The sequence below is a fragment of the Episyrphus balteatus genome, chromosome 3, assembly GCF_945859705.1.
Source record: "Episyrphus balteatus chromosome 3, idEpiBalt1.1, whole genome shotgun sequence".
In the NCBI taxonomy this organism is placed as follows: Eukaryota; Metazoa; Arthropoda; class Insecta; order Diptera; family Syrphidae; genus Episyrphus; species Episyrphus balteatus.
This window is the reverse complement of record NC_079136.1, coordinates 83,371,484-83,422,237: the sequence shown is the minus strand read 5'-3', so window position 1 is coordinate 83,422,237 and position 50,754 is coordinate 83,371,484. Positions and strand designations below refer to the sequence as shown.

The following is a 50,754-nucleotide window of genomic DNA, read 5'->3' as shown; positions in this document are numbered from 1 at the left end:
GCCTACTACCAAAAAACTAGCTTTTTTCTCACTTTTGACTAGTACATGGAGAGTTTCGGAGTTAGATTACTTCTACAATATGATGGTTACAATAACGATTGTGGTCTCATTTTATAGATAATTATAAATACTATAATTCATTTTTGAAGAATTATCCAAACAAATCAAAAGTTCGTCAATTTCAATTTCAATTTCAATTTATTTATAACCAGTGTACAAGTAAGACTTAGTCTTTTATAGTACTTAACAATGTGGATAATAATATAATAATATATAGTAAATATAACACACAATTTCAATACAAATCAGTGGCAAATACTAATTTTATTTTTTTTTTTGATAAAAATAGTAATTCAAAAAATACAATACTAAAATAATAGTTACTTCAAGAAACAATTTTTTTTTTTTTTGAAAATAAAAATATATTATTAACCTGTTTAAATTTTATTTAAATAATCCAAATATCAAAACTACCTTAACGAAAATGAACAGTTATTGCATTCTTAAAGTTAGTTGTTCCAATTATTCTCTTAATGTTAACCGGTAGAGAGTTCCATAGTTTTGTTGAATAGACGATGAATAACCGTGAAGAATTCAAGTAGTTACAAGTTGGTACAAGAAGATTAGTTGTTCTTACAGATTGCGCGAATTGAAGTTTATTATATAAATAAAGAGGTGTTCTATTTTGAATTATTTTGTGTAATAATCTACAACATCTTGCATCAAGATATTGCTGCAGAGTGCAACCAAGGACATCAGATATATGAACAAATGTCATTTTGCCCCAACCTTGCGATACAAACACGCACTTTGACCAACTATAAAATTTTATTTAATCAACTCACGGAATTGTTTTGCATATGATTTTTTAGATAATTTTATTGTTAATAAGTCTTACCTTTGTCAGTTTTTGTTAAAATGAATAACAATGGAGCTATTCAATAAAAACGATACCAATCTCTTTTAATAGATGGCGGCTGTTCCCAACCTCCAATTATCCCAACAAATTGACTTTTATGATAAGGACAACCATCCGAACACATTCCATGAAAAAAATTTTGTCCCGCGAAAAATGCGATTTAATTTACTAATTTCCCTGGGCTATTAAGAAAAACTATTCAAAAAAGAGTAAAAAACGAAATTTTTGATGTTTTTACTATATGGTCTATTTTTATCCTTTGAGCATTTATAGATATTGAATATGTAAAGGAGAAAAGAAGATACTTAATCTTTTAACATAATGGTCACAAAATTGAATACGGCTAAAATTTAATTAAATATGGACTTTCAAAATCTATTTTTTTTTGGTCTTTTTGAACCATATTATCAAGCCGTATTAAACTTTATGGTAGGCAGAGGCGTACTTTGAGATGCCGGGGCCCTGGAATAAAATTTATTTAGGGGCCCAATTTTCTTAATTTTTCTTTCTAATACAATTTATTGTATTAAGTAATTTTGATATGCATCTTATGTGGAAGAAACATTTCTATAAAAAGCAAATATATGTTTTAAGTTTTGCAAACAAACGTGTCGATGCTTTGTCATTTACTGTCCAATATATTTCTAAGAAAATCAACTAAGGAAATTTAGAGCATACTCAATTTATATAACATCCCATCAATATCTACCCTCTAACCAAATCTCTCAATCAATTAAGTCCATAAGCATATATATCCCAAACATTATATAGTTTCACAAAACTTATAAGGATAATTGCAATTAAAACAATTAAAACCTTCTCCATAACAACAGCTTTTAATTACTGAGTATAATTATATTAGAAAACATTAGCATCTTCTTTGGCTTGATGAAGAACCAGGACGAGGATAAGCTACTCCCAATTTATATCGGAAAACAGAAGCCATTATATTCGAAGAAATCGATTAAATTGTTCCTCCTGGTATTTCTATGTTGGTTTGATTATAACGAACCGTAACTCGAGACGTTGCTCGATGCACATCAGTATTTTAACCATAGCATGACCACTGACCGAAGAAGACATTACAGTAACAACCCCGAGGTAGTTATTTTGGCAAGACAAAGTTGCAATATAGGGATGCTGCAGGCCAGACCAGCCGGCAGGAGCAGGATATTTTAAATAGACACACAATATCTTGCACTTGCATACACAATATATATATAATTTGTGTTGCGGGAAATCCTTAAATTGAAAGATTATGTTTAGTTTTCATGAGTCAGCAGCACCGGCAGTAAAAACAACAACAACATTAGCCGTGTCGTGCATCGTGATGATGGGGGCACCTTAACGATGTGCGATGTGCAAGAAGTATCCATGGCAATTAAGGTTAGGTGCGCATAATATTATTATTATGCGATAACTCATGGCTTCTTCCTTCGGGAAGACTCCGCTGCTGCTGGAAATGCACGAAAAGCTAAAGGAGAGTGTTGGAAATAACCACGCTGCTGACAGAAACACGCAATTACTGCGTCAAACCAACAGCATTATTGTCAAATTATTGCCTGGATACTCATCAACATCGTTATTGTTCGCCATCGTTGTCATTGTCATCATTTCAACGTAATCAGCCTCCTTTATTCTTGACTCCTCTTCACCATATATCAATCCTCTACTTCAACACACTCATACAATGTCTGCATTTGTATGCAAGCAATGTTCACCTTTATAGAAGAAGAAGAGGTTTTTGAAGAGTCTATATTGATTGGAACTGGTTGCTGCTGCCTGCCGCAAAAACTCTTCTTGGGGATCATTTGCAAGGAATTAACAAGGATAATTCTATTTGTGCGTATACACAAAGTGCATTAGATTTGTGCTATAAGTACTCCATGACTCAATGATGCTGTTGATTATATACACATGGTATAAGTATGTTTTGATATATTATTTCATAGTTAATGATGAAAATAGATTTTGTAGTGTGTTTTTGTTTTTGGGGGTTTGGAATTAGGGTAAAGTTTAGCACTCAGGGTTATTAAACAATGAAAATTAGGTTCATTTGAAGAGAATGAAGCCAATTATTTCATCATAGTGTGGTCAAGAGGAAGAATAACAAAATTTTGTTTATTTAAGGTTATTTCTATTGGGTACAGTTATTAATTTAACCTTTTTTACATACTTTATTGTTCTTCTTAATATATATTTTGAGATGTGTTTAGTTTTTTTTTACTTGACAAGGTCAAACTCGGCAAAACAAAATATACTGGTACGAGTATAACGTAGCAGTTTTTGGAAATTTTACAAAGATTGTATTTAATAGAAAATGGTAAAGATTTGGGATGAACAAGTTATCATACCGTAAAATGATCTTTTAGCATATTTTGTTCGGACCATTTCTTTTGGGACCACTTGTACATAAATACACTAGCCCAAAAAATTAAGGGAACAAAACAAAATTATGATTTTGTTAGTGATTTTCGATAAGCTGTATCTCAGTAAAAAAATGATCGCGTCATGACAAATCAAAAAGCATGTAAAAGCTACATTCTTCTAGTTTTAGGATTTTATAACTAAATATTTTATTTCTAAAGTAGGTTAATCGTTGGAATTGTTCGAAAACCAACATTTTCAATTTTTTTTTTGTTTTTACTTTTCTCATAAAAAAGTGGTAAAATTTTTTTGTGATAAAATGATAATTATTTTTAAATAAAAATTTTACCACAACAAGTTTCAACGACCCATTCTTAAAACCTTTAACCTTTTTCCAACCCCCCTTCTTTTTGCGGCTCCAAAATACTTGAAGAGTTTTAAGAGACCTGGTCCATCAGCCAGAAGCTTACTCTTCGAGCATCTTGGAAATGCAACCCCAACAGGTTTACGAGCACAAATTGGTGTAAATGGTGGTTCACACCTATCCAAAATCAATAATCGGACGGATGGTCCTATAAATAACCATACAAGTAAATTGGAAGCATGTGTGTGAGAGAAGACCCACACAGGATCAAAAGATATGAAGTATTTACCCATGTCCAACTAAGGTGTGAATTATATCTCACCCAACGTAATTTTAGTATGGCCGAGTGCCCACCATAACGTGTCTAAACATAAAAGGAAAATCACTTTGTAGATGAATTTCTTTTCCCCTTATATCTGCGCGAAGGTCCACGGGTTTAAAGTAATTTTATTCTAACAAAATCCATCGGATTCTATCTCACCATTTTAGAAGGAAAATGGTGATGATTCCGTTCGACGAAAATATTCTTCCTTCAAATTATTAGTTTGGGCCGGTTTGGGCTGGGGACTTTGCGCGTTCTTATAAAATAGTTTTTCGCTAACTTTTTACATTGGAATTGACGGAAAAGGGTTGAATGCGTCCACTGAGCTATTGGTGATCATGTTCACCAACGCACGGGATCGCATGCGATGGCTGTTTCCAACTCGGCGCAAATCTCAGCCAATAGGCGAGAAGTTGCTGAATGTCAGAAAGAGAACACCACCATGCAAAAAGATCTGAGTAGGATGGCTATATGCCGTAACCTCGTGGATGAGCTTCACCCGCCATTTTTATGGCACTTTTTAAAAGACCACCAAAGGATTGAGAACATAAAAAAAAAAGAGCTAGTGAAAAATTACTTTTGCGATTTTCTTTAAAGTTCGAGTTTTGTGGAAAATTAAATTTTATTTAAGGAAGAAGTTTTCTAGAAGGAGATCGAAGTACAGGAGCTGAAGATAGAAAAGCTAAGTATAATTTTGGGTTTTTCTGTGTAATTCTTTTGTTCGAAATTGTTCCATAAAAAGTGAGTTTATTTGTGGCCCAATTGAAGGGTAAAATTTTGATACCGATAGGCCTTCGCTACCGTTTTAATTTTCCCGATATTGCGGGACCCGTGACCGTTTTTCTTAACCGTTTGACTTTCGGAAATTATACCTAAGTGATTTTCCTTTGTGTCCTGCGACACAAAGAATTGTTCTTTTATTATTTTTGGATTTGCTTTACATTTACTTTCACCTCTATCAATTCAATTATTGGCCACGGCCATTTTAATCAAAAACTATATTGTCAATTTTGTTTTCGAAAAAAATTCTAAGTTTTAGACCAGGTTATCCAAGGTTTCTTAGATTTAAAGAATTCAAACTAAATACTCTATCTTTTATTTAATTTTATTTGAAGACATTATTTTCAGTACACGGTTTGGTAAACTACCATAAAAGTTTCCTGGCGCCCACTCCCCTTCTTATAGTTACGACCCTGAACTTGTTTTTTATATCTAATTTGATTTTAATATACTTTTTATTAAGTACCTATAAAAAGTAGTATATTTGATAAAAAAAATCTCCAACTAAAACAAACGAACCCACCCCAAAACTGAACTACGGGTTGTAAATCTTTTATTGTAGACTTTTCATTTTTTTTTCTTTACCAATCTTGACTGTCAGTTCTGAAGCACACCGGATTGTGCACATCGTGTTTTGTGTTTTTTTTTTTATTTAATTCGTTTTGTTTATTTTGTGGGATTCGAAAAATCCTATTGCGTTTTGCAACTAGTAAGTTGCCATCCTAACCTTAAAGTAATCTACCTAAATTCGCGTGAAAAAGATTTATAACAAAGATTCTTTTTGTTTCAAACTTCTACGATTTTTTTAGACTACAATATCAGTCTTAGAAACAAAAACCATACTTTTGACTTTGACTATCAATATCTCAACAACGGATCACTCCACAGAAAATTTAAGAATACATTTGTAAATTTCATTTAATTCTCTACAAAATAAAGTTTGCTGTGTTAAAAAAAATATTTTCGTACATTTGATATCAATTTATAAAAGCTATCAAAATAGGCTTTTTTGCGGTTTTTTTTAGAAAATGTGCTGCAATTTCATAACTATGGGTGATAAGATTAAACTGAGGCTTAATTATTGAAGCTTAATAGACCTTAAATTAATCTGCAAAGTTTCAGACTTATTCATCAAACAGTTTTTGAGGGTTTGAACTTTTGAGATAATTTAAAACACCACATTTTTGCAGCTATAACTGACTTACTTCTAATCACTTTTTTATGAGCAAAATCAAAATTCTTTTGAGTTTATTTGAACATTTTATTATTTTTTGAAAATTTTGGATTTTTCTTTTGGACGTTGTCCTGAATTTAAAGCTTCAGTTTATTATGATGATATTTCTTTCTTTTTTCTTTTTTATAATTTTTTATTATTTTAAGAACCTAGACATTTTCTTTCTTTCTTCTTTAAAATGAAACAAAACTTTTTTGAAAGTGATTACTCATTATCATCATAAGTACATATAATGATATAATAAATAATGGTTATATGTACATTAGAGTGTCCGCAAGAAATCGATTTTCGAAATTTGGTCGGGGGAACCCCATAAAATGTTCCGCCTTTGCAGATTTTTAGATAGCCAAAATTTAAGCTCGATTGGATAAGTCTAAATGGTGCCGACACTCGCTCAAAGTATCAAAAATCTCTGTTTTTTCACTGTTTTTCGAAGAAAATTAGCTCTAGCTCCCAAACAGATGGGGTTATTTTCACTTTTTATATATTAAATGAAAGGTAGTGTTATTACACATAATTCAGATTCAAAATTTGTTTAGTTTTACAAAAAAAAAAAATATTGTCATCAATTTAAATTTTCAGTACCTACCTCAAAAAGAGCTGAAGTGCAAACTCGATTTAAAATGAAACTTTTTTTACTGTTTTATTTAAAAAAAAAATCGAAACATTTAACAGATTTCTAAAAAACAAAATGCTTAACATCGTGTTAAATTTCTTATACATAATTATTGAAGTAAATACTAAAAAATTTAATCAAGTGACTTACTTAAAGTAGTTTTGGAAGCATCAGGATATAATTTTCGGCACTCACTGACTACCTGAAGTACATATTGTTTTTGTTCCTCATCTTTAGTTAAAAGATTATTAAAATCGGTTATTAACTTGACTCCTCTTTCTGCCATGTCATTTACGACTTTAAGTGTTTTCACTTTCTTAAAGCCTTCTTTAAAATGGGGGTTTTCGGGCCAAAGATTTGGAGGTTCGTTGAGAAAACTTGTGTCTATTTTCAATCGGCCGAAAAAGTTCAATGTTTCTTTGTTCACAATATTTTTTAACCCTGCTGTGACAAATTGTTCAATTTCATGTGGATGTAGCTTTGGATTTACTATTCTGTTGGTTTCTGTTTCTCTGTTTTTTAAAATTATGTTGGCCATTTCTGATTTTTCGCCATCTGGTAAAGTTGGGTCAAAGAACGCCAGACCTACCAGCTCTGAACTCAAATACCATAAATGGTTTGAGAATTTCGCAAGAGCCTTCTCTGAAATGTTTTTGTCTATCTTGCGGTATTCAATGAAATCACGCAAAAGATCAAGATCTTGTTTAGGAGCCAGATAAGCTCTTGGGGCATTAAACCAAGCCTTGCAGTAAATTTTTACGATGAAAACGCAGATATCACCGAGAGCGTTACGTTCCTCGTTACTCATTTTAAACTGGCTTCGAAACATGAATATTTTTAAGCTATAAATAGCTTTGGCCATCCACCTAGCATGATGAGTGGCTCCTGGTGTTCTGAATCCAACTACGCTTCCATCTCATTTTCCTGCTACCCGATGGCCCAGAGGTTGCCTGAGATAGAGAAACATCCATTCTATCCCAATCCGCAGAATTCTGGCTATATACTTCTTCTTGAGCTTCCTCCTCCGTCCCCTGTGTTTCCGCGTCATCTTCAGTATCTTTTAAAATCAGTCAACATTAGCAAAGATCTAATTAAAATGATAATAATACTAAAGCTTACCATTATCAAATCTGAATTCTTCAATTCTGCGTTTTTTTTCAGTAATGGTCAAGGCATCTCGATGTGCTATATCAAAGAGATCGTCCATTTTCAACGCAAATTCTTTTATTTTATTTTTGGTGCTTTCAAGCGTTTTGTTTTTATTTCGTTGGTGATTTCTCCACTCATTGTAAAGTTTTTCTAATTTAACAATGGCATCTTTTTCATATTTTGTTTGAATTCTGGCTTTTTCCCAAAAAATAAGTACCTCTCGAATGACAAGTCTTGCAGATTCCTTTAAATTTAATTTTACAATTCGCAAATTAAAAAATAGTGTTGACAAAACTTGACGATTTGAGGGTAATTTACACCCTGTAATTTGATGAGACGGATAGCCTACAAGAAAAAATTTTTCTCGGGTGTTTGCTGCCAATGCCATATCAACGAACACAAAATATATCTGGAAAACACTAACAATTCTTAAAACTTCTTTTAATCTTAAAACAAAAACGCAACAGAATTAATACTCACATTTTATTTTAAGTTAATTTATTTTATATACAAAGGAAAATTAGCAAAAAGCGAGAGTTTATCTTAATAAAATTATTGAACTACCAACGAAACGACTCTATGGGAGTTGCGGTCACTCTAATGTACATATTATCTCTTTTATTTTTTGTTTCACAAACACTCAACAACAAAAATAAGAAGTGCATAATATGAATCCATGTATTTTACCGTCCAATTTGCAAAAAATTTAATTCCAAATTTGGATTTTTAGATAATCGACTTTTGTCAAGGTTTTCGATCAGAATACAGTGGGACGAACCACAGCAATATTAGTATGCCATCCCAAATATATGTAGGATATGCCTACTCAATACCCCTAATCCGTACTCTATCATATTCATACCAGTATCATACCATCCAGTTAACGCCAATATCATACCATCCTGTTAATCCTTGGTGCCGTTAACAAAACATTCGATACTTACTAAACTACGATCAGCGAGTAATAGCTTACGAGAGAGAAAAAACAGAACGATCACGCCCACGCAACGGCTACGACATTGCAACGCATCGACCCAGTCAAATTACATATTTGTGCTTTGCTTAGTTATACTTACATTTCTATTTGAATTTTATCTACCTAAATCTAAATTAACTTAAATTTGTAACTTAATTTTGTTATTATTAAATAAAACTTTAAATCAGTTTTTACTGAATAAATCAGTGTTTTGTCGGCGCACCCCTCCCACATGTATTTAGGTTATAACTGCATCAAAATTATTTGCATTGACCAATTATTGCAAAAGTTATAGAGCGCCAAACATTGTCAATTTTGCTTTTTTTTTCGTACTGAAAAATCAGGTTGTAATTTCTGTTACTCCCAAAATTTTTTGTGCGGTAAAAAATTATTTTAATAATGGATAATAACACTCAACAAGGTATTTAAACTAATATTTAATAACAAACAAATAATGTTTGTTTTTGTTGCATTTTTGTTATTCGTGATTTTCCAACTGTGGATAGAACAAAAATTTTGTTTGACTTTAAGTAAGATTTGTACTAAGGTGTACTAAAAGGCTCTCTGGGGTTTTTATGGTTTTATACTCAGTAAAGTGTCCTCTAAATGAATCAAGAAAAAAATCTTGCGGCAATTTTGCGCCAAGTACTTAAAATAGCGTTTTTCAAGTTCAAACCTGCTGCCCTGTATCAAAAATGGCCAAATTTTAGAAACTTGGCTGGATAGTGCGAGATCAAGCAAATTTGATAACATGTGTTTGAAAATTCATCAACTTTTGGCTTACAGGAGTCAACAGAAGCTCAAATAAAGGAAATTACTAAATTTTATTGCCTCAAGGTAAAGCAGAAGTGGGAGCAGTCTTCTAGAAGACTCCATTGGTTCATAAGCGCTTACGAATAACCTCTGAATTCTTATCTGAATATAACTAAAGCTATTAAGCTATAGTTGTATACATCAGTAGTATACATCAGTTTAAAACAACAAAATTCTCATTAAACCAATATTATTTACAGGTCTATAAAAAGGCATATCCTAAAAAAAAGTTCGCTTCTCAACTCTTTTAATTAAATAAAAATGAATTTCCTTGCTAAAACGTTTCCATTTAAAGGCTTTTCATTTTTAATTCATATATTTTGGTGTAAATAGACGTCTTAATGCAACTTTGCGTAGTTTCAGTCACTTAAACACAAGATATTAGAAATGCCGATTTTTCCATACCATCGTCCCACTGTGCGTGTGTCGTCGCCGATCATACTTACTCTACCTATTTAATTTAGTATTTTTTTGAATAAATTTGAAGTCATTTTAATTATCTTTTCTTGTATTTATTTGACGGAAAATTAATCATGTATGTAGTTATGTTTTGATTTAGTTATTAATTGTTATCACTTTTTGAAGACAACCAGCTGATTCGGAAATTCCAAATAATCAACGGTTCTTCTAAATTCGTTCGGGGTTAAAGATGAGATAACCTGTACAATGTATATGTAGATGTTTATATAAATTGTTTAAATTTAATCTTTTTGTTTCAACTTATGTTGACAAAAGCAATAAGTTGATTTATTTAAAGACTGTTGAAAATTAAACGAAGTATTATTTACCCTATCCTTTCAAACATTAAGCAATCTATATAGAATTTAGTTCATACCAATTTGTTGCATACTAATATTAACTTACATTTATATTCTTACATTTCTTTACTTATTTAATTCTTGCTTTTCTAATAATCTAAACTGTTAGATCTTAAAGTCAAATAAAAGTCAGTTGTCACGAGATTTTAGATCCGCAAAGATCGGTTGTTTTATTCATCTAGGTAATTTCAGTTTAATATTCTCCCACGGGGTTATTTTTGACATGGTGCCGAAACCCGGGAACGACAGAACCTAGTTTGAAAAGTAATTGACGTGATAACTCTTTTTTTTTGATACAGTATAAAGTAAAGTAAAGTAAATAATGGAGTTACAAGCGCGCGCCGGTTATCGTAGTCAAATTACTAAAATAGTAAATGAAGCTACGGAGTATTTAAAGACGTCGAAAATTAGAGACATGGAGGACTTGTCTGCATTAGACACCATTGAAGAAGACCTCGCATCGTTTCTACAGCGTCTCACTACTGCCAATGAGAATCTGCGCGCAATCAACAATGATGTTCAGGCTAAAAATAAAGAAGACTCTAAACCAGAGAAAATAGCCGAGTATGAAGACTCTGCTGTGGGAATGATGGCGAGGTTACAAGTTCGGCTAGCAAAAGTACAAGCCCAGATTAATCCCTATCAAAACGATGTCAATGCGCGTCGTCAACCTATAGCACCTAAAGCTCACGGCACGAAACTTCCCAAATTAGAGCTGAAAAAGTTTTCAGGAGATCATCAAGAATGGATTCGTTTCTGGGAAAATTTTCGCACGACTGTGCATGAGAATGAGTCATTGAGTGGTGCTGAAAAATTTAACTATTTGCAGTCTGTTTTAACTGGAAATGCAGCAAAGACTATATCTGGTTTCACCCCCACAGACACTTGCTATGATGGAGCGATTTCTCTGTTGCAAGAGGAGTATGGAGATACAGAAAAATTAACAGACAAGTTGATGCAACAGCTCATGGCACTTCCAGCTGTTTATAACAAAACGGATGCAACGGGGTTAAGAAATTTGTACAACACAGTAATAGCTTGCAGTCGATCTCTAACAGCATTAGGTGTTCCCTCATCTCACTATTATATAATGCTTAAAACGATACTTTTAAAATGCATGCCAAGTGAACTCCGAATTGATTACCACCGAATACATAAAGACAGCGTGATAAAGAAGGAAGACACCAATGATTCAGCCTCTGATTCCGGATCTACTCTTTCTTTCGATGGAGACAAACAGGTAAAAAACATTTTGCGTTTCCTTAAACAAGAAGTCGAGTCGATAGAGAGAGCAGGAGTTAGCAAGTCTTCAACACGAGCGAGCACACATCACACCCATGCGCAACCATCCACAGCTGCTGGCCTTTTCACCTCCACGCAACCCAATCTAAATTGTTTCTTTTGCAAATCCACAGAGCATTCAACGAAAGAGTGCAACAGTTCGCAAACAATTGCTGGTAAAAAGAATATGCTGAAAGAAGATGGCAGGTGTTTTCGATGCACGTTGAAGGGACACACAGCAAGATTTTGTAAAGCGAGAGGTCTGTATTGCAAAAAGTGTAAACACAAGCATCCTTCTTCGTTGTGCAACTTTGATAAAACATCATCTGTCAGTGAAGTGCAATCAAAATCGAAAGAAAATATAAAATCTGTCGCAGTGCTTAATCCCTCAATAAATTTGTCTGTGCCAGATATTTCAAAACGAAATAATACATCCCATGTTTTTCTACAAACTGCGCGATCCCTTTTAGCATCAAATAATTCTTGCTCGGTGACAAACAATTTATTTGTTCGAATTATCATCGATGGTGGAAGCCAGCGAACGTATATAAGAGAAGCAGTTGTAAACAAACTCAATTTGCCGATAGAGGGTTTTGTTAATTTATCCATAATTCCATTTGGTCAAGATAAAATTTCCTCTTCTCAAGAAATGAAAATAGTTAAAATTATTTTGAAAAGTCAATTTAGCGAAAAGTCTGTAGAAGTTGCTGCTGTTGTTGTTCCAGAGATCTGCTTAGACGTGTTGGTTGCTCCGGAGAGCAATAGTTTTCGGCTAGACGGCTTCTGTTTGGCTGACTCAAATTCATGTGGACTTAAACAAGAAGATGGATTAAGTGTTCTAGTTGGAGCGGATTATTATTGGCAGGTGGTAACTGGCAAATATAATCGAATAACAAGCCATTTGACAGCGGTAGACACAATATTTGGGTGGACGCTTCAGGGTCCCTGCGACACAGGTGATGTTATCGTTAATGAAAGTGTTTCCACTCTTTTCAGCTCAACATCATATGACGAAATGTGGAAGTTAGAGACTTTAGGCATACGAAGCGATGAGATGGAGATGAGTGATTTCACTAAAGAACTCCAAACAAAATGTATTAGAAAGACCGATACAAGGTACGAAGCGCTCCTACCCTGGAAAACCGTAACTGGACAGATGGGAAACAACAAAGAAATGGCTGCGTCAAGGCTGCATTCCCTTTTAAGAAGACTTCAGAGGGAACCATCTAAACTTTGCGAATATGATACCGCAATGCGGCAGTTTATTGGAGCAGGATACGCAGAGATAGTTGTTTCAAGTGACAAAAATATGAAGAACCTGTATTATATGCCACACTGCGCAGTATATCGCCCTGAAAAGACATCTACCAAGATCCGAATTGTATTCGATGCCTCATCTCATTTACCAGGTAAATTATCTTTAAATGAATGTTTATGGACAGGCTCGAATCTACTTCCAGACATGCTCCAAATTCTGTTGAATTTCCGGATCGGTGAAATTGGGATAGTGGCTGATATTGAGAAAGCGTTCCTGCAAGTGATGTTAGCTGAAAATGAAAGAAACAGTCACCGTTTTATTTGGTTTTCTCAAAACGAAGATTTAACTACCGACTTTTCAACGGAGGCAGAGTACCGCATGACTCGTGTCACTTTTGGTGTTTCTTCGAGTCCGTTTTTGCTGTCTGCCACAATTGCTCTTCACATCTCTGCACAATCGAAAGAATTTCCTGAAACGTGCGACATACTGAGTAAGTCTTTCTATATGGACGATCTGGTTTCTAGCGTAAATAGTCAAGGTGATGCAGAGAAATTTTGCAAAGAGGCAAGCGAAGTTTTCAAGCGAGCCTATATGAATCTTAGGAAATGGCGTTGCAATAATTCTGATGTCCAAAATTCTCTCGAGTTGACTGACGGCTTAGTTCACTCTGTTTTGGGTGTTTTGTGGAACGTACACAGCGACGAATTGATGATAAATTTCAATTTAGATTTTTTGAAATTGATGGTAGTACCTACAAAGCGCAATTTATTGAAGGTTATAGCGCGAGTGTTCGATCCCTTAGGATTCTTAAACCCAATTATAATAAAGCTTAAAATCTTATTTCAGACTTTATGGCGAGATAAGGTTAATTGGGACGAGCTATTAGACACAGAATCCAGCAAAAATTATATCACATGCTTGAAAGACTTAGAACTGGTTCCCGAAATTTCAATGCCTAGGTGGCTTGGAATTAAAGCTGAGTTGACGTCGATTGAAATGCACATATTTGCGGATGCGAGCCAGAAAGCTTTTGGTGCTGTTGCATTTTTGAGAATCCAAAATGCAAACTTGGAAATTGATGTGAGATTCGTGTGTGCCAAGGCTCGAGTTGCGCCACTTAAAGAAAAGAAAACAGATGATTTAACCTTGCCAAAATTAGAACTTACAGCTGCGTTGGTTGCTGCCAGGCTTGGTTCTTATTTCAAGAAATCAAATATACCATTTAAACGACTTTTTTTGTGGACAGACTCTCAGATCACACTCCATTGGATACAAGGAGATGCTCGCAAATGGAAACCATACGTATTTAGCCGCGTTAAGGAAATACAAGACCTCACAGATTTGAACGACTGGCGTCATTGTTCTGGGAAAGAAAACCCCGCAGATTTGTTAACGAGAGGGATATCTGCAGATAAATTTTCTTCTTCGCCGCTGTGGAAGGAAGGTCCATCTTGGTTGAAGGAAGATCAAAGCTACTGGCCTATAGGAAATGTTGCTGCTGCTGAAGATGCTGTTGTTATGTTGCTGCCGGTTTTTCGAAAGGAAGAAGTTGCTGTTTCTTCAAAATATTCGGAACCGCTGTTGCTGTATAAAACGATAAGTGACTGGAAGAAGCTACTCAGAATTACAGCGTACATAGCTCGAGGTGTTAATGCGTTGCTCATCAAGTGGTGGCCTAAATGGTCTCTCAAAAGGGGCAGACAAATGCATTCATCAAGGTTTCTACAAGCAACTGAAATGAAGAAAGCAGAAACATATTGGATAAGTTATTTTCAATTTACTTATTTTTCTAATGAAGTTTTATCTTTACAGGAGGGAAAAAGTATTTCTCGATCGTCTACCCTCCTGACGCTTAATCCATTTGTCGACGACCAAGGTTTGCTTCGTGTGGGAAGTAGACTTACGCAACTAGACGAGCCGCTAGATGTTATCAGTCCAGTTATTCTTCCAAGGCGTAGTTATTTGAGCAAATTAATAGCTACTTATTTTCACGAATATTCATTGCATGGTGGAGTGAATACTGTGCTGGCCCGGATGCGGGAAAAGTTTTGGTTACCAGGTGGACGACAGTCAATCAAAAAAGTCATCGCATCGTGCCGCATTTGTTGGAGGCTTAGGGGAAAGGCTGCATCCCAACCTTTTGCCCCTTTACCAAGAGATCGAATCCAAGCATCAAGACCTTTTGAAACTGTTGGTGTGGACTTCGCCGGGCCTCTTTACACACAATCCGATGACACGCAAAGCAAGGTTTATATTATGATATTTACGTGTGCAGTTGTCCGCGCAGTACATTTGGAGCTGGTCCTAAACTTGACAACGGAATGTTGTCTCCTAGCAATGCGGCGGTTTATATCAAGAAGGGGCCCTCCAAAAACGATCTACTCAGATAATGCGAAAACATTCAAGAAAGCGGCAACGGACATAAAGTTATTGGCAGAAGTTTTCAACAGCGAGATCTTCCATGGATTTCTTAGTAATCGTGGAGTTAACTGGAAATTCAGCGTGGAAAGAGCACCTTGGTGGGGTGGCTTCTGGGAGAGGTTGGTCAAAAGTGTGAAAGATATCCTCAAAGTCACAATTTGGAAGGCCAAAATTACTAACGAAGAGCTTTACACTCTTTTAACTGAAGCTGAGCGAATCATTAATTCGAGACCCCTAACCTACATCAGCGATGACCCAATTGACTTGGCACCTTTGACACCCGAAAGTTTTCTTATCACTTGCTCCGAAGTAATTGATAATGAGAGCACTGGCCAAGCGATTGCTTCTGACCTTCGAAGTAAATGGAAATCACGATTGCAGTACACATCTTTTTTATGGAAGAGATGGAAAGCAGAGTATTTGAAGCTTTTGCGTTCTGCACATCACTCAACACAAACTTTTTCTAAAGAAATCCAGCTTGGTGACGTTGTGCTGGTATATGATGCTAGTACTCCCCGTATTCACTGGAAACTGGCAATAGTCGAGACATGTTACCCCGGAAGAGACAATAAAATCCGAGCATGTGAAGTGCGTTTTGCTGACGGCAGGAGATTTAGACGTGCAGTTCAACTTTTATATCCACTGGAGATCCGCCAGCTGGCCCGCTCGGAGGATGTTGAAAATTAAACGAAGTATTATTTACCCTATCCTTTCAAACATTAAGCAATCTATATAGAATTTAGTTCATACCAATTTGTTGCATACTAATATTAACTTACATTTATATTCTTACATTTCTTTACTTATTTAATTCTTGCTTTTCTAATAATCTAAACTGTTAGATCTTAAAGTCAAATAAAAGTCAGTTGTCACGAGATTTTAGATCCGCAAAGATCGGTTGTTTTATTCATCTAGGTAATTTCAGTTTAATATTCTCCCACGGGGTTATTTTTGACGAGTAATAGCTTACGAGAGAGAAAAAACAGAACGATCACGCCCACGCAACGGCTACGACATTGCAACGCATCGACCCAGTCAAATTACATATTTGTGCTTTGCTTAGTTATACTTACATTTCTATTTGAATTTTATCTACCTAAATCTAAATTAACTTAAATTTGTAACTTAATTTTGTTATTATTAAATAAAACTTTAAATCAGTTTTTACTGAATAAATCAGTGTTTTGTCGGCGCACCCCTCCCACATGTATTTAGGTTATAACTGCATCAAAATTATTTGCATTGACCAATTATTGCAAAAGTTATAGAGCGCCAAACATTGTCAATTTTGCTTTTTTTTTCGTACTGAAAAATCAGGTTGTAATTTCTGTTACTCCCAAAATTTTTTGTGCGGTAAAAAATTATTTTAATAATGGATAATAACACTCAACAAGGTATTTAAACTAATATTTAATAACAAACAAATAATGTTTGTTTTTGTTGCATTTTTGTTATTCGTGATTTTCCAACTGTGGATAGAACAAAAATTTTGTTTGACTTTAAGTAAGATTTGTACTAAGGTGTACTAAAAGGCTCTCTGGGGTTTTTATGGTTTTATACTCAGTAAAGTGTCCTCTAAATGAATCAAGAAAAAAATCTTGCGGCAATTTTGCGCCAAGTACTTAAAATAGCGTTTTTCAAGTTCAAACCTGCTGCCCTGTATCAAAAATGGCCAAATTTTAGAAACTTGGCTGGATAGTGCGAGATCAAGCAAATTTGATAACATGTGTTTGAAAATTCATCAACTTTTGGCTTACAGGAGTCAACAGAAGCTCAAATAAAGGAAATTACTAAATTTTATTGCCTCAAGGTAAAGCAGATGTGGGAGCAGTCTTCTAGAAGACTCCATTGGTTCATAAGCGCTTACGAATAACGGCTGAATTCTTATCTGAATATAACTAAAGCTATTAAGCTATAGTTGTATACATCAGTAGTATACATCAGTTTAAAACAACAAAATTCTCATTAAACCAATATTATTTACAGGTCTATAAAAAGGCATATCCTAAAAAAAAAGTTCGCTTCTCAACTCTTTTAATTAAATAAAAATGAATTTCCTTGCTAAAACGTTTCCATTTAAAGGCTTTTCATTTTTAATTCATATATTTTGGTGTAAATAGACGTCTTAATGCAACTTTGCGTAGTTTCAGTCACTTAAACACAAGATATTAGAAATGCCGATTTTTCCATACCATCGTCCCACTGTGCGTGTGTCGTCGCCGATCATACTTACTCTACCTATTTAATTTAGTATTTTTTTGAATAAATTTGAAGTCATTTTAATTATCTTTTCTTGTATTTATTTGACGGAAAATTAATCATGTATGTAGTTATGTTTTGATTTAGTTATTAATTGTTATCACTTTTTGAAGACAACCAGCTGATTCGGAAATTCCAAATAATCAACGGTTCTTCTAAATTCGTTCGGGGTTAAAGATGCGATAACCTGTAAAATGTATATGTAGATGTTTATATAAATTGTTTGAACTTAATCTTTTTGTTTCAACTTATGTTGACAAAAGCAATAAGTTGATTCATTTAAAGACAGGGTCTCACTCATGAAAACATTACCTGTACCAGGGTTCGGACTTTACTTCGATCGAAGTAGATCTACTTCGATTTTGGGAAAAAAATAAAATCTACTTCCCTACTTCTCTTTTTCAGGATCTACTTCTATTTCTTGATTGAAAAATATTTTTCAAATAATAAATTTAGAGAAAGGGATTTACCTTCAATTTAAAATCTGTTCGAGGCATTAAAGCTCAACTTAAATCTCAAAAGATGAATGGAGGTAAATTATTCTTCGAATTCAAGATATAAATAAAGTTTATCAAAGTAATTTTGACTGATTTTGATGAATTCCTGATCAAAAATTTGTTAGATTTTGTTGAATTAACCGTTTTACCCCAAAGCACTGTTACAACCACTAGATGAGAAGGGTTTTTTTTTGGAAAAGATCATAATAAAACAAGTAAAGAAAAATAATTTGTTGATAATTAATTTTTGTAGAATAAATTTTTGTAAATAAATGTTCTGAAAGTTTAATTTTGAAATCTACTTCCGACATTTTGGATCTACTTCACTTTTTTTTCAAATTTGCTTCGAAATTTTGAAACTGAAGTCCGAACCCTGACCTGTACACTTTATACTAAAAATCATAAATAACTTTTTTTTCATTTTAAGGAATATTATGAAATCCATAATAATTTATTTAATAAATTCACGAAGAATTGATCACAAAAAAATTATTAAGGATAGAAAATATCAAAATATCTACCATTCAATTCACAATATATGACCATGAATACGAAGATTCTTCATTGTCCAATCCGTATATCTATTTTCGGCATCGGTTTTTCTGTTGTGGTTGTTGTTGTTGTAGGGTTCTTGATTTGTTGCATTAGCTCAATAACTCCTAGTTGAAACTTAACCACTTGATTGTCATCAAAATTGTCCAATGTTGGAACTAAGCCACTACAAAATGAAATATGTCTATTAGAGGGTCGAAATCCAGACACAAAATATTCCATCAACTCTTTCATATCTTTGGCCGATAACTTTGAAGCCAATAATTGTTCTTCATTGTTTTTTTCTGCGAGGTTTGCAATTGATTTTAGTTGTTCAGAGAATTTCTGTTGGTTAATAAAAGTTTCGACAGTTTTAATTCCATTCTCAGACTTCTTTTGGCTTTCTATGTTGGCTGAAATAGAAGATACACGTATTAAATATAAGGAATTTATTCATGGAATAATAAAATGTATACAATATTTGTTAAAGCAATTACAAAAACCACCGATCTACTTCAAACTTGGTGTGTATCAGTGTTTGGGTCCTGTACAGGAATTAATTTGTTCGGACCAAAAAAAAACGGTACCTGTCATACATTAATTTTGGAAAAGTTTATTTTTTTTTATAAACGGCTCCTACGATTTTTATTAAAAAAATGAATTATGTATTAGTTTTAAAATAAAGTCTATCTTTTAATGAAACATTTTTTTTTTTTTTTTTCAAAAATTCTTATTCATGGTACCTCCCATAGAACCGTTTTTTTAAATTCCAAACTATCTTCAAAATTACTTGTTCAATTGTAATGAATTTTTGTATGCAAAAACATTTATACTGTCTTAACATAAATCAAGAACAAAAATTTAAAAAAAAATTATTTTTGAATTTAAAAAAAAAATTGTAATTTTTTTTTTTTGAAAAATCAAATTTTCGAAAACGTAATATTGATTTTTTTTTAAATTTTGGTTTTACGTGTTGATTAAAAGTTTCTACAAAATGACATAGGTATCAAATTTATCTTTAAAATATTAAAAAACAAATTATTTTATAAAAAATTAATTTTTTTAAAAACGGCTCTAACGATTTTGAAATTTTTTTTCTAAAAATGCATCTTTGTAAAAGAATTTAAACTGCATACTCTTTGTGAAGCTCAATTTCATTTATAGAGTTGTTTTTTTACATTTGAAGAACGAATTTTAAGTTTTTTAAGTTTTTTTTTTATTTACCAAATTGGCTTACAAAAAGTTTTTAGTTCTAAGTAGTACAGGTAAAATAGGCATTTAAAAAAAAAACTGTTACACTCATGAAACTTGGCAAAAAATTTGCTTTTGGGATAAGAACCAACTACAAAAAAAAATCTTTTAAAAAAAGTTGGGTGGAAGGGTGTTTTTTTCGCGGACAAGAGAGAGGGGGTGAAGGTCAAAAATATACTAAAACAAATTGTTTGTCGAATATCATCATATGACACATGTTTTCAAGGTATTTTTTGATGTTGAATCTAATGACATAAAAATAAAGTCAATACAATTGCTCTAAGAAAAGTTATTGCCGACTAAAAACAAAGGTGGTTGTTTTTTGACTTCAACAAGTAAAATATAACCGAAATCCATTTGAAAAACATGCTACACTGGCAAAATTCGGGATGAAGGTTTAGCAGAAATTAAGAATAAATAATGGAGAAGAAGTAAGAAATTATCTTGAGTGATAGGGTGTTTTTTTTTTAAGAAATGATGAAATTCGGAAATATGACCACAAAAACTGGGAAAAAATTGTTACACAAATGAAAATTGGTAAAAATATTTCATTTATAACAATAACCAAGAATCTTAGTAGTCTATACAAATATTTTATATTAAAGGGTTTTTTTTTTTTTGGAAATAGGGAAAACTAGCGATAAGTTCCATAGAAATTACGAATAAATTAAATCTATAAATTTTTTTCATGTGAAAGGGTGTTTTTTTTTTTAGGTGTAGAGAAAATATGACTATATTTGAAAAAGTGTGTAATACTAGAGTAATATTAGCGGTACCCTATTGAAATTCAGCAATTATGTCCCTTTTAAGATAAGAAACAAGAATCTAAAGTGTCTATAAAAATATCATGGTTAAAAGGGTGTTTTTTTGAGTGAAAACAAAAATGATGGGTAACCCTAATGAAATTTGGAGAAAACATTGAATTTGGGATAGAAAGCAAGAATAAAGACTTTTCATACAAAAAATTTAGGTGAAAGGGTGTTTTTTACGAAAAGACAGTAAAATCTGTAATTTGTCCCAAAAACCAAATGATTCGTGTAAAACGTCTAAGAACTTAAGTATAAACGTTAAAATGTTCATCAAAACCAATAATAAAATGAATCAATAACAATAGCTGTGTTTTCACGAGGATCACGAGGAAAATAAAATACAGCTAATATAAAAAAACACAGATGAAATACAGTTTTTAAATATTTATTATTTTATCCAATGCATTTCGAACTTTAAATTGAAAGTTCATTTTCAGCTCGAGTTTAATAAAACAAATTTCAAAATTCATCTGTGTTTTTATATTGCTATCGATTTTTCGCGGTCAATAAGAAATAATATTCTATTCTTTAATAAATTATAACGTCCACAAATTTACGTTCTTTTTACTTTCGGTGATTAAATATCGATTATATTTTTATACAAATAGAAAAAGTTCAAAAAAAGTTTTTAATTCAATTGAATTAATTTTTCATTAAGAAATTATTTTTTTTAATAAATTCACTCAACTAGTTTTTTTTTATTCAAATTACTCACAATTTTCATCGAATTGACAGTTGTAGAACCACTTAGCTGGCGTTATAGGAGAACCAAAGCTAAAAAACTTGATATCCATAGGATTTTTATCCAAATATTTCATAAGAGGTTCTGCATAGCCAGGTATATTTACAATTACTTCTCCAGCTGAAAATAAAATCACTAGATAGTTATAAGTTCAAATAATTTTACTGAAATCAACCACTTTTACATACCATTCGTTTGAATTACTTCAACTGGTATTGGATCAAAATTCGATAACACGTCGATGAGGGACGGCCCTCTTGTGAGTAATACCGCATCAGATCCTCTCCTTAAATTAGTCCAAATTACCGAGTTTTTAGTACCAAGAGCTGTAAAGTTATATGAAAAGTTGAATTTGCTTTTGAAATGTAGCCAATATACGAAAAGAAAACTTCAATAAGTTACCGATTTCATATCTACGTTCACAAAATGGATCATTGCAACTGGGTCTAACAACTTCTGAAAGCAATATGATGAAGGCGTTGCTATTCATTACGTAGAATTTCAAATGCAATCGTTCGTTGTCTTTATTCAAACTTTTTTTCATAGAACTTACATTGAAGAAATGTCTGAAATTATTATGTGTAGCATCTGAATAGTACACTTCGCATGTTTCCAATTCAGACAAGCTTATGTTTAATTTACTTGCACAACAAATCTGACAGAGAATAGCAATAATTATTGCTAAGAAATTATATTTAATGTTCATCTTTGTTAATCGCGACACGGACTTGACTAAAATGCGACTGATCTTGAATGGCTATTTTCGAATTGGACTAACATTGTTTTTTTGCAAGACCTTCCTACAGATATGAAATTTGATTTCATGTTCTATTGATAAGTAAAATATTGTGTAGACCAAGTTGCGATATAAATAAACATAGTGTCAACCAAATTGATTATGATGTTTTCAATGATAGTCGTCTTAGCCTTGCAATTAAAATTTTCATAATCGTATGTGTTGCTATTGTTCACTGAAATAGGTATTCAATTTTTTCATTCAGTACAGTATATAATGCAGAATTATAACCAGGGTCGGGTTTCAAGGTGTCAGGGCCCCGCGACCCCTTACAGATAAAATTAACATTTATTTCGGTATAGTTTTTATAATAATTTACAAGAATCGAGAAAAACTAGCGTAACATGAGGTGAATTTGTGACTCAAACGTAAAATTTGTTTTCAATGTCTAATTGTGCTAGAATGTTTTTGAAATCATGCTTTGTAATTTTTTCTCTACCTATAGGTACCTATTGTTTGTATGGGCCTTTAATATGTTCTGTCAATAAAACGCATATTTTGAGAGAAAAATTTTTTTGGGAACAGAATTTAAAAGAATTCTCAGAAAGAAACTGTCACTTTTTATTTGTAAACAAATCATTTCAGTTTTTCGTTTAATTATCCTCATTCACTTAACCCGTTACAAGGTATCAATAATACCTAATAAAAAAAAAAAAACTCATGTCTTCAAAACAGTAAGTTTTAGATAGATAAAAAAACTGTTCCACAAACTTTTAGCTCAGCTAATTTTATTAAAAATTGCCTTTTAAGCTTTCTTGTATCACTTTTACTTCCTCTACAGTACCGTCCCTTTTGGTTGGAGTCAAAAACTTTCCGTGCCAGAGCATTGTTGTCCATGTGCTCCAAATAACCTAGTCATCTCATGCACTGCACTTTTACTCTCCTGGCTACGTTGTGTTACACAACCGTAGAGTTCACTTCTTCTTCTCCAATCCAATTAAATTATTTTTTTTATCATACTGCGGTTGTGGTGCGGCGGAATGTAAATGTTTGATCATGGTGTGACGCACAGTGGGGCAGAATAGGTCGATTTGTGATATTAATTACATCTACTAATAATAAGACATTTTTGTCACTTTATTTGGTTTTGTAACTAAAGTTAACAGTCTTCTTGAATTTTATGAACTTTTTTCCATTAGAATTTTTATTTTTCTCCAGGGCCCTATTTCATAAAACTACAAGTAAATTATCAGCAAATTTCTGTTTCATAAAGACTAATAACTACAAGTATTGTAGACTAGTAGCTACAAGTAAAATTTACAAGTGCGGCGAATATTTCTGTTTCATAAAAGTATCTGAAAATTTTTTATTTGCGATAGACTTGTAACTACAAGCGATTTTTCTACAAGAGAAGAAAGACTTGTAAAAAAAAGTATGGTGTCTAACGTTGGGTCTTTTGGGCTTTGAATGTATTTCATACAAATAATGTTATATCACTTAAATAGAACTAAAATGATAAAGCAATATAATCAAGAGTTCACAGCAAATTTTTGGGTGTCATTGATAGAAAGAAATGTACTAGTTTTGTTGTTCCTTAATGAAGGGCTAATGTACTTTATTTGGTAGTTAAAGTTCAATAACAATTCAGTCTTTTTATTTGTTGTGATACCAAAAGTAGTTGGCACTACAATTAATATTTTTTTTCTAATTGTCAAAAAGACTTGACTTTGAAATCTTTATGTATTTATCTTTCTGCAATATTCACTCAAAATAGAAGCTTTCGATTGTAGGTATTTGCGGTTTAAAGGATTAAAATTAAACAACTTGAACTTAACTTTTTAAAAGGTAAAGTAAGAAGGATTCATCGTTTTTATTGAATTTCAATAAATTTAAAATACTGCACTTGGATTCCAATATTCTCCCACTAAAGAGTCTGCAACGCTTGCAGATCTCATGCATACAATTCAAAGATCCTTCCAAAAATACCAATAATTTTACAAAAATTATAGTGGCCTCTTAGTTTATTTTAATGTTTCGTAATTTCTAATATCCTTTCTTTTTATTTTTCTTATATTCCCTCTAAAACGCATACATCCCATATAACATTGAGAAATATGGCATTGCAATTTTAAACATAAAATTTAAGATCTTTCCAAAAACACCAATACCTAATTTTATAAATGCAATGAATTAACGAATAATTTGCACTAAATTTCGATAGTTTCATTAGTTTTTGAGTTACGTTGCACGGCGCGGGAAAAATGCGTTTCGAGAAAATTGCGTTTAAGTTTTTCGTTACCTACTGCATTAGATTTGGAGCGCATGGGTATGAAGACTATCTAGGAACTTTTGATGCTTCATATAACGCTAAGACCACTGAAAATAGTTTTTTAGATGCTAAAGAATTTTTAAACAAAAAGTGCAAAAAGTACCCGAGAGATTTCCACCCCTTAACGCGGAAAAATAATGAAGATTAAGTTTAGTTTTTTATCCTTAAAGATTAATTTACTTATAGATAAATATTAAGTTCATTTACAAGTTTAAGCTTTTTTGAAGAAAGTTGCAATAGATGATGTGTTTTGCCAAGTAATATTTAGTGCATCAATGTTTTAGTTCAAAGTAATTTCACATTTTGCAACTGTAATTCATCTTTAAAACTCTATTTCATTTCTTTTTTCTCAAGAACATAGATTTTTCTATAGTTTATTTATATCTATTTAAACTAAATGTTAAGACCATAATCTACCGAAAACCAACCTTTAAAAATCAAGCTTTTAGCTTTTAAAGCCAATATGTTCATTATATTTCACAAATATTCCTCATAATATTTCGTCTCTCGCTGCTGCTACAGAAAGTTCGAATATTTGTTTATTATTTGTTTATTTTTGTTACCCTAGTTACACTTGTAGTTTTTTTTAGAAGCAAAATAGTTTGAATTCGCCAGACAACAAATAAATGAAAATTTTTATGAAACAGAAAACTACAACTCCATACTTTATTTGTGCTTGTAACTACAAGTCTACAAGTACAACACTAATAGTTTTATGAAATAGGGCCCAGGAAATTAAGTAAGGCGATAAAATCTTAATACATTTGTATGTTCTTTTGTTTAAAAAGTGAACTTTATTTTAAGAAATAGTTCTTCAGTTTAACCTAAGAAAAAAATTGTACGAGAAGGGGGCTGTATCACCCCTCGTTCCGGTGGGAGGGCAATTTTCTGCAAATTTAACATTAAATAAAAAAACATACCTACATACAATTAGGAAAAAGACCTAGAATACTGTGCAATTGCTTTTTTGAAAGCTTATTTTGCATTCTTTCGAATGTTTTTCGATTTAAGTAGTTTTCGCGAATACTTTTTGTAAAATAAAATTTCAATCAAAAAAAAATTGTCAAATTTGATGTTCAAGTCATTTTTTTTTTTCTTCCAATTTGCTTTGTAAGGTGGGACTTTTTTGAAAAAACCTTATAGCCGCATCAATTTTAATTGGAAAAAAATTAATAAAAAATAAAACTAAAAAAATATTTTAATAAAAAAAAAGTCAAAAAAAAAAAACACTAACATTTTATAACAAATCACCCTGTTTCACGAAACTTCTTATAATAAAAAAAAAAAAACAACTTTTAAAAGAAAAAAAAAACATTGTTTATACGTAATCAGTGTGCACATATCAAGATATGCACCACATTATGTCAACGGAAAAAGTCTGGCAGTGATCTTTTTCAGCTTTCCCTTGCCAGACGCATCCAAAGTGCAGCAAAAAATCAACTTTTGGCGTTTTGGTATAACCGAATAAATGATACACCAAAAAATCATACAAAATCCCCTGATTTCGAAACTGTGGGTACCGCAAGTTTCTTTTTCAGCTTTTTGCATTTCGGATTTTTTCCCACACCCTCATATAGCAAAATCTAACTTTCCCGTACTATTGAGATACCTTTTAGGGCGTCTGGCAGAGGGTAGGCTGAAACAAAACTACCTTAAACTTACATTTTCTAAATCAGGAAAAGGCAGAGAAAGTTAATATTTGGCCATCATATGGTTACTCTAAACAAAAAAATATTATTTCAATTTTATAAGAAAAAAACAGAAACTAGGTGTTTTTTGTATGGAAAAACCTGTTTGGGAAAACTTTAAGGGCGTCTGGCAGAGGGAAGGCTGAAAAATATCTGGCTTAAACTTATATTTTCTAAACCTGGAATAGACATAGAATTTTAATTTGTTACCATCATACGGTTATACCCAACAGAAAATAAGCTATTAGGTTTTTTACTAGAAAAATGCATTTCAAAATGCTTCAAAGCGGTCTGGCGGGCCGAAAGCTGAAAAAAACTTCTGTTACCCACATTTTTGAAATCAGGGGATTTTTTTATGATTTTTTGGTGTATCATTTATTCGGTTAATACCTAGCAAAACGCCAAAAGTTGATTTTTGACTGCACTTTGGATGCGTCTGGCAGAGGGAAGGCTGAAAAATAGCTGGCTAAAAATTATATTTTCTAGACCTGGAATAGACATAGAATATTAATTTGTTACCATCATACGGTTATACCTAACAGAAAATAAATAATTAGGTTTTTTATTAGAAAAATGCACTTAAAAATGCTTTAAAGCGGTCTGGCGGGGGGAAAGCTGAAAAAGAAACTTGCGGTACCCACAGTTTCGAAATCAGGGGATTTTTTATGATTTTTTTGTGTATCATTTATTCGGTTATATCAAAACGCCAAAAGTTGATTTTTTGCTGCACTTTGGATGCGTCTGGCAAGGGAAAGCTGAAAAAGATCACTGCCAGACTTTTTCCGTTGACATACTGTGGTGCATATCTTGATATGTGCACACTCGAATTTCGGTTATATCAAAACTGCCAAAATATGCTGCCGGCTCTTAGACTAATTGTATTTATCGCTTAAACGATGGAAGATTGTCCCTTACTGCCTTTTATATATTTTCCTTAAATTACCTAGAGAATCTTTTGCTATCATTTGTTTTATGAAATTTAAGCAAAAATAATGGTTTTGTTAAAAAAAAATTAATTTTAATTTTATAAAACAATACGGCAACACCGGTAATTTTTAATCTATAGACTTTAAAGTATTTTTAATTACCTACGTTTGAAAAAAAATCGTTAAAATCAGAGCTGTTCGGCCGGGTTCCCTAATAATTTGCTTTAGTTACTCTACTAATTGTGACGAGAGACTTCGACACCTGCATTTTCACTGATGGCTCAAAAATGGATTGTGGGGTCGGTTCGGGTGTCTACTATGAATCCCTCAATATCTCAAAATCCTTTCGACTACCAAACTTTGCCAGTGTATTCAAGCGGAATTGCTAGCAATTAAAGAAGCTTGCAAATTACTTAGAGTATATCCAAATCAAAACCAAAATATAGCTATACTAACAGATAGTCAGGCAGCTATAAAAGCAATTGCTTCGGTCACGACATCCTCCAAATTAGTTCAGCAGTGCAGAGAGGAACTCTCATTGCTGAGTGGAAGCCTCACAATCACTCTCATCTGGATCCCAGGTCACAGTGGTTTTGAAGGCAATGAAAAGGCGGATGAACTGGCCAGGCAAGGATCGGCAATTCATGAGTCACTAGCAGAAATAGTTAACATTCCCATAGGAGTCATGAAGGGCGATATCTTCCTAAAATACCTAACAAAAGCTAACAATAGGTGGCACAACTTGACTAGCTGCGTCATATCCAGAAAAATCTGGCCCACTTATAATAAATCCAAAACATATGACCTAATCTCTAGACCCAGAAAAGACATTAGCAGAATCGTTGCGGTGTGCACAGGACATTGGCCGATAGGGGAACATGCAGCAAAGTTGGGTATACCGCACAATACTTACTGTCGCAGCTGCTTGGACCAGCAAGAAAAATGTCCCGCCCTTGCTAGGAATAGAGACTCTCTCTGGGGAGTGAATTCTTTAAAGTCATAGATAACATCTCAGAATCAAAGATCAAAGACTTGATCTCGTTCCTAAATGCAACAAAGTGGATTTAGAACTGCCTAACACTTGTTTTTCCCTTTTTTTTAAAACCAATTAAAAAAATGTATTTCAAATAAATCCAATTATCACTCACAGGTTTCATAAGTTTTGGTATCAAAACGGCGCATCCTGCGCTAATTGGGTCAATCAAACATGGTTTGCTTTGACCGCCATCTCTACCTACCTACCATACCTAACACATAAAAGCCAACTTTCGAAGTAAAAAAAAATATGATATTAACGGTACCTGTCATAGAACGGTTTTTTTGGTTTCTGAATATTTCGTACAAAATTAGCCCGATTTCAACGAAAAGTAAAGGTAACATTAAAATTTTAGAAAATTTTCAAAAAACCCATATTTGGATTTTTAAAAAATATTTCAAAATTTTTTTGTTGAAAAATAAATTTTTTGAAAACGGGTTGGTGAACATTTTTGAAATTTCGTTTTTATGTGTAAATTAAGTCTTTGCCGCCGGGTACAAAGGGGTTAAGTCACAAAATTGCACTTTTCGGGTTTCGATGAAATAAGAATAACCTCTTTTTTCTCTTTTATTTGGTATCAAAAACATAAATTTAGAATAACTCTTTAATATAAAAATAAGAGAATCAATGCTCAAAAATTCATCGATTTGCTTAACTTCGCATTTCCTGGCAAACTATCATTTATGACTTAACCCCTTTGTACCCGGCGGCAAAGAATTATTTCTTCAAAATGGCATACCAATTTTTTTTTTTTTTTTGAAAAATGTTATAAATTTGTATAAAAAATTATTTTTTTAAAAAAGGGCTCAAACGATTTTCGAAATTTTTTTCTAAAAATACCTTTTTACACTAGTAATTAAATGGCATACTTGTTTTTTTGTAAAACAACATTTAAAATGGGCTTTAGTCAACTATAAAAACAGATTTTATTTTTTTTTTCACTACTTATAAAATTCCAAAAAAGTATCAAATTTTAAATTTTTCCTAATTTTGTTGAATAAAAAGCATTAACATTAGAGTAACTTTAAGCATACGAGCAAGTAAGTGCGACCCCAGTCGTGCATTTTATTTATTTATTTGACGGAAAAAACAACATGTATGTAGTTAAGTTTTGATTTAGTTATTTTTTGTTATCACTTTTTGAAGACAACCAGCTGATTCGGAAATTCCAAATAGTCAACGATTCTTCTAAATTCGTTCGAGGTTAAAGATGCGATAACCTGTAGAATGTATAGAAAGATGTTTATATAAATTGTTTGAATTCAATCTTTTTGTTTCAACTTATGTTGACAAAAGCAATGAGTTGATTCATTTAAAGACAGGGTCTCACTCATGAAAACATTACCTGTACACTTTATACTAAAAATCATAAATAACTTTTTTTTCATTTTAAGGAATATTATGAAATCCATAATAATTTATTTAATAAATTCACGAAGAATTGATCACAAAAAAATTATTAAGGATAGAAAATATCAAAATATCTACCATTCAATTCACAATATATGACCATGAATACGAAGATTCTTCATTGTCCAATCCGTATATCTATTTTTCGAATCGGTTTTTCTGTTGTTGTTGTTGTTGTTGTTGTTGTTGTTGTAGGGTACTTGATTTGTTGCATTAGCTCAATAACTCCTAGTTGAAACTTAACCACTTGATTGTCATCAAAATTGTCCAATGTTGGAACTAAGCCACTACAAAATGAAATATGTCTATTAGAGGGTCGAAATCCAGACACAAAATATTCCATCAACTCTTTCATATCTTTGGCCGATAACTTTGAAGTCAATAATTGTTCTTCATTGTTTTTTTCGGCGAGGTTTGCAATTGATTTTGGTTGTTCAGAGAATTCTTGTTGGTTAACAATAGTTTCGACAGTTTTAATTCCATTCTCAGACTTTTTTTTTGACTTCTTTGTTGGCTGAAATATAAGACACACATATTAAAAATAAGGAAAAGAAATAATTCATGGAATAATAAAATGTATAAAATATTTGTTAACCCTTTCGGACCCAAGCTTTGAAAATCAATATTAAAAAATGTTTTTTCATTATCATCGTGTCAAAAACATCACAACTAAAGTTATTTTCCAAAATAATAAATAGCAAAACTAATGTGTTACTCTCTTGTTACATGTAAGTAACATGCACTGCCTACGACCACAAAAAAAAAGTCGGACAACTGGGAAAATAATTTTTTTATAGAACAATAATGTATGCTACTTCTTCTAAGCCAAAAAACAAAACATTTTCTGGATTAACATTCTTTATATCTTTTTTTCAAAATTATGACCATATACGAGTATAAAAAAACAAATTTTTGCAAAAAAAAGAAAAAATTTTGAATTTCAGTCCCTTTTTCGATTAAAAAAAATGAAAGGTAGGATATTTGACTAACTTTTTGTAATAATCCAGTAACTAGGCATTATTATCTTTCGATTAAACCTAAAAACCTAAAAAAAAATGTAATGGAATATTTTTTTACGAATTTTTAAAAATATGTTACATGAGAGTAACGCTGGGTCCGAAAGGGTTAAAGCAATTATACAAAAATCACATCACAAAATTTATGAACACTTTTTGACGTGATAACGTCTTATAAATCGATGAACCATGGCAGCCACCACAAAAAAGTGACGCCACTTTCTAACGTTACACTCTCGCACTTTCGCAGTGCGGCAAAAAATTTCAATTAAAAGTTAAAAATAAACTATTATTTGAACGATAATAACCTAACGATTAATCCAAATGAAGGATTTTTAAAATTTCCGTCACTTAATAGGGTAAACAGGGGTAAAACGGAAAGATGAAATTTGGGCTAAAATCTAAACGCGAAGTCGTAGAAAATTTATTTTTTTGCTATAGATAGATGAGATTAATTTGAGAATAACTACATTAAAGAAAAAATTTGAAACTAAGCTATAACGTTTTGTTTGAACGTTGTACACGTGTTGGGGCTATGACAAAATGATGATTTTGGGTAAATTAAATTTTTTTTTGACAATTCTAAAGATGACAGGTGAAAGATGAGAGAAAAAAAATTTGGCGTCTGATACGGATTTTTTTCAACACTCTGCGTTTCGAAATATGAATCTTTGAAAAACACCTTGTGTTTTAGGGGTATTTTTGGGTAATTTTTGATTTGTAGCTTTTTTTTGGAGCGTTCAAACGTATAATGTATGACATGTAGGTTTTGGCATTATGCATACATGTGCAAAAACTTGGAATCTAGTGAGTTTTAAATGAATAACGGAAGAAACAAGTTTTTAAAAAACACGTTCTTTGACCGTTTTTAAACGATTTTCATCGTTTTTGATTTTTATCTTTTTTTCTTTAATAGATACAGGAATAAAGTATCTGGAGTAATGATAGACCATGACCACGACTAAATGTGTGCGGAGTTTCAATCATTTTCGTAAACACAATTTTGAGATAACGGTAAAATAAAATTTTAGAATTCAACAGGTTATAACTTTTGACCAAGAGCAGATAAAAATTTTATTAAACTTTTATGAGCAATTTATGATACAATTACCTTTCATTTGGTATATCACACATAAAGGTAGACTAACTACAAGCTACACAATGTTAAATCAAGCGAAAAACCTCAAAACACCAGTGGAGATCTGTTGCCCCCAGAACAGCCACCACTCAGTCTGAAATTTCGACATGGTTGACTTTAAAAAATTCTTACTTCTCTTGTAGAATCTTTGAAATGAGATTGATACGTCATATGAAAGGTGAAATAATAAGCTTTCACATGGTATATATTTTGTATAGGTTGTCAAACAACAAAATTGATTCCATAGCCTGAGAACATAAAAATAAATGTTTTTTTTTTTTGCTTTTTTTGATGAAAATGATTGTTTTTAATAAATTATTTTTATACTTTTTGCGCATTGTAAAAATTAAAAAATGGTTCTATTCTTAAGAAGAAATACTTGGCTTTTAAATTACATATTTTTTTTTGTAAGCTTTTAAAATAAAAAATTAATATAATGAGAAAATTTTTTCTTAGCTTTTTCTTGTAAATTATGATTGTTTGAAAAAAGTAAACGCTTCAATTGACTCATTTTAAACAAAAGCACACAACCTGTTTTCTGACGACGTTATCACGTAAACGTCCGTAAACCTGCTTTACATACAACCTCTTTTTTTTATAAATTCACTCAGCTTGTTTATTTTTTTTTTTAATTAATATTTACTCACAATTTTCATCGAATTGACAGTTGTAGAACCACTTAGCTGGCTTTCTATGAGAACGAAAGCTAAAAAACTTGATATCCAAAGGATTTTTATCCAAATATTTCATAAGAGGTTCTGCATAACCGGGTATATTTACAATTACTTCACCAGCTGAAAATAAAATCACAGATATGTAGTTATAATTTCAAATAATTTTACTGAAATCAACCACTTATACCATTAGTTTGAATTACTTCAACCGATATTGGATCAAAATTCGATAACACGTCGATGAGGGACGGCCCTCTTGTGAGTAATACCGAATCAGATGCTTGCCCTAGTTTAGTCCAAATTCCCGATTTTCTAAGTCCAACAGCTGTAAAGTTATATGAAGAGTTGAATTTGCTTTTGAAATATCAAAAAAGAAAACTTCAATACGTTACCGATTTGATATCTACGATCACAAAATGTATTATTACATCTGGGTTTAACAACTTCTGAAAGGAATATGTTGCAAGTGTTGCTTGTCATTACATAGAATTTCAAGTGTAATCGTTCATTTTCTTTTTTCAAACTTTTTTTCATAGAACTAACATTGAAGAAATGTTTTAAATCATTATTTGTAGTATCTGAATAGTACACTTCACATGATTCCAATTCAGACAAGCTTATGTTGAATTTACTTGCACTACAAATCTGAATGAGAATACCAATAATTATAGCTAAGAAATTATATTTAATGTTCATCTTTTTAACCGCGACACAGTATTGACTAAAATGCGACTGATCTTGAATGGCTATTTTCGAATTGGACTAACATTGTTTTTTTGCAAGACCTTCCTACAGATATGAAATTTGATTTCATGTTCTATTGATAAGTAAAATATTGTGTAGACCAAGTTGCGATATAAATAAACATAGTGTCAACTAAATTGATTATGATGTTTTTAATGATAGTCGTCTTAGCCTTGCAATTAAAATTTTCTTACTCGTATGTGTTGCTATTCTCCACTGAAATATTCAATTTTTCCATTCAGTAAGGTATATAATGCCGAAAATTTCGCGACACCACCGCCGCAGCACCCCATAATTAAAACATATGTATATTGTATAAGCACGAGTTTATTTTGTGGGTGAGGAGCGGTGGTGTGGTGCGACGGCGCACAGTGGTGCATTTGGTGCTTTTTGGCGTCAAAATTCATTTGCACGGCCATTTCTTGACGAAATGTCATGAAATTTGGTATACAATGAAATATATTTGTACGGAGAATACGAAAAAGTTGCCAAGTTTTTTTTATTCAAAATGGCGGCTCTAAAATGGCTTCCAGAATCAGCCTTTAAATAGAATTTTCTTTTTCAAAATAGTATATCAGCTAGAAATTCGGCTAAATTCAGATCAAAAAGGTTTTAGATCTTAAATATGGAATTCATAGATTAATATTCCATAAAAAAAATCAAAAATTTTGAAAACAAAGTCCAAAAGTTCCCAAATTAGTAAAATAAACTTTTAGACCTCTTATTACGCTATTTCATGGATATATTTTTTAGATTAGCCTCATTTTGACATCTCTTCTATTTATGTTTGATAAAAATATATGAATATTTTGGGGTTATATGATTGCCAACTATGTTTTTAAGTTAATATTAAAAAACATGATACAATGAAAAATTTCAATGTTCAATAAAACTGAGAATTTATTTTTTCGGTAAACCCAAATATATGCTATAAGTTATATGTTCTAAATTCAAATTCAAACTCGAAAAAAATCTATGACGTCACGTTTTTGAGATATAAAAAGCTCAAAATGAATTTTTATCTACGAAATGTAACGTCATTCATTTTTTCGACTTTGAATTTGAATTTTAATACTATTTTATTAATAATATTTTGATCAATTTTTTGAGAAAATTCCATTCTATATGTATAGTTAATATATTTTTGAATTTTGTTTCAATATTATTATAAAACAAGCATTGAAGCTCCTTCCTTTCAAACAAAAACTGGACAGAAAAGTTGGAATCTTTTTGCATTCAAACTTAACACAATACTTTATAAATATTTCAGTCCTTGATAGTTTGATGATGATAGCAAGTTTTTGTATTGTGTGACATTCTAAATATGTTGTAAGTTAATAATTGCACAAGCATTTAATTCTATTCTCACAATTAAAACTTCCAAAGTAGGTAGTATAGTTAAAAAAAAAAAAAAACATTTCTTCAAAAACAACTACTGTTTTGCTTGTTCTTCTGTTAAAGACCATTTTAATTTACATATACAATTTAGATGAAACAGCAAAAAAACCATCTGTCCAAGGATTCTGGACTCAGAAAGGTTGCACTCTCACACAAAAAAAATATAGCATAGCAAAGCAAAATAATTTATACTCTCGCAATTTATGTCGAAACTTTGTTTACAAAGGGGCTATGGGGTTATCTACTCTGCTGTTGTGCTTGCTGCCACCACAGTATAAAGATGTCCTATGCAAGGAGCATCATATTCTTCTTGTGCAGTATTTCCCAGAGCTTCACTACTTCCTACCTACATTGTGTCCTAATTAACATTCTTTGCCCAAACAAAAAGAAATATGAATATTTATAGTTTTCGTCATCAACCAAAACACGTAACAAATAGAAGAGCCATTCTCAAAACGTTCGTTGTCCGCCCTGAATCAATACCATTATGCAAATAATATTCGTTTGCAATGAGAAAGAGATAGAGAGAGTGAGAGTGAGAAAGAGATAAAACACGCGAAAGCGGAAGCACTGTAGTATAGGTATGTGGCAAAGAGAACGCAACGTTTTGTGCCGCCTCGCCTCCAAAAAATGACTTGCAAATGTAATTTGAAGTCAAAATCTGCTTCACTGCAGCGCCAACTAGAAATTCAAATATAAAGAATACATGCACCAGCTAGATTTTGGGTAGCAACTTAACAAAAACTTAAAAGAAAACACACAAAATAGGCCAGTCATTATGTCGGAAAAAACGGCTTAGAAATGCAAAATGGCCGAGAAATAGATAATAGATAATGTCAAAAAACAAATCGCATATCGTAAATTTTTGACTTTTTTTATAGATATCTCGAAAACGGTTCAACATACTCAAAAAATGTGTATGCATGAATTGTAGACAATGGTAAAAGCTACAAAACAGCTCCTTGTAAAATTTTTGTATCTCGAAGGATAGCCGAGTTATTGACAAAAAAGTTATTGCGGAATAAGCTCATAGGCAACCTTGGTCGAAAACTTCAAGTTAAGCTTTTTTAAGCATCCCCTACAACATATCCAAAATTTAGCTTTCTCGGTGATTTTGCATTTCCAAATGTATATAATGACTGGACTAAAAAATATGATGGTGCTTCTTGTGGCGGTGTGTCAGTGTCGTGTATGGCAAGTTTCGACTTTCGAGGCCAGGGGCGGACTGGCCCACCGGGCAACCGGGATTTTTCCCGGTAGGCCCTCGGGCAAGAAGAAAATTTTTAAAAGCACTTGAAATTCTATTTTGTAAAAGAAAACTTCCTCATAAAATGCTCGGTTGCTAGTCAATATAAACATATTGTGGCCTCCTATAAATCTTTCGAGGTCCACAGAATTATTTTTGTGGCCCTTTTATTAAATGTAGGCCCCCTATAGATCTTTGAAGGCCCACCGAATTTTGTTTGTTGCTCTTTCATTAAATGTAGGCCCCCTATAGATCTTTGAATTCCCACCGAATTGTCTTTGAAAGCCCACCGAATTTTGTGTGTGGCCCTTTAGTCAATGTAGGACTCCTTTCGATCTTTCAAGGTTCACAGAATTATGCTTGTGGCCCTTTTAGTAAATGTAGGCCCTCTTTCGATCTTTCAAGGTTCACAGAATTATGCTTGTGGCCCTTTTAGTAAATGTAGGCCCCCTATAGATCTTTGAAGGCCCACCGAATTTTGTTTGTTGCCCTTTCATTAAATGTAGGCCCCCTATAGATCTTTGAATTCCCACCGAATTGTCTTTGAAAGCCCACCGAATTTTGTTTGTGGCCCTTTAGTCAATGTAGGACTTCTTTCGATCTTTCAAGGTTCACAGAATTATGCTTGTGGCCCTTTTAGTAAATGTAGGCCCTCTTTCGATCTTTCAAGGTTCACAGAATTATGCTTGTATATTATAATTAAATATAAATTATTTTGCTATTTGCTGAAATAAAAACAATATCCTTTTGGGTTTTCACAACTCGCACTCACACTTCTTAAAGGGTTAGGCTACTGCAGGTGCTGAAAAAAGTGTGTTTCTTAGAACACTAGCCAGGTATTTAAGTTTGATCACAAAAATTTTCATTGAAAAAATATCAAACAAAATTGCGTCTCTATAAAGAATCTATGAACTCAAATTGGAAGTCAATAAGTCCATTAATAAATTATTTATTTGTGATGTAAATTCCTAATTCAAATATACATACCATATTACTAAAGACAAAGGTTTAGTTTTTTTTTAGATCATTAAAAGCGGATTCATTTAATCATAGTTCAACCACTACTTTTCAGTCAAAGAACGTGCCGCCTGCTAGGCGAATTATGTTTGTGGCCCTTTAGTCAATGTAGGCCTCCTTTCGATCTTTCAAGGTTCACAGAATTATGCTTGTGGCCATTTTAGTAAATGTAGGCCCTCTTTCGATCTTTCAAGGTTCACAGAATTATGCTTGTGGCCCTTTTAGTAAATGTAGGCCCCCTATAGATCTTTGAAGGCCCATCGAATTTTGTTTGTTGCCCTTTCATTAAATGTAGGCCCCCTATAGATCTTTGAAGGCCCACCGAATTATGTTTGTGGCCCTTTAGTCAATGTAGGCCTCCTTTTGATCTTTCAAGGTTTACAGAATTATGCTTGTGGCCGTTTTAGTAAATGTAGGCCCTCTTTTGATCTTTCAAGGTTCACAGAATTATGCTTGTGGCCCTTTTAGTAAATGTAGGCCCCCTATAGATCTTTGAAAACCCACCGAATTTTGTTTGTTGCCCTTTCATTAAATGTAGGCCCCCTATAGATCTTTGAAGGCCCACCGAATTATGTTTGTGGCCCTTTAGTCAATGTAGGCCTCCTTTTGATCTTTCAAGGTTTACAGAATTATGCTTGTGGCCGTTTTAGTAAATGTAGGCCCTCTTTTGATCTTTCAAGGTTCACAGAATTATGCTTGTGGCCCTTTTAGTAAATGTAGGCCCCCTATAGATCTTTGAAAACCCACCGAATTTTGTTTGTTGCCCTTTCATTAAATGTAGGCCCCCTATAGATCTTTGAATTCCCACCGAATTGTCTTTGAAAGCCCACCGAATTTTGTTTGTGGCCCTTTAGTCAATGTAGGACTTCTTTCGATCTTTCAAGGTTCACAGAATTATGCTTGTGGCCCTCTTTCGATCTTTCAAGGTTCACAGAATTATGCTTGTATATTATAATTAAATATAAATTATTTTGCTATTTGCTGAAATAAAAACAATATCCTTTTGGGTTTTCACAACTCGCACTCACACTTCTTAAAGGGTTAGGCTACTGCAGGTGCTGAAAAAAGTGTGTTTCTTAGAACACTAGCCAGGTATTTAAGTTTGATCACAAAAATTTTCATTGAAAAAATATCAAACAAAATTGCGTCTCTATAAAGAATCTATGAACTCAAATTGGAAGTCAATAAGTCCATTAATAAATTATTTATTTGTGATGTAAATTCCTAATTCAAATATACATACCATATTACTAAAGACAAAGGTTTAGTTTTTTTTTAGATCATTAAAAGCGGATTCATTTAATCATAGTTCAACCACTACTTTTCAGTCAAAGAACGTGCCGCCTGCTAGGCGAATTATGTTTGTGGCCCTTTAGTCAATGTAGGCCTCCTTTCGATCTTTCAAGGTTCACAGAATTATGCTTGTGGCCATTTTAGTAAATGTAGGCCCTCTTTCGATCTTTCAAGGTTCACAGAATTATGCTTGTGGCCCTTTTAGTAAATGTAGGCCCCCTATAGATCTTTGAAGGCCCATCGAATTTTGTTTGTTGCCCTTTCATTAAATGTAGGCCCCCTATAGATCTTTGAAGGCCCACCGAATTATGTTTGTGGCCCTTTAGTCAATGTAGGCCTCCTTTTGATCTTTCAAGGTTTACAGAATTATGCTTGTGGCCGTTTTAGTAAATGTAGGCCCTCTTTTGATCTTTCAAGGTTCACAGAATTATGCTTGTGGCCCTTTTAGTAAATGTAGGCCCCCTATAGATCTTTGAAAACCCACCGAATTTTGTTTGTTGCCCTTTCATTAAATGTAGGCCCCCTATAGATCTTTGAAGGCCCACCGAATTTTGTTTGTGGCCCTTTAGTCAATGTAGGCCTCCGTTCGATCTTTCAAGGTTCACAGAATTATGCTTGTGGCCGTTTTAGTAAATGTAGGCCCTCTTTCGATCTTTCAAGGTTCACAGAATTATGCTTGTGGCCCTTTTAGTAAATGTAGGCCCCCTATAGATCTTTGAAGGCCCACCGAATTTTGTTTGTTGCCCTTTCATTAAATGTAGGCCCCCTATAGATCTTTGAAGGCCCACCGAATTATGTTTGTGGCCCTTTAGTCAATGTAGGCCTCCTTTTGATCTTTCGAGGTCCACAGAATTATGTTTGTGGCCCTTTAGTCAATGTAGGCCTCCTATGGATCTTTTACAATAATAATTTGAATTAGATACTCCACTTTAAAGTTCCTATCGATATGCATCCTTTCGAAATTAAAATATTGTAAAAAACTTATAGTATCGTTCATAACTGTAAGTGCTGCCGTTGTTTTTTAATAATTTTTTTTATTTAAAGTATTTTTTTTAGAAAATTGCCGTTCCCGCCTAAAAGGTTGCAGATAGACCCTTCCTTCCATAACACTTTTGGAGGGAATTTAATCTCTTTTTTTTAGAGCAATATTTATGTTTTACTCAGCCCAAAAAAAGAGATACACCCAAAATAACAAAAAAAAAAAACTAAAAAATTGAAATTCTTGATTTTCTTTAGTGTTTTTTTTTCGACTGTTTAGATACCCAAATTTTTTTCTGAATTTAAAAAAAAAACATTATTCTTATAGGAAAAAAAAAAACATTATTCTTATTGGAAATTTAATTCTCTACAAAAAAGTTTTAAATGCGATACATAAAAATTTTGCTTTGTTTGCGAGATATATTGAGAACCCCAAAAATGGGGCTTTTAAACCCCTATCTTCAATTTTCACCCTCTCATTTAATAGCACTCCGCGGTTTTATCTTTAGAAAATAGTTTCGGGATTTAGGATAAACAATATCATATGAGATCGTTTTTTTTTTTATAAAATAATGCTTTAAACTGATAAAAATATGCTACTTGTAAAATTTGTTAAAGAAAAATGGCTTAAAAAGATCAAAAACAGTAGATTTTCAAAGTCCATATTTTATCCAATTTTAGCCGTATTTAGTATTAGTGACCATTATGTTGAAAGACAAAGTAGTATTCTCTTTTCTCCTTTATATCTAAAAATGCTCAAAGGATACAAAAAAATATAAATAAAAACATAAAAAATGTCGTTTTTTTCCCTTTTTGAAAAAAATTTTAAAGGATGCATATCGATAGAATATTTATTTATCTTCAAAATATTACTTAATAAAAATTTTCAAACTCAGCTTGGTTTTCAACTTATAGACAAAAACTCAAAAAGTAACAAAAAGGGTCGAAAATATTGAACGTCACAAAATCCATACATTTTGAAGAAAAGTATTTTGTTATCTTTTCCAAAAAAACGTACTACACATGCAAAATTTAAAACGGTGAGGATTCGAAAGATTTTGATTTTTTCTTTCAGTAAGAAATTTTTTTGTCAAAAATTTACTTTAAAAATCTGTTTATACGTTTCTCTTAAACATCTGGAGTGACCCAAAAAAATATTTTAGTGTTTGTTGCTTATTTATTCAGCTATCACGGCCGGTTTTTCTGTTCAGATTGGTCGTTTATTACTCAAGAAAAAACAACGACAAAAAACTGAGAAATTATGTCTCGAAAATGTATCCATCGTAATTTTTGGTAAAGTAATTTCCGAAACCCTTAGGTAAAAGCACGTAAGAAAATAAAATGCATGACTGGGTCGCACTTACTTGCTCTTGTAGTAAAAAGTATCTTTATCTTAAATATCTATTGGAAATTTAAGATTTTGTTAAGTTCAGAGAAAAAAAAATAATAAAAAATATAAAGTTAAAAAATTAAATTTAAAATAGAAACTTTTTTTAAATTTTGTTTTGCATTTTACACTTTAAAATGATAAGAAATACCTGTCTGTAAATTTTGATTTAAATTGGCTTATGCTTTGATGAAATATAGAAACCAAAAAATATGACAATTTTTGCAAAAACGACAACGCCATATTTCCGTTTTCCGAATTTTTTGAGAAAAACTAAAAATGCAGTTTTGTTAGAATCCAGTACACAAAATTTCGAGAGCCGTTTTTGAGAAAATTGCAATACCTCCAAAACGGTATATTGAAAAAAAACGGGTCTTTGGAACTAGGTAAAAATCATCTGTACCAAGTTTCAAGGAAATCCATCTACCATCTACCCGTTTACGCCCTAGCTCGTAGGACAGACCGACGACGGACGGCATGACGAAACCCACTTTTTTTATCTTCTCCATCATGGTAATGTTGGTTTTGATTAAAACCTCAATTTTTTTTTTCTATACGAAACCAACACTTGCCCTATAGAGCAAGTAAAAATAGTGGGATTGAGAGTCCATTTTGGCTGTAAACCAGTGCAATTAGAAGTGTTATAGTTTCAAAAGTTTGTGAAATATATTAAATAAAATACACTACTGGGGTCCCACGCACTTGCTCTTATGGTAAAAGTAACTCTGATGTTAAAGAATTTTACTGAACAAAATTAGGGCAAAATAAATTTGATATTTTTAAGGAATTCTATAAGTAGTCAAAATAAATAAAATCTGTTTTTGTAATTAATTAAACACCGTTTTAAATGATCTTTTACACAAAACTAAGTACCTATGCTATTTGATATCTTCCATGAAATTGAACTTTTAGAAAAAAATTTCGAAAATCGTTAAAGCCGTTTTATAAAAAAATAATTTTTTATATATAAAATTTTTCTAACATTTTTCAAAAAATATAGTTGGTAGGTATGCCATTTATAAGAAATAAAAAACGAAATTTCGATAAAATTTATCAACCCGTTTTCAAAAAATCGATTTTTCAAAAGACAGGTAGGTACCGTTAGTTTTGGCCCTAAAAAAAATTTCAATTTGTATTCCAGGGAATCACCCAAAACTATTAACTACCAAGTTTGAAAAAAATCGCTCCATTAGTTTAGGCTATAACTCGCGGTACTTACAAACGGACAGACAGACCAGAATAGCGGGACCCACTTTTTTAGCATACTCTATCATCTTAATGTCATGTCTGATTGTTATCTCAAGTCCGATTTATTTTTTCGAATCCTTAACTTGCCCTATAGTACCAATATCGCAAGTAAAAATGTCAATTTGTCCCCACCTTTCGAGACAAACCGGGACCAGTTATAAAATTGAATTTAATATAGCCACGGAATTCGTTAGAACATCATTTTTTAGATAATTTTATTGTGAATAACAATGTCTTTGGCCATTTTTGGTTAAAATGAGTAAAAATGGAGCTATTAAATATAAATGGTACCAACCTCTTTTCCGAGATGGCGGCTGCTTTCGACATCCTACCATCCCAAAAAAGGAGAGTGGGCATTTTGGCCCATTGGTGTAACACATTGAGACATACATCAAATGAAAGGTCTCGATGAGTGTACTATTTTTTTGTATGGGCACAAGTCTGTATCTCGTGCAGGGAAAGTGCAGTGATCCATTTTATGTGTATAAATGTATGTTGACTAGACGCTCGAATAACTTGGTTCAAAAAAATTACATAACTGTGTTGGGAGATCAATTAGGCTATTTCATCACCAGTTTTCACCCATGACGCAATGCATTTTTCGGTTTTTAAAACACTTTGGAATGGGACGTGGCTCATTTGTGTAACACATTGATACATACTTCAAATGAAAGGTCCCGATTAGTTTGTTATTTTTTTATATGGCCAAAAGTCTGTGTCTCGTGCAGGGAAAGTGCAGTGATGCATTTTATGTTTAAAAATGTATGTAATAAAACTCGATTGACTTGATTCAAAAACATTATAATAACTTTGTTTTGTTGGACTAATCCATCAACTGCTCTAATTTAAAAAAAAATGCATTTATCGGTTTTTATAGATTTATGAAATGCAATACCAAAAAATGTTTGAGTTAGTACATATATGATTTTCTGTACTTTGAAGTCGTGTGCGAAACTACCTTGTTGGTTTGAAAGTAATTTAAATATACGATGGTTGTGACTAATTTTTCAAAAATGCAAATCAAACTTTAGGTTATATTACTAATAAAATGTTGGAGTGAATTTAAACTCCAAACCATACCTTTTTTGTTCTAAAAACACAAACATGTAAAATAAGCTGTAATACATTTTTGAACATAAAATGCAACACTCCACATTCCACGAGAAAGAGTTTTGTGTCCATTCAGAGGAATAATGCGCTCATCAGTACCTTTTATTTGATGTAAGTCTCAATGTGTTACATTTATTTTTGAGCATAAAATGCACCATTGCACTTTCCCTGCACGAGATAAAGTCTTTTGTCCATACAAAAAAATAACACTCTCATTGAGATCTTTCATCTAATGTGTGTCTCAATGTGTTACACCAATGAGCCACGTCCCATACAAAAGTGTTAAAAAAACCGAAAAATGCATTAAGTCATGGGTGAAAACTGTTGATGGAATAGCCCAATTGAACTTCCAACACAGTTATGTAATGTTTTTGAAACAATTTAATCGAGCATCTAGTCAAAATGTATACTTTTCTGAATTGTATTACACATATTTTTGAACATAAAATGCATCACTGCACTTTCCCTGCACGAGATACAGACTTGTGTCCATACTAAAAAACAATACACTCATCGAGACCTTTCATTTGATGTATGTCACAATGTACAAATAAATGATTCAATTTGCCTGAGCTATAATATCATTCTAGAACGTTGTGTTGAGATCAAATAATAATAATAACATTCTACATTAGTCAAACAAATTAAGATAAAGATTTTTTCGATTTGTATTTTTGGAAGAGGTGGACATTTATGACAAGTGACATTCGATATATTGATGGTATAAAGACCTTACATATATTAGATATAATAAAGAATACATATTTTCTTTGGCTAAACTGAAAGTAACACCCACTTAACGTTTTAAAATGAATGTTATATAACTTAGCCCTGTACATTTTTTTATTTTCAATCACTCAAATAAATTGATCCGCCTGTTCGCAGATTATAGATCAATAAACGTGAAAAAACTTAATATCAAGAAACAGTTTCTGCATTTCAACTTTTCTTTTTAAAAATTTTAAAAGTGAATTATGTATTTGTGGCCCTTTTCCTTAAAGTCCCGGGAGGCCCTTTGACCCCCAGTCCGCCCCTGTTCGAGGCTGCCCAACTATGAGAGTTCTACGAAAAGCGAACTAACTACATCAACGATCGACGAAGCGGGGCGGTTAAATGAAAAACTTTAACATTTCTTCTCGCAAATTTATTATATTCCCACCGAACGAATTCACACAATTTACATACTTTTAAGAGACTGCGAGGACTCTAAAACTTACATGTGGATCCTTATGAAAGGATTCTTCGTATACTTCGTCATAAAAACACGAGCGAGGGAATGAGTTTTTGTGACGTTTGGTGGCATCTTTTGGGTGGAACATGAGAAACAATTTCTTCACTTCGGTTTCTATAACTAGTATACACAAAGAGGAACATAAAGCAAATCGTAGGGTGCATAGGGTATAAAATGTGATGCTAATAAGTTTTGTAAAACTTTTCAACTGACACCTTATTCTTATAACTGTTTCTTGGCATGTGTTGTAGTAGGTGTATTGCGGTACAACGCACAATGGGCCCAAAGGACCATTTGCGTCTCAAAAATGGTTTTTATGAAATTTTAATTTTTGGTAATTTCTTTACGGAAATGAATCAAGGGAAAGTCAATCTATATGTTTTCATTAAAAATTGATTTTTAAAATGAGTTTCTCTATTACAAAATTGTATCTGAAGTCTCCACTTGAATATACTTTGTTTGAGTAACAAAATAAAGCAAATCTTCACGATACGTTTTAAAAACTATATTTGAATAAATTATATAAGTGTTGTATGTCGTTGGAAAGCTTATTTTAACTGCTATTTATATTGCTGATAATAAAAAATATATTTTTAATTAATATTATTTTTTTCACACAATAAGCTTTTATTTGCAGTTTTTTAATTTCGAATTGGGTTTTAAATGTTTCCGCTGTCTACTTTTTTTCACAATATTGTTCTTTGGTTTATGTACTAAAAGATACAAAAAGAATTGGCTGCTTTTATCTGCTTTTGTTCGATAGAGAACGATATATCTGTCGAAAGATATAGTACAAAAAAAACGTATTTTGGTGCATCCTGACCTGTTTCAATACATATCTTGAGTTCTATTAATCGCACTGTCAATATTGATGTCTTCAGGCTTTGGGGAAATGACAGAGCATCAGTCCTTATATTCAGAATGTGATTTTGTGTTAATTTAGCCTACTCACATTAATTGGAAAACTCGCGATATTTAACCCCTCGGAAACCATATAAAGCCGCGATTTAAAGCTGCCATACTTTTGAATTTAAATTAAAACGCATAAGGCTATAAAACTGCATACTCACATTTTGGTTATACCTCCACTGCCAAAATTTGCTGTGGGCTCTTAGACTTAGTATATGCACCCGAAATTGAAGATATTTGTACTATTAGAAAAAGTCTAAGGTAGCAGAAAAATGTTAGAATTTGATATTGTAATTGTTGAAAAAAATGTCATCTTTGCAAAAAGTTACATAGAGATTTTATTTACTGATTTTGATTTTACTCGAAGATTTTCAAAAGAGCCGTTTAAAGTATTTTATTAAGAAGGATTTTCGAAAAATTGACAACCAGTTTTGTTTTTGTGATTTTTTTTTTTCTCTTTTCCCAAAAACGGAGTTTTTCTACTATTTCACAGTGAAATAGTAGAAAAACTCTGTTTTGTGAAATTTTCACTTTGTCTTAAAAACGACTTTATTTAAAATGTGTATAATCAATATTTTTCTCATAATTTTCAAATAAAATAGCTTAAATTTCAAATAACGTAACACAAACAAACTACATTGAAATTTATTTTTTCTAAACTTTATACTCATAAAAATAGTTAAGTAATTTCAAGACACGAAAGGAAGGAAACCAGTTTTAAGATACAGATTTTTGAGACGTTCAAGCCAAGTCAAAATAAATAAAAAATATTACCTAAAAAACAGTGTGTCAAATTATTTATTAAACATTTCAGGTAATATATTTCTAATTTGAGTTAATTATTTCCAGACTCGAAAAAGTTACAGATTTTTCAAACGCCATAGTCGAGCCAAAATTGTACTTTTTGAACTTTGCCTAGCTTTTCAAAGCTCAAAAATAATTTGCATTTAAAAAAACTATGCTTTATGATTTCTGATATATTAAAGATTATGTGTTCCAAATTTGGTTTAATTACACTGGTCAACAAGGTTTTTGTTACAGACATCAAGACATACTTTTCTATAGGTTTTTTGGGTGCTGAGCTCGAATCTGGAGTCAGAACAATTCTATCACATCACGTTTTTGAGATAATCCCGTTAGAAAATCGAAAATGCCGCTTTTTACCAGTTTTCGAGATTATTTCTTAGCTTTTGGTTATTTGTTTTAAATAAATTTGTAACGGTTTCTAGTAGAACTAAATCTTGTCTTTCTAAATCCGTTTAAATCTTTTAAAAATCTCTTTTCTTCGTTGAGAAATCTGAAGTTGAAATCAACGTGTTTGGTATATCTTATGTTTATTTACTTTTAATAGCGAATCTCAAAAAGTTCTTTGCCAATCGCTTTCAAATTTTGACACAACGTTCTATTTAGAATCTTGCAAGTTTTTATATCTGCGAAAGTGGTGAATCGCGGTGAGATACATCAAAGCGTGACTGTGTCAGATAAGTTATACTAAATAATTACTAGTGAGAAAAATATAATTTTTTTCTTGTTAAAAACAAGACAAGAACTTAATGGAATGTAAACGAAACGTTGTGTCAAAATTTGAAAGCGATTGGCAAAGAACTTTTCGAGATTCGCTATTAAAAGTAAATAAACATAAGATATACCAAACACGTTGATTTCAACTTCAGATTTCTCAAAGAAGAAAAGAGATTTTTAAAAGATTTAAACGGATTTAGAAAGACAAGATTTAGTTCTACTAGAAACCGTTACAAATTTATCTAAAACAACTAACCAAAAGCTAAGAAATAATCTCGAAAACTGGTAAAAAGCGGCATTTTCGATTTTCTAACGGGACTATCTCAAAAACGTGATGTGATAGAATTTTTTTGACTTCGGATTCGAGCTTAGCACACCAAAATCCTATAGAAAAGTATACCTTGGTTTCTGTAACAAAAAAAAAGTTTAATTTTGTTGACCAGTGTTATTTCAGGGGACAAAAAAGTTACAGATATTTTTAAACACCTAAATCAAGCGAAAATCGCACTTTTTCAACTTTGACTAATTTTTAAAAGCTTAAAAACAATTTGAATTTCAAAAAAAAGTAAATTGAATGATTCGTTACATAATAAAGGTAATATATTCCAAATTTGACGCAATTATCACAAAAGACAACAAAGGTACAGATTTTTGAGACGCCTAAGGCCATATGGGCCCACTGTGCAACGTACAACACTCCTTATACATGACGTGCTAAAGGTTAATGAGTTGTGTGTGGCTTGGAGAAGTATTTTACTTAGATATTTCATTAATATTGCAAATTGATAGAAAATTCTAAGTAAAAGTTGTCGTATACTAACTTATTTAAACATAAATATTTTATTGAAAGTCGAATTTGGCAAAATGACTCAACAGTGCAAAATTTGAAAATATTTTTTCCCAGGTTAAAACATTTTTTAGAAAGTAATTTAAACTAATCAGTATGATAATTTTTTTTTAATGATCGTAGTAGTCAGGGGCCCATATGCCCCGGGGCTCCTGACCGATGCACGGTTAAAAATTTTGGTGTAGATTCTACAAAAATTTGGGTTGCATTACATACCTATGAGGCAACACCAAAATTTTATTTAAATTTAATACTTTGATTGTGTTAGGTACATTTTTAAGTTTAATACTAAATTAATTGAAGTTTAAATTTTTTGTATTAAAAAAAATCAAGGACGTTTTCCTGAAATTAAAGTTTCAGTTTTCTTTTAAAAATAATAATTATTATTCTAAGTATATTTTGTTTCTTACATCTTTAAAATGAAACAAAACATTTCTGAAAGTGATAAAAAATAATGATGGTGATATTATTATCTCTTTATTTGAGGTGAAATCTAATTGCCGATCAAATTTTGTCAGTAATTCATACATTTTGCTTCAAAGAAAAAAAGAAACGCCAAAATTCAGATTTTTTATAAAAAAAAAAGGTTACCAAATGCTTTTTTTCGGAACCAAAATAGTTTTATATAGGTACTTTTTCAGGTAGCGATAACCCTTAATCCAGGCACAAAACAAATTATTTCATTTTTAAATTGGCTTCCATTTTAGTTTATGTTTTTAATACATTTTGATTAAAATTTAATTTTCTTGTAATAAAAAAAAAGAAAACGAGTATTTAATTTCAATTCTTAAAATGTTATATAGGTATAACTTAGGTGCAAAGGAATTAGTTTTTAATTCAAATTTTCTTATATTTACGATTGATTTCATTTTAATGTTTTGTATTTGAAACGAATACATTTTAATTTTTTGTATTTTAAATTAACAAAAATATTGTTAAATAAAATGCACGACTGGGTCGCACTTGCTCTTAGAGTTAAAGTTGCTTAAATTTTTAAGACTTTTTATATAGATGTTTGGAAAAAAAACAATTCATTTAAAAAAAAAAAATAAAATAAAATCTGAAATCAAATTGCCCTCCAAAACAAGTATGCGGTTTTGATTGATATACAGTGGTGGCAAAATAATTAGAAACGTTCTTATTTGTTTACAAAATGTTATTTTTTCTTACTATAAATACAAAATATTTAACAAATTTTTAGCAAACATGAGTGATGATACAATCCTTGTAACATTTTAGGAAAAAAATTTTAGAATTTATCCAACAAAAGAAAAATATTGCAAAAAATCTAAAATATAGTCCAATTTTGTGTGGAAATATAATTAGAAACACTGAGGAAAAATTACTAAGAAATATCCTGTTTTTGATTTTTAGCATTTACATTTGCCAAACTTGGTCCATTAATTAAACGTACAATTAATAAAAAGGACTATCACCAACTAATTTCTATTAGTTGGTTAATGTGGTTGCAGTCCTCGAAAAATGCCACATGTTCCAAAAAAATAATAAAACGTTATTAACAATATTCCTGACACACCAACCCCTTATATTTTAGAAAAAGAAGGTGCAATAAAGAGGAGATCCTTATAAAACATCAAGCTCTTCAAATACCTCTGTTAAAAAATATTTCTAATATTTTGTATTCATATTAAGAACATACAAACATTTTGAAAAAAAAGAGCGTGTTTCTAATTATTTTTCCACCACTGTATTAAGATGCATTTTTATAAAAAAAATTCCAAAATCGTTAGAGCCGTTTTTTAAAAAACTAATTTTGTATAAATAATTTTTTGGAAAAAAAAGTTTTAAAATTAAATTGGAATGCCATTTTGTAGAAATCACTAATCAACATATAAAAACAAAATTTCAAAAAAAAATTCAATGTGCCGTTTTCGAAAATTTGATTTTTAAAAAAAAAATTTTCAAATTTTTTTTTTTAAATCCATTATTTTTTTTGGAAATTTTATTTTTTGTTTATATTTATATAAATGCTTCTCCACAAAAAGTTTCGTTGAAATCGAATAAGCCGTTTCGGAGATAATTGAATTTGAAAAAAAAACCGTTCTATGGCAGGTACCGTTAAAAATGATTTTCAAAAAAAAAAATTTTCATTAAAAGATAGACCTTAGCTTAAAACTACATAACTTGATATATAGTACCTATATCGCAAGTAAAAATGTGTAATAAAATCGCAAGATTAACCAAGTGAAGTGTTAAAAAATAATAATTTTTGTTTTGAAAAAGGCCTAATTCCAAAAGATATATTAAAAACTACGACCGGATTTTTAACCGTGTGGCAGAGTCCCACGGGAGATCATCTATCCTGTGTTTATAAATATGTTTAATAACGAGCCAAACGGATCTAGTTTTTACCTAACTTCTTAGTTTATCTCAAGGGCATGAATTATTACTAGAAGGCCTTTTTGCCAACTGTATTGTTGGCTAGAAGAACAATTACTACCATTCCAATTTAGGGCATCTAAAAAACATTTAAAGTATTGGTACCTATAAAAAGTAAATGGATTTTGAAATGCTTAATATAAAATTGCATTATTTAATTTTGTAATCGTACTCCAACACAGCCCAGGTGTTCTTTTGATGGGTTTAACAAATATGAGCTCAAAAAAAAATCAAAATTGTTTATGAGGCAGACAAACATATTCATAGGCCTAGCAAAAAATATTCTGTCATCATTCTATTCAGGGGCCCAAGAAAATATTTATATTTTTAAACTTCAAATAGCCAAAAAGGCGAAAGTTATTCACCCCCGGGGAGCTCAACGTACGATGGATGGATAGATAGATAGATTTACTTTTTTTTATTGCTAAGTGACCAAAACTACCCATATTGAAAAATTCTTTTCCTGTTAAATTTGTTTTTGTAATTTGTATTTTGTTATGTTAAAATAAAAATGAACAAAATTAAAATAAAAATGAAAGAAATTTAAAATTTCTGGTTCATAATTGAAAAGATTTTGTTTTTCGTTTTTCTTGATTTATCAAGACTGACCACAAAGGGGAAAAAGATTCTGTTCATTGAATGAGTGCAAGTGTTATTTAATATCGATTTGGGTGTGTTGGCACTTAGGACAAAGTTGTAATTCAGATTATTTGCACGTTGACCACGTGCACTGTGGCGTATACGTGCTCTTTTTTTTATTGGATTTTTTTTAAACTGCATGTGAAAGTGAAGACGGTTGATCAAGCTAGAAATTTTATGTTCTAAATGAGCATCTGGCAAAATAACACCTTATTTCAAATTATTTTATACTGCTGAATCAATTGTGTGCATTTTGGTTATATTTTTGTGTAAAATTTCATGCCGGGATAAATTGAAATATTTTTCTGGGTAAATTGTAAGTGAGTGTAAACTACTTCGTTCATTTGTTTAAACTGATACAAGGAAACAAGAACTGTGGAGATACGGCTTTGCTTTCCTTTTTGTGTTTCAATATGTTATGGGTTC

The 50,754-nt window shown here is 31.8% G+C and overlaps 4 protein-coding genes across 5 annotated transcripts; 2 read left to right on the top strand and 2 right to left on the bottom strand.

Annotated features, from left to right (window-relative positions):
• The first annotated feature begins 10,773 nt into the window (after positions 1-10,773).
• On the top strand, positions 10,774-14,746 carry LOC129915117 (uncharacterized). Its single transcript, XM_055994581.1, has 3 exons — positions 10,774-13,587; positions 13,744-14,483; positions 14,710-14,746. The coding sequence occupies exons 1-3, from the start codon at positions 10,774-10,776 to the stop codon at positions 14,744-14,746; spliced, it is 3,591 nt and encodes a 1,196-aa protein (XP_055850556.1).
• Positions 14,747-14,931: 185 nt separating this feature from the next.
• LOC129915115 (uncharacterized) lies at positions 14,932-16,005 on the top strand. Its single transcript, XM_055994579.1, has one exon. The coding sequence runs from the start codon at positions 14,932-14,934 to the stop codon at positions 16,003-16,005; it is 1,074 nt and encodes a 357-aa protein (XP_055850554.1).
• Positions 16,006-18,524: 2,519 nt separating this feature from the next.
• On the bottom strand, positions 18,525-22,186 carry LOC129914788 (uncharacterized). Of its 2 annotated transcripts, none has more exons than XM_055994181.1 (4): positions 21,810-22,186; positions 21,596-21,733; positions 21,381-21,542; positions 18,525-19,018 (listed from the first exon to the last, which is right to left on the bottom strand). In XM_055994181.1, exons 1-4 carry the CDS (start codon positions 22,111-22,113, stop codon positions 18,636-18,638), a joined length of 987 nt encoding a protein of 328 aa, XP_055850156.1. In that variant the 5' UTR covers positions 22,114-22,186; the 3' UTR covers positions 18,525-18,635. The 2 variants fall into 2 exon arrangements, with proteins under 2 accessions (XP_055850156.1, XP_055850158.1); XM_055994183.1 differs by having other exon boundaries at positions 18,530-19,018; positions 21,381-21,527; positions 21,810-22,179.
• A 7,511-nt stretch (positions 22,187-29,697) lies between these two features.
• On the bottom strand, positions 29,698-33,120 carry LOC129915389 (uncharacterized). Its single transcript, XM_055994900.1, has 4 exons — positions 32,753-33,120; positions 32,548-32,685; positions 32,334-32,480; positions 29,698-30,046 (listed from the first exon to the last, which is right to left on the bottom strand). Exons 1-4 carry the CDS (start codon positions 33,054-33,056, stop codon positions 30,018-30,020), a joined length of 618 nt encoding a protein of 205 aa, XP_055850875.1. The 5' UTR covers positions 33,057-33,120; the 3' UTR covers positions 29,698-30,017.
• Positions 33,121-50,754: the final 17,634 nt, after the last annotated feature.

Coding starts and splice junctions, on each gene's coding strand:
- LOC129915389 (XM_055994900.1), bottom strand. CDS start 33,056: ATGAACATTAAATATAATTTCTTAGCTATAATTATTGGTATTCTCATT. Junction 32,686..32,752: donor TGATCGTAGATATCAAATCG/GTAACGTATTGA, acceptor ATAACTTTACAG/CTGTTGGACTTAGAAAATCG. Junction 30,047..32,333: donor CTGTCAATTCGATGAAAATT/GTGAGTAAATAT, acceptor CTTATATTTCAG/CCAACAAAGAAGTCAAAAAA.
- LOC129914788 (XM_055994181.1), bottom strand. CDS start 22,113: ATGAACATTAAATATAATTTCTTAGCAATAATTATTGCTATTCTCTGT. Junction 21,543..21,595: donor TGAAGTAATTCAAACGAATG/GTATGTAAAAGT, acceptor ATAACTATCTAG/TGATTTTATTTTCAGCTGGA. Junction 19,019..21,380: donor CTGTCAATTCGATGAAAATT/GTGAGTAATTTG, acceptor CTTCTATTTCAG/CCAACATAGAAAGCCAAAAG.
- LOC129915117 (XM_055994581.1), top strand. CDS start 10,774: ATGGAGGACTTGTCTGCATTAGACACCATTGAAGAAGACCTCGCATCG. Junction 13,588..13,743: donor TTTTGGGTGTTTTGTGGAAC/GTACACAGCGAC, acceptor ATCTTATTTCAG/ACTTTATGGCGAGATAAGGT. Junction 14,484..14,709: donor TATTCGGAACCGCTGTTGCT/GTATAAAACGAT, acceptor TTATCTTTACAG/GAGGGAAAAAGTATTTCTCG.
- LOC129915115 (XM_055994579.1), top strand. CDS start 14,932: ATGCGGGAAAAGTTTTGGTTACCAGGTGGACGACAGTCAATCAAAAAA.